This window comes from Anoplophora glabripennis, unplaced genomic scaffold (assembly GCF_000390285.2).
Source record: "Anoplophora glabripennis isolate ALB-LARVAE unplaced genomic scaffold, Agla_2.0 scaffold68, whole genome shotgun sequence".
Taxonomy (NCBI): domain Eukaryota; kingdom Metazoa; phylum Arthropoda; class Insecta; order Coleoptera; family Cerambycidae; genus Anoplophora; species Anoplophora glabripennis.
The window spans coordinates 170,331-242,419 of record NW_019416739.1 but is presented as its reverse complement, the minus strand read 5'-3'; the positions used below and the strand labels follow the sequence as shown (position 1 = coordinate 242,419).

Here is a 72,089-nt window from a genome sequence, read left to right as displayed (position 1 = left end):
AAAGTTTAAAGTTTGCATATGTTCATAAATAGCAACTTGTTCAAGCTCTTTCAGCTCAAACTCTTACAAAAATAAGGGCTGAAAGAAAATTTAACTTATTTGATCTTATAGCCCTTGAAAAAACTACAAAATGATTTTTTGAATAGCATAAATACCAATCACATATTTTTGCAGATATAACACGTATATTGAAGCATTGATGAATACACATTATAGCTATATTTTAGAAATAGAAATAGGAATTTTAGGAATAGAATAGAAAAGGAAGACGAGAGTGAAGAGGATTTTTGATTATATGTTATTTGCAATAAAAAAATTGTTATAAAAATATAAAAAAATTAAAATCCATATAAAAATAAAATTCTTATTTTCTCTATTTTTGATTGNTTTACATTTTTGATTATTTATGTTAATTGCAATAAAAAAACTTTTGTTATAAAAATTAATGTTCATATAAAAATAAAATTCTTATTTTCCCTATTTTTGATGGCAAATTTTAATCAGTAGGGATTTTTTAAGGTTTGATAAAATAAATATATTACATTTTAAATAATATAAAGATTGTATTATATTTTGAACTACAAAAAATTTTTAACTATAATTGTTCGATTTTTTTTGCATTGGGTCGAAACTTATAAATAAATAATAAAAAATTAAAACAGTAAAGAAATCTTAATTTAATATCACTACATATATTAAATTATTCCAAGTTGCTGAATAATATTCTTCAACATTATTTTTTAATGATTACTGTCATAGAGGGTGGTTTTTAGGGATTGACAATTTTCAATTCAACATATCTAAACTTTGAAGTAGACGATAAATAGAACCTAAATCCAAATTTCGGTGCAAATCGGTGCTGTTTGGGAAAATTATATAGTAACGCCGTATTTTACCTTCAATGACCGGACTAACAATTAAAAAAAGGATTAAGCTTTTATTTTCAAAAACTGTTACATTGATAGTTTATGTAATAAAAGCGCTAGCAGCAGTAAAAGTCAATATTAATTAGTTAACGTTAGTTAGTTAATTAACAATGAACGTTATAAAAAAAAAACTATCTTGAAAACAAAGAGGCGTAGGCGATTTTTTTGTAAATTACCCTAAAAATGAGCTTTATTCAATGCAAAAAGAGCGAATTCCCGAGCGGTTTTTGCCTGACCCTGGAACAATTTATTTATAACACTATTTTGCACATCCTACTTTGTTATTTGTAAAAAGCAACTTAATTTCAACATTTTAAAATTTTCTTTAAAAAATTATAATTTTGTAAAAACTAATCACTAATACGTATGGTAAGACTGACTGCCTTTTTTTATTTTGCAGGTTCGTTGAAGGAATAACATATTACTAAAAGTACACTAGAGGTAATGTAAAATCTAATACAAGCACTCAAATTCACTCAGGACAATAAAAGAAAACCAGCAAGAATTCTTTAACCAATACATTTTCAACTTGATAGCACCTAACATTCCTTTGTATAAAAATTAACTGTGAATTTTAAAATGTCAGAAACGTTATTCGAAACATACATCACATGTGGACCAAGAGAAACTGACGTGACTGTGAAATAACTGTTTCAATTCATTCAAAATGATAAAACCGTTCTGTCTACGAACAAGTTTTGTAAACCATCGCTAGTAACAGCAATACAAATGAGATGAACAGCACCACGACCATGTCAGACTACGAGCGCATCCGTTTGGTAATACTCGGAGGTGCAGGCGTTGGCAAAAGTTGCATAATAAAACGATTTCTAACGAACACTTACATCAGTAAATACCGGAGCACAGTCGAGGATTTATACAACAGGGAATACGACTTGGGCCACATGACGCTCAAAGTTGACATTCTGGATACTGCTGGAGACATGCAGTTTCCGGCGATGAGGAGGCTGTGTATAGCCACAGCCCACGCTTTTCTTTTAGTCTACGCCGTTACATCCGCCCCGTCGTTTGATTGCATAAAAAAGTGTTTTGAGGAGATTCGAGAACAAAGGGGAGACTACCAGGAAATACCTATCGTAGTAGCCGGTAATAAATTAGACTTGACTTCGACGCACAGGGAGATTCCTATTGAAGATGTTTCCGAGTGGGTGTATTGCGAATTACCAAAGCTGAGGTAAGCTGCACTAAATACAAGGGTCAATCAGAACTTTGTACCCTTTTGCTTTTAAGGAGGTATATCGGGTTTACTCAAATGCACAGATGTACTTGAAATTTATATAGCGTATTACGCAGATATTGATGTTGAAAGTTGTTCATTTTAACGTAGGTTTATATGGCGAAGATGGACGGTGCGGCTCTTTTTTTTGCCAATAACTGAGAAAAAATGTAGAAATTGTGAAAAAAAACTTTTCCATAGATAGTACACCATATTATCTTATTTCCTTGAACATAGTACAGCTGTATTAATTAGAAACAGAAATCAATAATTGCATTTCTGTCTGACTTGAGGATTAATGTGGCAACGTCGCAATCAGCTGACAGCAAGGAGGGAATACATTTGAAAGACTGGATAAAAACGAAATTGACTTGAAACATATACATTTTTCCTAAATCCCATGTACATTGTTATCAACAATAAATTATCCACAACAGATAATTTTTTGTAATATCTTTAAAAAATCTAGATTAATTAAAAAGGACTAAGAAACTGTGATATATTTATTGGAATAAAAAATACAGTTGATAAATCCATTTAATATATTTAATGGTTTATAAACATCGTAATCATTACCCAGCAATATTTAGGGTTACATAAAGTTTTCTCTACTTCATTAATATAATTAGTAATACTTGAGATAAAAGCATTTGTACGGAATAACAAAGGAACATAAATATTTCTCTTAGCAAACTTTATGTCTAAAAAGTAGTTGCAACACTTTTGTAACATTACTAAAATAGAGATTAAAAACACGAAACACGAACAGTGAGTAATAATGTAATTTCTATCACAGAACCTTCAAAATTGCATCCAACATTTTCTTTGACTTGGACGAGAGATGGGCGCGAGTGTCATTTCATTTCTTTAGAACTAAATTAACATAATTCTCGTTGTTTTACCAGTTCACATGATATACGGATTTTAAATAAAGGATACAAATCTTCGCGAGGATAATACGATATATTTGCTATATATAATAATTATATTTTACATAGTTTTGACGCGCAATATCTCCGATGTCCAAGGTCTGTAGATTCGCAGTGTGTACAACTACTAGTCAATTATCAGAGCTGTTGCCACATCTGCATAATCTTTACGCGTTCATTAAATATAATTTAAAACTACTTAAATATTATATTTTTACGTTGTTAATTAGTCAATATGTATGCTATGTGCATATGAGTAGATTTCTTTGCTATATAGATAATGTTTATCGCAAATAATTTCAATACAACTTAATTTTTTCAAATTGGTAGCGACCTTTAGTCCCATAAGAAAAGCATAGGACTCCTCCTGCGCTCCTCACTTCCCTCGGACCCCGATATACCTCCTTAACCAAAAACTATTTCAACAATTTAGAAATATATCCTTTTTTATTCGATTATATTGCTAATTTTATATTTTTTTGAAAACAAACAAAGTTCCCATAATTCTATTTTAAATGTTTCAGAAAAGAATAAGCTAGTTAGTGTTACTAAAATCAGGGACAAAATATTATTCTTGATTTTTGTGTAATAAAAAAGTTATGGGACATTTAACACCAAATATCCTGTGTTGCCCATCTTTCCATTACTAAACTCTGAATGATTCTTACTTACTTTTTGTGAAAAGTGAACAAACATTGAACACATTTTTGTTTTTGTCTTGAATTTTGAGCGTCGAATTTAATAAAAATATTATGTTACTGTTTTCCAAAGTTAGACACTTAATATTAAAAAATTCATTAATTTTACCATTTACCTGTTCAAAAATAAAATTGCAAAGCAGTTATCTAATTTTCTAAATTCTTTATTTTCACAATAGTTGTTTATCTTAAAATTCTCTGACAAAAGATATGAGCCGTTCAAAATGTCTGCAACCTCGAACATGTCAGAGAAAGTACTATAACAAAATTTATTAATAGCCAGCTGATTTTCTCAAGATCCTATCTTTAAGAACTGCAAATACAACTTTTTATATTGTCTGACGAAAATTATTTTCCGATTTTCCGGTCTGACGCGTCAAAGTTGTCGATTTCATGACTACAAAAAATTTATTAATAACCGTCAGACATTGAAAAATTATTTGCTGAAAAGCAGTACTTAACATGTTTTGAAAAAAATACCGATTTCTCCGGTTTTTTCGGATTTTCTCCGGTTCCAATCAACCGATCGGATCGCTCGACCTCTCATTTTCTGCGAAATTTAATTTCCTACAAGTTTTTCATTTACGGAGTTGAGATTGCTCAAGTAGTTTTGGGTTTATAAGCAAAAAAATTAAAAAAAACGCGTTTTTTGCACTAAAATGTTAACAAATTAATTAATTAATCAGAGTTGCAAGTCGTAAACACATCGGAGTATATCTACGGACTATTTTTTAAATGATGAAACAGGTGGTGTGCTGTTAGTATTTCTGTCAAGATATGACTTTTTTTGCTCTATTTATTGGTCTAATCCTTTAAATAGGTATTTAGACTAGGCGGTATCTGTTTTGGTATGGATTAAACGTATATCCACGGAGATTTTTGGCTTTTTGGCGGCACAGTATGTTAAAAAAAATCGAAAAATGTCTTATTTTTCTTCCTATTTAATTATTTATCTTTTCAAGAGATGATTTTAGGCGAAAATGGAAGAGGAAAAAATGTTTGTAATTAAATTGTTTACAAAATATGACAAGTACAAAAATTCGACCAATGTTTAAACAAGCGTCAGAGCTCTCCTAATTGACGGATTCGAATTTTCCAAAAAGCGTTTGAAAGCTTGAGAGCCTTTCTATACGTGATTAAATTTTCAAGTATCTAAGGGCCTTGGTTTTTGCTGTGTAAAATTATGAAAATTTGCAAATTTTTTTTCAAAATCAGGATTGCAAAATTATTATGCAAAATCTATCCAACCGATTTTGATGAAATTTGGTGTGATTATTCTACATAACATGAAGTTTTCTTGAGCCAAGTATGAAGGTCCTATATCCAATTTAAATACCCCAAAAAAATTCCCTAAAAAGTAATGTTTTTAACCCCATTTTTGGCGATTTTTTCGATTTTTACAATAATAATCATGATTCATTCGATTTGTAACTAGTCATATTTTGTAAAAAATTTAATTACAAACATTTTTTTCCTTTTCCATTTTCGCCTAAAATCAACTCTTGAAAAGATACATAATTAAATAGAAATAAAAATATTATATTTTTCGAATTTTTTTTAACATACTGTGCTGCCAAAAGTTAAGCACACGTTTGTTTTTATGTGAATAGAAAAATTTTCATTACTAGTGATATTTGAAAGCCAAAAAGCCAAAAATCACCGTGGATATACGATTCACCCAAATATGGACTTTTTGAAACAGTTACCGTCTGGACTAACTTAGGTATGCTCCAGAATAGTTAATAAAGATAAATCATTTCAGGGTTAAAGTTCTGGAGTGCTCAGCGAAAGACGATATCAACATCAGGGAGATATTTCGCTCGTTCCTGACTCTGTCGAAAATATTTCCGCGGGATACGGAAGAATCGAGTGGATTGAAAAGGCGTTCGAGTGCATACGTCTCGGCAAGCAAGGCAGGCAGAAGAACTGCAAGCCCAGCACCGGAAAAGGACAAACCGGGAACGTCGGAGGGCAAGGACACGTTAATGAAACCACGCTCACGCTCTCTCATTCGGAGAGCCAGCAGAAAAACTAAACAGCAGATGCGAGAAGCACAAAATGCGAACGACGATTGCAACGTCTCTTAAATTGCATCGTTCTGTTATAAGGAGCCAGGCAGGATAGTTGTAACTTAAATTTGTACCTTAAGTATCAGTTTAGGAATAAGTATGTGCCGTTTCATTTTTTTTAGATATAACTTGTGGTGATATAAAGAATAATTCTGATAATATTTAGTATATTAACAATTCAATGTAATTCTAAATAATTTTAAATATAAATGAACTAAACAGTTATAAATACCTACTGCTAAAACTACTCGTACAGGAAAATTACAAATGTTACCAACATTAAAATAACATGCATAAATTAAACAAGGTGTTTCAAAATAAAAAAAATCCATATGGTACTTCTAATGCTATAAAGTCTGCTGAACTTTTTAATAACGCCTGTTTTAACTTTTACGGACACACCGAAAGAGATTTTTTGGCACCTTAAATATTCCAGCAAATTTAACGTATTACCTTTTGAAAAATACTTAGTAAATGAAATCCCAAGTGATTTCCCCAGCAAAATTTTAGTTTCCACCTTTACATAAATGTGATAAGTGTGAAAGATAATGTAACCTTTTTCAAAATATATAAGTTTATCGAGTCTGATAGAACTGGAACTTGATTGTGCAATTGGACCTTTTGCCACATACATTTAGACATTCTCTGCTGAACACTTGAATTTTACTTAATTCAATCGTTTCATAAGTGTGGCAATATACTAAAATACCTTAATTGTTGTTAGTCTTATGGTAGAGAGTTAATAGCGATAGTAAAGCTGAATGGTAATGGGGCTACTATTGTTTATAAGTTGTACGACCAAGCTACACGAAATGAAAACGTAGCGTTGCAACTTTAAAAATCTAAATGTAAAGTGTGTGCTATGACTTTAAAATACCCACGTCAGTAGCAGCAACCTGAACAAAGTCTGAGAGGAGGGTTTCATTAAGACAGAGATGATTGTGGTTCTATGTAAATAATACCTAATGGTTATATATTATCTATAAAAACAATAAACTGTCTTGAACGCTTCTGGTTAAACAACAAAAAAAATCCATGTTTGTATTCAGTTGTGAATATACTCAAAAACTTAGAGATAACCATGGCCCTTCGACCCTACTGACTGCCCCACTGACTTATATTAAGAAACTCTTGCATACAGGTATATCAGTGTACATATTAGAATTTTTAAACATTGATCCCATTATCCTTAGATGTTTCATTAACTTTTATGAAAAGTATTTAAGACAGTTGTGATAAATCAACAAAAGGCTAATTTCGCCGAATTAATAATTGTCTTCTATATAATTATAATGATACTTATCAGCAAATTACCAAAACATTAACAGGGTGGTAGAGTAGATACAGATAATACCAACAAATCGCAATCGTTTTACATAAATTTGTTCAATTTTACAGATTCAGATACAATATCTATCACTGTACTAAAGGTTGTATCAAAATAAACGCAGAATTTCATATGAACAAAAAGATTTTACATGTTTCTAAAGGGTAGACATTGACATTAAATATGAAAGAGGATATCGGACAGATAGAAAATAAAAAACAATTATTAAGGAAGATTTGATGAGTTTCCAAATAAGTTAATAATTTTTTCAAGTTATTGTTAAACTATACAAAAAACACAATTTTCGAGACAGAAATGCTTTTTGTTACAATTTATATCATTAGCATTTGGAATCAAATATAAATTCATTTAGAAGCTACATGAATTTGCAATTGCATCATCAAATCAAAGGTTAAGATTCTAAAAACAATTATTTTGATTGTAGTACGTATTTATCTGTGTATTTTAATTGTTTTGGTTATCTAACGCAAATTTGGAGTGAAATTAATCTATATCACACAATCTGTAGTATAGATAATACCTTTTGGAGTAGCTCGTATTAGGGTTATTAGGTTAAAAAGGAAATAAGGAATAATTGCAAAGGATTTTTATTGTTTTATGGGTTTGTTGAACACCTAAAATGATAAAATCTCAAAATGCTGTTAAATTTAGGGATAAAAGGGGTGAATTTTATTTATTTTTTTTCAATATTACTCAGAAACCAAGATAAAATCAAAAAGATTGCAAGAGTACTTTTTGTAGAAAATTAAATTTTCCATCGAAATAGCCTTTAACCAAAATAAGCAGAAACAAATCTGCAAAAAAATACAAACAACTTTTTTTATTTTTTATTTACAATAACTCATAACTTTTTTCTGAGCTAAGCATCACAAATTTTTTCTTGGACATATTCGAATACACACCATTATTAGTTGTTTTGTTAGAAAAGTTATTTGACGAGATGGATGAAGATAGAAATAATGTAAATGAATGAATTATATAAAATCATTTGAAACAAATTACTTATTTCAAGATAGTGTCCCTGTCTAACATATAATGACGACCAAAATTGTTTCTATGTCAAAAACTATTGCTTTTGTCCGTGTCTAACATATAATGATGATCAAAATTGTTTCTTCGTCAAAGACTATTGCTTTTTTAAATTTTACCAGCTAGTATATCATTATCTTTTATCCAAATTGTTTATGTATGAAGGATACAAAAGTTTAATGAATGGTTTTAGGAAATATCGCGAAATTCCAAAAAAAAATCCAATTTTGCTCCTCGTAAATTGAATAGGAAGAATATTTGATGAAGACCTGTCTTTATGCTGTGTACCACTGCTGATAAAAGCCCTTTAGACATAGTTTATTGAATACCCTCTAACTTTTATTTAAATACTTGTTTGCATTTTGAATAGCAGAAGTCTTTGTCACTTTAATAGGTCATATTATGTCAATTGATGGACCACTTTTAAGTAGTAAACGCAGTTTTAAAACTTATTCTATTTACAAAAATTCTACTGCTTTTCTCTCTACATCACAAAAAAAACATATCTTGAAAATAGTTCATAGTATTTGTGCTGAAGGGCATCATACATTAATTAATTTCAAATGTAGACTACAAGTTTCAGACACGACCAACACTGCACCGAGTAAGCTCCTATCTTGATGGTAGCAAGCAAAGAGGAGGTAAGGAATTGTGCAGAGAAGAAAATTGTTATCTGCTCCGACAGTTAGGCCGCCCTCAGAGCGGTTAGCTCCCCTAGGACTAGGTCTGTCCTTGTCCAGGAATGTGGAGACGCCAGACGAAAAGAAGTGGAGTTGGTTTGGGTCCCAAGCCATATGGGTATCCCTGGTAACGAGAGGGCGGTTCAATTAGCTCGTCTCGGATCCAGGGGATCCGGACAGGGACCTGAACCAATCTTAGGTATCACACGAGGCAGCATTAACGGGGCCCTAAATAAATGGGCCTATCAAACTTTAGGTCATAATTGGAGGAGAAATAGAGGATGTAGGCAGGCCCATAGTTTTATACATAGACCTAGCAAATCCAAGACGAGATGGCTGCTGAGCCTTGGTCGAAGAGCCCTAAACCAAATGGTGGGGGTTCTGACAGGCCACTGCAGACTTAGGAGGCATGTAAGCTTAATAGGAATTGAGAAGGACCCTCTATGCCCGAAATGTGGTGAAGGGGAGGACACCCCTGTCCACCTTCTGGGACAGTGTGCAGCCTTTGGGAGAATAAGACATAAAGTCTTTGGTGCTGAAGAGCTGCAAGGGGTTGAGGTGCGAGACCTTCCATGGACCAAAATCCTGGCGTTCATTAGGGCGTCGGGTAGGTTCGAGGAGGTTCAGAGGCAGAGAGTGGTTAGGTGATGGGTCGGCGGGGTAGGCAAAAAGGGCCCACTTGTGGCCTAATTGCCAGGCTGAGGCTGCCCCTTTTACTACTACTACTAAGCCCCCACCTACATGGAAAAGATATCAAATATACTCCATCTCAGGATGAAAAATAAATACGTATATTTTTTAAATTACATATTTTTTGTTATGACTTGTATTCTTGCTTTACACACATCTAAGTATACTAAACAAATTATTCCAGTGCGGTCAAGCTTGTGTATTAGATTTTTTAGAAAATAATAAGATTAGTAATAAATTAAAATGCTATGTATCTCCAGAAAACCCAAATCCATCGATAATTTCTCAGAATTGAGTCCTATCAAAAAAGTTTTAAATAAAAGTTGTAGGATATCAAGAAACCAGTACGGTAGATTTAAACATATTGATTATATAAATAGCATTTTATGTATAAATCAAATAAAATTTACATTTAATAAGAAAAATAAAATTAGGAATAACTGGTTTATCAAATAAATCAAAATACATCAACACTTACCTGCAAAACAGAAATCTCTTCTTAATCATCAATAAGGTTTTTCAAATACATAGTTATGACTGTTGTATCTTAAATGTCTTAATAACCACCAAATGTAGCTTGTACAAACTAGAAGAAGAGCAAGAGAGAATTGAAAATAACGTAGCTATCTTCGTTGATGTAGAAATGTTAAATGTTAGAATATAATCATAATCGGTATGTCTATAACCACAACTGTAATGTTGTGTTGTTGTGGTTTATTATCTGTGTTAACTTATTTGATTCATTAACTAATTTTATACCTTTTTACTATTTTTTTATTATAAAGAAGTTATAAAATATTACATTATGGTTTGTGAACAGTGAACAAAGCCTGTCAACTTCCTAGATGTGAACCCAAAAACAATACAACAAACGAGTTTTATATTTTAAATTCTAATGCTTGTCTTGTTAACAATGGCCGTTTTCCTATAACCATAACTTCACGATCACGATTAGATGAAATCCAACCAGCCAACTAACTTTTAAAACTAAAGGAAACGGATAATGTCTACAAACTTCCTTTTCCATCAAACAACTTACAGTTATTATAAGAAGTCAATGTTTTATTGTAGCTCATTATGAAACAAATCGAACTAGCTCAATGTAAGTAAAAATATAGTGTTTAGGTTAGTAGTATGGGAAAATGATAAAAAAGGTGTTTATAGAATAATGTTTCATAATGTTTGCAGATGTAAAATATTTGTACTGAGGTACGTGACCATTTCAAGCTTTCAAACGCAGATAAGACATTATAGATGTAAAATTCAATATGAAAACATTTCAAATTTAAAAATACTTTCGTAAAAAACTATCATTTTTCTTGATTATTAGTTCTTATTTCCGCATTGACATTCGAGTACATTTTTAGTATTAATTCTTTTTTAATTTAAATTTTTCTTCGTCACAATACCTATTAACGTTCCTTGATTTCTGAAACCCAATTTTAATTGTGATTGTACAAGGTAACAATAACACTATGGCAAACTTTCAAGACCAATTCTCGTCAAAATATACAAAAAAAGTAACGATTTATAAGGGCTCTTCGACCCTTCAAAGGTGGTACATTAGAACCAGTCTCAATATCGATGCCACTGGTTAGTTTTGTTCAAATTTTACACGTAGATGGACACTACAAGAGAAGTGCACTGTACTATGAATTCTATACAAGGTGATTCCGTCATGTCAGTAATTTTCAGGGAAGTTAGGAAACAATGAGTAAACATATCTTTTTAAATGGACACATGAATGAATAAGATATTTTTTTACCTTTTAAATATTAACAAGTATTATTGATTTGTTAATAAAAACAAATGTACATGGATAATAATTGTTTTCGAATGTTAGGTTATATCAATTTAATATTTTTAATATTGTTAACGTTTTCGCCATGTTTTATACAATTGAATATTGTTTTCCAAAAAAAAAAACAAAAAACAACCTCATAAAGTTTTTCGAAATTTTTTTTATCATCAGTTTAAACGTTATTTGTGGTAAAAATGTGAGAAAACCTCAAAAAAATATATTTTTTTCCATTTTAATCATGATTATGAAGTGTTTAAGCTCAAAAAATGTGACCCTTTAATTTTTTTTAAAAGTTTGACTGGACTAGATCAAAATGAAACTTCACAGGCTTCTTCTGCGTATATTGAACTGTAAAAGTCATGCTTTTTTCCTGTTCTTTTAAATTCGTTCGGCTTCTGGAGTAAAACTAATGATGGATTCGGATTCAGTGCCTCAAAATACATATGGTAGTTTCCATATGGATTCAAAGAGCAAAATCTTCGATTATTTTGAAACTTTGAATTTTATGAGACCCGTGTTTATTCCGCAAAAAATTTTAAGGCACTGTGACGCAATGTCAAAGTTTCCATTGCGACAGCGTTATTCCGAAAATGAAAATGCATATATTTTTTTTCAAATGGTGGTCTGGTGGTATGGACTTGCCGCGAATTTCGATATTTTGGCGAAGGCGCCAGTGATATGTTAATTAATTTATTTATTGACCTGATCAGTGCAGATCAATATAGAATTGAAGTATTTTTATATGTATTGTATACTACTTCGAATTTTCTTCAAATACTGAGTGTTTAGATTTATTAGGTAGGCTTAAATTTACAAATACACTAAACCAAACAATTAAAGGGTCAAAAGAATTTCCGAAATTTTTCCGTGATTTTTGACAGACTGTATTTAAGTGAAAAATGGTCGTATCGAGAATTAAAATAAAGCATTTTGAAGCTCTAAGATTCTAGTTTTTAGATCTTTCGGTCGAAAATTTTTAGGAACTACGGTTTTCATGCAATTCTAAGAAATAACGCGACAAAAAAAATTTTGCAATTTTTTTTTATTTCTTTCAGTTCACGGACTTGGAAATTTTTTTTTCAGCTAAGCCATTGCATAGACCAGATAGGTTGTTTATTCAGCTTTAATCTTCTTTTTTTTTTAAATTTCGATACGACCTTTATTCATCGAAATATCGGACTTTTAATGGAAAAGGATCCTTTTGTCTTCAATCATCGATATATCGGCGACAAATGGTCCTACAGAGAATTAAAGGGCAGTTTAGAAAACTGTAATAAATGTCCTATAACATGCTGCTGCAACTTTTCTGAAAAAAAAATTTTTTTCATCTTTTACACGAATTTTAAGAAACAGGAAAAGGGGGTCATTTATGGTTTTTTAGAACATTGACGGCTAAATTAGAAATATTCACGAAATGACTAATGGTTAAGCATGATTTTCACATCTCGATCTGGCAAAAAACAAGAGAAAAAGGATTTCTAATTTAGCCGTCAATGTTCTAAAAAATCATAAATTACCATTTTTGCTGTGTAAGCAGTGTAAAAGATGAAAAAAAAATAAAAATTTCCGAAAAGTTGCGGCATGTTATAGGAAATGTATTCCAGTTTCGAAACATTTTTTTCTCGTTTTTCTATCTTTATTAGACCTTTCGAATACTTGGATAAAACTAATGACATTATGACTGAATCACCCAGTATATTCAATGGTTTTTGAAGAATTGATCAAAAACTGCTTCAAGTTCAATCTTTGAAGGATCGTACACTGTTATACCTTGTACTTATATTTACGTTAAGGACATCATTTTAAAACGCTACATATAATTCACTATCCTTCAGAATCTACTAACAGGGCAACGGACTTATGATATGATGATTTATGATGAGTGTTTTGAGGTTTTTGTCTATAATGTCTTTATTTGTGCGTCTAAACTGTTATTTTGTATTTTTATAGGGTTATTTCCATAACAATCAACCCCTTGTCTTTTTTGCCTTTCTATCTAGGAAGAAATGGTAGACCTATATTTTAGGAAATTTTCTTCATGTCTCCATTTATGGAAACAAAAATATGGATTATATATCTAAAACGCAACATTCAATTGTTTTTCTATATATTTCATTAAAACGAAGAACAGAAAGAGAAAAAAGATAAGGGGGTAGAATAATATGACCCTAAACATTGTGGTTGTTCCTACCATCTTAATGACTAACACAATCAAAAGTAAATACATTTTCAATACGAATGGTCTTTTTTAATTAGAAAAAACATTCTGTAATGATTTTTGTCTGACATTATCTAAAACATCTTTAAAGAACTATTAACCAATATTTGTATCTTATAATAACACTTTTTTGAAATATATCTGTATTATAGATTATAAGTGAATTTATATACGGGTTATTCAAATAACTACACTTATTGTATATAGAATTAATTATTACTTAAAAATAAGAGCTGTGCAAAAAATAAATTGTTGTTGTACCTTCTTCAAATATCAAAAAACGTCCTTTTGTGGAACAACTTGTTATATGATATATATATAATATACATGTTGAAATGTTAGGTTATTAACATAAATGGTGATGAGTGGTGATTTTGCTGCACATAAAATTGTATAACATATTATTATATTATAATTATTATAATATAAAATAAGTGATCTTTTTATACTTTTTTTAAATAGTTACATGTTATTGTAAACAATATTGAGAAGCGCTTATCAATAAGTGATATACTTAAAATATGGTATTCTTTATGCTAGTCATCATTTTCTATTACTTAATTTGTATATCTATAAATTTGTATTAACTATTATAGCGAATAAGTAAAATTAGCAAATTTGAAAAATTATTGTGCTTTATTCACCTCCATTAGCTGATAGGTATCCTAATCTAAAAATCAATTTCTCCATTGTATACTTCACAGAGACAGATATTAAAAATTAGAAAAGTGGTATTAGTTAAATATCAGTTTGTATTTGTGTCCTTTTCATCCTTAAACAATCACTATGACAGTATATATACAGAATCCTCGTATTCATGTCTCCATAAACTGCATTTTGCCCTGACAATCAGACCAATTCTATTGAAGTGCTTATTTAGAGGTCCATGACCCGTCAGAAGACATGTAAGTAACGTTGACCTAGTAGAAGTATGTCTAGGTTCTGCCACAAGAAACAAGAAACCAGATGGCGAGATGAGGAACTCTGAGGCTCACAATAACCAACAGTCTGTCTCTGTGGAAAAGGATAGTGCATATTCCATTGACGAAAGTCTCGAATAAATATTAAATCAAACATTTTCTAGAAACAGGGAATTGTTTGGTGCTGCTGTCCTGATTTCATTTTTGTTTAACAGCTGCTACTAATAGCAAATTACAGATAAAAGTTAAGAATAACTTGCTTAAGTAGTTGCTCTGATAAATACAAGTACCTACTACTTAAAAGTAAGAGCTGGCCAGAGATAAACGTGTATATTTAATATCAAAAATACATTCTGATTTATAAAAAATAGCTGTCAACACACGTAAAGACATTTTTAACGCATACATATATTGTGCCATACTAAACAAGTAAAATACATAATGAAATCAGTTAAATAAATGTTTTTGAATGGTTAAATTCTATTGAAAGTATTTTGTTTACGTTTGTAATCTACACATACTCCAAATGAATAGAATAGAAAAAGATTTATATCATCAAATTGTAAAAATATCTATAATCGACACTCACATATATAAGGAAGAGTATATTTTACATCACGGGAGTTTACAACTTTATATTTGATCATGTTGGTGTTTGTAATATTCATTTTAAGCATTTCTTCTGCGGTAAGTACTTACAACGTGATAAATATTCATAATAATAGTTGAATGCAATCTTCAGCTTTTTTTTATAATTAATAAAATGTTTATAGGAACTTTTTTTTTATTAATTCGTGATTTGCCGTTAAAGCTTAGCACTTTAATTACATTATATACAGAACTTATGGATATGTTTATAATATTGTAATTTATCAAAAGATTTTTTTTTAATTTTTTAAATACATGTTTAATTTTCATATCTACAAATTTTTGATCGTTTATAGTAATTGTTATGATACCAAAAACAAAACAAAAATAAACTGCAACAACTGTTCATTCTAAAAATATAAGTTCATATAAAAATAAATTGTAGAACATATCATTGGCGCGATACGGACTATTGAAATTAAAAGAGATGTGAATATTGTAAGCCTAGACCTAGCCAAGGGGAGCTTGCAAACGAGTTCAATTTTACTGTCATTTACCTAAATCTTTTTTTAGCTAACTTATAAAGTAGATTAGAGCGCTAAATTTTCTAATGCTTTTCGTATACACTAAAATAGCTTAAAATAATTAGAACATTATCCAACGGAAAAATGTAAAAAAATATGACCTCTCTTAAAAAAAATATATTTACAAATTACACTTTAAAAACATATGTTTACAAATGTGACTACCACAACGCCTTCTTTCGAGAGTTTTCAATACTACATTTTCATAAACTACTTCTGCTGCATAAACTAATTACTGTCACATTATTCTATACACCAACACATAGTTTGCAGATGATCCCATCGTCAATTTACCAAGTGGACAAATACGTGGTGCTGTAAAAACTACTTTAAGAGAAGGGAAAACCTTTTATGCCTTTCTTGGCGTTCCATTCGCTGCTCCTCCAGTAGGAAATTTAAGATTCCAAGTAAGTTCCTTACGTTTGTTTTTTTTTTCAATATCTGATCAATATGATTACTCCAAACTGTGTTTATTGATGTGTATCGAATCTCTCATACAGACGACAAAATTTTCAATAGCGCGAACACATTTTTAGTAATATATACATATACAGGGTCGACAAACTTTAAGGAGATATTCTTCATTAAAAAAATAAGAAAAAATCAAGTATAATTTTTTTCCAGAGACGCTTCATTTTCGAAATATAGGGCGTTAAAGATTCTTAAAAAAATTCGAATTTCTTTAAATAACTTCCAAATGGAGAAGGCTATTTAAGCCAAATTTGGCATGACACATCTTATGAGATACCATTTTTCCATAGAAGTAGAAGTCCCGCAAGCAGCCAGTGGTGGAGTTATAAGGACTCAGACTCATTAAATTATAAAAAAAATTAATACGGCCCTGCTGAAAATAAAAAATGATGCTGTTTTTAGATAGAACAGATTGTTATTGACAAAAAGTGTACATCCACTTTTTTTCCTAACTCTTATAGTTTCATGGCAAAATTGATTTTTCGGAAGGGTGCTTCTGGATTCTGTCGATAAACTTTAGGAAGACGTTCCTCATAAAACCTAAAAATATATAGTACCTATAAAAATTGGTCTTAGTCTCGTTCTCGGGTATGTGTGTGTCAAATAAGCCTTTTTGTCTCCCCTTTCCCTTGGGTTTAACCAATAGTATTAAAATTATTTAGGAGATGTTTCGTTTCTGAGATATAGTGTGTTTTTTTAAAAAAAAATATGTTGATGAAAACAATAGAAATATTTAAGTACCAAACATCTAATGTGACTATGTCGTAATGCGACAACGTAACGACCCTTGCAATACTCCTAAATTTTTTGAGGCGGTTTGTAGTCACTTCATTTACTTGTGTTGTGTACTTTTAAATAAAATAAGATGGCAAACAATACATGAACATTTATTTGTAATTTGAAACGACTAAAATTAATATTATACCTAGACAAAGCGAAAAGTAAATCAAAAATGAAATGATTAAAAAAATATTTTGTTCAAAATGGGCGCCTCCGGACTGTGGACAAGCACGACATCTTCTAATTACGGAGGTAGTGGCCGATCGACACTGAATTGGAGTTAATTCTCGACACGCTTGGACTATTCTTTGTCTTAGATCTTCTAGGGTATCAACTGGCACCTCGTAGACTTCTTGTTTAACAGCACCCCAAACGAAATAATCCATCGGTGTCAAGTCCGGTGAACGTGTGGGCCACGCTGCAGGTCCTCCACGACCAATCCATCTCCTGGGATCATTAATGTTTAACCACTCCCTAGGACCTCTACCAAAATGGGCAGGACAGCCATCTAGTTGAAACCAACTGTACTCGAAAATTTTTGTTGAGGTTCATATTAAAGTTTATCGACAGAATCCAGAAGCACCCTTCCGAAAAATCAATTTTGTCATGAAACTACGAGAGTTAGGAAAAAAGTGAATGTACACTTTTTTGTTCTATCTAAAAACAGCATCATTTTTTATTTTCAGTAGGGCCATATTGTTTTTATAATTTAATGAGTCTGAGTCCCCATAACTCCGCCACTGGTTGCTTGGGCGAGACTTCTAAGTTTATGGAAAATTGGTTTCTAATAAGTAGATGTGTCATGCCAAGTTTGGCCTAAATAGCCTTCTTAATTTAGAAGTTATTTAAAAAATTCGAATTTTTTTAAAAATCTTTAACGCCCTATATTTCGGAAATGAAGCGTCTCTGGAAAAAAATGAATACTTGATTTGTTTCTTATTTTTTGTGCGGAATATCTCCTTCAAGTTTGTCGACTTAATCCTAAAACACCCTGTATATTGCTAACAATCTGTCGTATTTTATTATTACTATTTTTTCTAGCCACCACAACCAGTTCAAAGTTGGGACGGCGTCTTAGAAGCAAAAACGAATACGAAAATATGTTACCAAGTAGGTAGAGATTTTACCTTGGAAACAGAAGATTGTCTATATTTAAACGTTTACTCGCCTGTTGTAAGTAAATCCGTAAGTTGCTGATGCAGACTTTCCCAACAATTTTACTTTTAAGGAACCTGGCAGCAATGCTAACTTACCCGTAATGTACAGTATTTATGGAGGGGCCTACATCCACGGTTACGCTGGATTCGGTTACAACGGACCAACATATTTCTTGGAACAAGATGTGATTGTCGTTACTGCTAACTATCGTGTAGGTCCTTTTGGTAAGTTACTTCTAATGCCTATTTTATTTTCCACTAAAACTAAATCCGTATAAGTTTAATTTTTAACTTTAATAGGTTTCTTATCCACTGGCGATTCTGTGATCGCTGGTAATATGGGTCTCAAAGACCAACAGTTCGCTTTAAAATGGATTCAGGAGAATATTCATCTATTCGGGGGAGATCCTCAAAAAGTTACCGTTCAAGGACAAAGTGCCGGAGCGGCTTCAGTCACGTATCAAGTGTTAAGTCCGGGATCTGCAGGTAATTAATTTATTATCAGCAAAAGAGGCTGTTTCTATCGCGATTTCGGCTCCATAGATAAAGTTTTTTTGGTGTAGATGTTGGTTTACAAATACACTTCCCTAAATATGTCTATTTGGCCGTTTTTTGAAGACATAATTACGAAGCACACGAGTGATATTGGTTTGTTAGAACATCGCTCTTGAACTTATATCTAATGCTAACACGAACATGCTATTTGACTTATTTTGTATTGCATTATAAACCACTAAAATTGTTTTAGGCCTATTTAGAGCCGCTATAGGAGAAAGTGGTTCAGCTCTATGTTCTTGGGCCAACCAACGACATGCAGTGGACATAGCTTATGGTGTAGCAGCTGAGATAGACGCCACTTTTGACAGAAGTCGTACTTCTAGTGATCTTTTACAGTTTTTGCAGAGCGTGGATGCCAAAGCTATAGATAACACTGCTGACAAATATCACGTAAGTATGCATTATTTTTTTATCCACCACACTGACACTGACACTTATGGCTATGGTACAGAACTTTTTTTTTAGTTGTGTTATTAGTACTCTCTGTCACCTGGGTCTCTTTACGACTTTATATCCATGATACTTCTGTACGAAGCAACTTTACAACATATGATTGGTCCACATTGTTGTTTAGGGCTAGTTGTCTTGTTGACTGATGGGGATTTTCTTCAATTTCCAGCAATACATTTAACTTAGTTTCTTCGGCGATTTGAGGTCGACCAATTTACTCACCGTAGATCGTGCAATTGGTGGTCTGTCAACATGTGTTTGATTAAACAGGTTACATGCTTCCGCATGGGTTCGTAGCTTATCACCATATCCAACCATCATTAAGATCTCTATCCTTTCACGTTTAGTTAAATGTGCCATTCTCTCTAAGCTCCAAAAAAGTTCAGTGATTTTGCTAAGTTTATTAAGGTTATATAACATACTAATTTGTGAAAATGTCACGCTACAACAGTATTGTTTTTGTTTCTAAGCAACGACCAAAAAACGAAATTTAATAATTTTTATCAGTGACCTGAGTGCCAACAAAAAAAAAACCTAATTTTTATTGCTAAACTAAAATATGCTGGGAATAATAATAAAAGCCATTTCCACCACTTTCGATTAGGTAAAGAATAGGTAAGATATGCTTATAAAGAGATCCTGAAATGATTTCCAACAATAGAAATTCGTAACTAGGACATGGAAAACGCTTGCAACGGCTCCAATTTTGTTTTATCCATTCTCGTATTCTAATACTTAACCTGCAGATACAGAATTTTACAAAAATTGTATTTTGGATACAATTAATCCAATCAAATTACTGTTATTTTTAGTCGTATGCACCAGTTGTAGAAGTAGAACATGAAGGAGCTTTTATAACCGAATCCATGTACGAATCTGTCGCAAACGGAAAGATTAACTACGTCCCTCTCCTAATAGGCATTAATTCAGAAGAACAAATAGCAAAAGCCGCTGGTAAATCATTAAATTAAATCCGTAGAACAATGTATATTAATCAAAATTATTATGTTACAGACTTAGAAGGGCTGCAGAAAACCGTCAGAAATTACGAGAAATACGTTTATCTGTTAGCTGATGAAGATATGAGAATTGAAGATACAAATGTACGTACACAGGCTGCCGAAGAGATAAGAAAAATATACACTGAAGGATTATTGCAAGATAATTTAACAGCAGCAATTCAGGTATACGACCATCAACAGGATTTGACATATTTTTATTATTTATGTACTACGGTATTTTGTTGTTGAGCTGCTTGCCACGTCGTCGGTCTAGATTTCTTGACGTTTTGAAGGACATATTCTTCTTCCCTTCAGAGGAAACTTTGAAACTGGAGATTAATTCCTCTGGCTGATATATACAGGGTGGCCAAATGAAAACGAAACATAGCCATTTTCTGGAACTGCGTCAAGATTGTAGAAAAACGCTCAGACCCGTCGATTTTAGATTAAAGGGGGATATCTTTGCTGGTATTTTTGACCTCGCCACTTTCACCCCCAAGCAAGAGTAAGCATCACCCCAAAATATTTAAATGGCATTGGGGGTTGAGTGATATTTCTTTTGAAAGCTCTTACAATTCTCTTTACAACAGACTTTAAATTTTATAATTCCGCCCAATACTTTTAAAGTATTTACATTTTAAGATTTAAATTATGTTTAGTTGGTTACTTACTACTTAGTTGATTAAATGTTCAAACTAATGACCGCTTCCATACAAGAATAAAGATTTTGTTCGAAACGTTCGCACACATTCCGAAGCATTTCCGGAGTGATTCGACGGCATTTGTCGACGATTCTTTGACGCAAATCTTCCAGCGACGCTGGCTGTGTTTTATAGATTTTACTTTTTAGGTATCCCCACAAAAAGAAATCAAGGAACGATAAATCCGGCGACCGTGGAGGCAACTCAATGCTGCCTCTTCTCCCAATCCAATTCCGTAGAAAACATTGGTCCAAGTACTGACGGACAATTAACGCATAATGCGGAGGAGCACCATCCTGTTGAAAAATCAAATGATATTCATCATATTCTGAAACATTTTCAATAATATCGGTCAAGGCAGGGTCAATAGCGTCTTCCAGTAATTACAAATACATTTGGTCAGTCAAATTACCAGATAGAAAAAAGGACCCATCAGCCGGTTATCGAAAATTCCAGCCCATACATTTAAATTTTCCGGTTGCTGTGTATGCACCTCGTGAAAAACTGCATTTATCAGAAAAACAGATGTTAAAAAGGAACTGTGAATCGTTCCCTGCTAGCTCACACATTACTTCGCAAAATTACAAACAGCGGTCATAATCATCATCATAAAGTTCCTGGACTAAATGTATTTTGTATGAATTTATTCTTCTTCAAAATGGTTTGTTTGCTAGTTCGATTGATCCCAGACACAGATGCCTGCTGCCTCGTACTTAATGTAGGATCAAAATGAACTTGTCCCAAAACTGCAACTTCACTAGCTTCATTAACTATAGGTTTTTCAACTTCTCGTTTTCTATTGGGTGCGTTCCCTGTCTCTTGAAATTTTTTACTAATTTTAGAACATACTTCCTCCAGACATGTCGATCTTGATGTTGTTCATTAAATAGCGGAGCTGTTATATTCGCACATTTATTGTTCATAAAGTAAAGCGAAATGATATCTGCTCTTTCCGCAATGGAATAAACCATAGTGTTTAATTTTCAAAAACACAATTAAATAAACTACCAACGCTTCCAAATAATACTAGAAAATAATTTGGAATCCACTAATTTTACGTTCATTGTGTGTGTATAGCATTCATTTCTGTTTCATTGTGTTTTTTTTACGAAAGTGATAACAAATCGCCAAAAACCAATGTAACGCAAGAAATACTAAATTTATACCATTGGCGTACTTAACTCGAATGACTGACATTTTTACCGTTACTAATTGTTTGTACATAAGTTTCAACTTTAAAATAAAAATTCTTAATAAGTATTGCGCGGAATTATAAAACTTAAAGTCTGTTGTAAAGAGAATTGTAAGAGCTTTCAAAAGAAATATTACTCAACCCTCAATGCCATTTAAATATTTTGGGGTGATGCTTACCCTTGCTTGGGGGTGAAAGTGCGGAATCAGAAATACCAGCAAAGAATGTCCCCCTTTAATCTAAAATTACGGGTCTGAGCGTTTTTCTACAATCTTGACGCAGTTCCTGAAAATGGCTCTGTTTCGTTTTCATTTGACCACCCTGTATATATTTACTATGTGCGTTGATTGAATAGATACACGAATAGGAATATCGATATAGTCATTAGAAAGACACTCAAGGACAAAAAAAAGAAGAATATTTATCATTTATCTTCCCTATATACAGTGTGTATTAGCCAAATGGAATAAATTCAATAATAAATAAATGGAGGCGTGTTCGAAAAAACGATCTTCTCCTAGGCCCCAGTATGCAGCATGTGTATTTCTGGAAAAGTTGAACAGTCGAAAAGACAGGTCAATACGAGATTAAAGAAGCACAAGAGCAGTTGCATCATAACAACGTAGAAAAAAGGAGTTGTAGAATACAAGACACAATACAGATAAGAGACCACTTAACCAGAATTCTGTTAGATGGAGAAGATTTTTACTAAAACTCTACAGGCAAACAATGGAAATCCAGAAAAATCGACATAATTTCAGTCGAGGCAAAGGACTACCTGAAATTTGGAAGCGACCAATTCGCAAAAATTAAGGACTGGAACGTCACAGGCCAGTGGCTTAAGAACTTAGTCTTCAGTTTCAGAGTTTCTTCTAATGAAGAGAGCAGTATGTCTTTCGAGACGAGAAGAAGTCTAAACCGACGATGTGGCAATCTACCCGGAAATAGTTCAACCATTGGCACTGTTTATCTAGTCTTACTAAATTTTCTTATTCAATTACCAAAGAACTGAGCGAATATTTCATCAAAAGCAAAAGCAATTCTGTTTAAACCAAGCAACAGTGCCAACTAACACTTTTTTTCTAATTAATCTAACTCGTATCTCTTACGGTTACAAGACGCCAGTGCTCAGAAATGAAAAACGATCCACTCTGTACATTTTTTGAATAATTATTAATACAATTTTCCTACAGTATTTCAGTGATAACAGTTATGTAAGAGCAGTCGTCAAATACGCAGAGTTGCAGTCGAAATACACCGATGTCTACTTTTACCAGTTCTCTTACCATGGCCTACTAGGAGGCAACAACGCATCGATGGAAGGTAATGTAGTCCTGCAGGATGCCAAAAATTGTATAACTCATTTCGTAACAGTAGTAGAGATAGCATCAGTATCGTTGTTGTTCAAAAATTGTCTTCTCGATCTTGATTTTCTGTTCAAGAGAATCCATGACATATCCTTGCTGCTTTGTCGCTTCAAAGTAACCATGACATCATTTTATTTCCAACCTATCATAAAAAATAAGAAATATTCTTCTGATTTTGTTTATACTGCAATTTTGTTCTCTAAACTTTAAATCACGACCAATCCTTGTCGTAAGTTGTAAGTTTTATGAGATTTTATTGGAAGATGCAGCTCCAACTAAATCAGAAAATTTGATACTTATTTAAAAAGAAATAAAAGAAGATTTAAGGTTCCTTCTCATACATTTGGTTAAGGGAAACTAAATTTATAAATTCAACCCTTCATCGATTCCCTTTGGCGTAGGGGGTTATTTAAAAACTGTTATTATGTTTTATCTGAATCATTTTTCCTCTAACTTTAGGTATTGGTAGAGTAGCACACGCTGAGGACACTAAATACCTTTGGGCATCTGACAAAGGCGATTTGAATTCATATCCACAATCGGACATCACGACTCTGGACCGATACGTTGGTTTTTTCGCAAATTTCGTTAAAACCTTGTAAGTAACTCCAATGAATGTAACGGCGATAAAAATAATCGGTTTTATTCCGCAGGAATCCGACTCCGGAAGCGTCGGAATTGAATCAGTATCTAATTTGGCCTAAAGTAACACAGGACACGTATAATTACATAGACATTGATGAGAATCTGGAAATAAAAGTAAATCCTAGGGAATTTTCGTACAGCAAATGGGTTGAAATTTACGAGACATATGGAGTAAAACCATTTGTTTCCTATTAATTTTTCCAGTAAAATTCAAAGACAAAACTAAATCATTTTTATACAATTTTGCTAACAACAATATTACACTTGTTAAAATAAATTTTTATGTTTTGAATTACAGTTGTTATTAATGAGATACGAAGTACATTTAAATTCTTAGATGCAGGACAGTAAAATGAAAAAGTCAGTAGTTATTTACATATATAGGTATATTTATTAAATAATAAATGTTATTCAACTTATAAATATATTATACTTTTAGAGGGGTCATAAAATATTAAAACGCTGAAAAATGTATTTCATAGCAAAATTTACTATAGACTTATACAGGGTGTCACCTAACGAATGTTACTTCAAGGGTATATAATCTAAAACCCAAATGGTGCGATTTAACCAAATTTAGTTTTTTCCAAAAACATATGGGGTGTGTGTTAATAAATATTTTCTGTAATATCTTCCTAACCGAGCATAAATTCAACATTTGATAGGTTACATTTTTTGTATAGAATAAAAGTATCTACCTATTTCTGCTAGTTGCGTGTAAAAATTTAATCGTACAAAAAAGTCACAGAAGAATATTCATAAAGGGTTGTAGTAAAATTAACACCCTGTATGATTTAACCTAATAGGAGCATAATCACTGTATACTTCCTGAAGAGAAACTAAGCAACAGCAAATTTTGCTCAAATCGGGTAACTGGGTTCTGAGTTAAGGAGAAAACAAGAGATAAAAAAGAAACTTTAACATCCTGTAACTTTTTTTGCGAAATTTCTTTAAGTAAGTTTGGTTAAATCGAACCATTTGGGTTCTAGATTATACTCCTGAAGTATGTAACATTCGTTAGGTGACACCCTATATGTCTGGCATCCCACATTATAAGACTAAAAGAAAGAACAAAAAATAGCAATTTGGATCTTCGTGGTATTTTTTTTATTCTCGTTCTTCTTTTTCATTCTTCTTCTTCTTGTTTTATTCTTATCTTTTTCCACCACATTGAAAAGAGAAAATTATAAATAAATAACCCTTTATAGCAAACAGATTCGGTAGGTGGTCGATTTTATAAACCTTTTGACTAATAGCCCAGTTACTGTAGCTGAAAATATAGTAATACCTCCGAATTATTTATAACTGCATGGATTTTTCTCAAAATTTAGAATTAGGCTCATCTTACCCCCCACTTCAAAACTTATATGTCTATGCGCTGGGTGTGCTTTTTGTTCTTAAGGTGTGAAAACCACCCCTCATTGGAAAAAAAAAGAAAATATACAAATTTAAGCATTTTATGTAATCAAATCTTTTTTATTTGTGCAGTATGAGTAATTTCATGTGCTATCTAACATGAAACTTAATGTATACCAATTTTTCAACCCGGAAAAACCTTTAAAAACCACCCCTTTGGATGAAAATTATATATTTTTTTTTCAACTTGAAACGTGTTAATCATGCATTTTTATCAAATTAAAATTGATTTCTTGATTAAAAAATTTTGAAAGATACCCCTTCTTTCGAAAATAAAATGGAATCAATATTATTGAAAGAGTAAAAACATTTTAAATGTGCATTCGTATTAAATAAACATTATTTATTCCCTTATTATAATATAGTAGTTATAATATAGGTTTATTCGAATATTCACATACTAAATACGTATACCTATATACAAAAAAGGTCTAAATGCTTCAATATTCTTGTTTGACCTAAATTTTCTTAAATTATTACCTGTACACGTGATTATTTTTTTGACGATAACTTTCTTACTTTTTAAGATTTTTAATCGCACAAAGGCTCATTTTGCAGGGAATTATAAGGGCTACGTGAACTGTTGAATTGATCTTTTTTAAGCCCTTCATTTTTAAGTTTGAAGGGTTTAAAGGGCTCGAAAAGGGTGGTTCTCTCATTCATATGAGAACTTAAAATGGCGATATCTCGATTAATATTAATTTTAGAGTAAGTAATAAAAAAATTAAACAAAATCTTCAGCAAAAATAAAGCTAATTTTTTTTTACTCTTGTATTTTTTTTCGTACACCCTTTAATTTATAAGTTACAGCGTAAAAATCGATTTTTTTTCAAAAATTTGAAAGATTAACATTTTCAAAAATTAATTTTTTTTCGAAATCATGCTTTGTAAGTGAGGCAAAGACCCAGAAGATATTCTTAGAACATAAATGAAGAAATCTGTAAATTAATTGCATTTAATTTTAATTCTGTCGCCAAAGGCACTGATTTGTTTTTTTTTTTTCTTCAAAAAATAATACTATCATGTTATTTCGACCATATTTCCGTTAATTTTGATTCTAAAGACTTTTAAAACAGCTAATTTTAAAGGTTTTTCAAAGTACTTTAAAAAAGGTTCAAATGTAGAGGTTATTTGGTTTTTCTATGGGAAAAGACGGCCCTGCGTCAGATGGAAACATGAAATTGGAAACTCAAACAATACTTCTAGTCCACGAAAAACTGAAATATATTTGTAATTTTGAGAGGGTTACGGTTATAGTAGGTACAGACCCCATACAAGCAGGTTGTACTTTTTTAAATTCTAATATTCTTGAGCATAAATATTGCTTCACTGAATAATGCATTAATAATTTTTGTGACCCCTAAACATCGAAGGCAATACTAAAAACGACATTATTTTTTAACCTGAGCATGAACTACTACCTTAAATCTAAAAATACAAACAATTTTATTACATATTACATCTCTAAATATAAAAAATATATTTTTATACGTCCGGGAAACTAAAAAAAATTACATAACCTATTTCAGGCACTGATTCTTGCAGTTACAGTATTAATCTGATACCTGAGACAGCCCCTTAATCTTTGTCATACTTTTATCAGTTGTGACTCACAATAAAGAAGATGCAGAGAGCAGTACAAGACTAGGTATAGAAAAAAATAACAATAGATGAATATTGTTTTATATATTATACAAGATGTTTTGAAAAAACCTACCATAACTTCAGGGTTTTTTTCCTATCGAGCATTCTCTTTCCTTTACGAGACATTCAACGTTAAACTTTTGTTTTCTTAAATATTTCTTTCGTCTTTTAAAAAATTCGTCAAACATAAATATATCAACTATTTGAGGATTATTTGGTTAAAATCTACAGTGCCATATTGTATCATGACACGATGTAATGTTTTGTAATATAGGCATAAATATCTGTTTATGTTTGCCAATTGTCTGCATGTGTACACTTGCCAATTTTTTATGAATACAGATAGTTTCCTCATATGTTAAATAGTCCAAATGACCTGCCATTTGCATAGCTTTAGAGTAACGTTTGACAAGTGAAGACGTGCTTTCGATATGCACCATTCACACGATATGGCATTTGTTTACAAAGACAAAGATGTGTACTCCAACAAATTTACGCACATTCTGGAATTCTTGATAATTCATTGGTCCTTGATGATTTGTTTACATTTGGTAAATATTTGGCAAGTGACCGTATCGTTTGAAGCCGGCTTTAGGCTACACGATTCCTCAGAATATAAAAGTCCTGACAAAAAATGTCTCTGTTTTGATATTGAAGTTATACCAACCCCTGAAATTATGACATGTTTTTGCAAATCAGTCTCTATAAATTCATTTCAAGAGAATTTATAAAAAATATTTTGGACTGTGAGTAGAGAGTAGAGTTAGTAAGTACAAGAGTTCATAATGAACAATGTGTAATTAAAAACGAGGAAAAATTTTGTGTTCAAGTTATAACCAATCAGGTCTAAAGTAAATTAATCCTACCTAATGGAACATCACATGGAAAGCCTTAGTCTTAAAAGTTATACTTTAACAGGACCTTTGTGTTTAATTTATTACAAAAAAACACATGTAGATAATCTAACACCATAAATGAACTTTAATTAGGACTTTAAAAAAATTACATTAACATTATATTAACTAATACCTAATTATTTATTGGTTGCACCCACGAAATCTAAATATGTATAGCACAAAAGACAAACTCTGGCAAATTTTAACATAACATACAGATTTTGTTACATCTTAAATGGTCTATATTACTAGCCCAGACCTTCAATATGGCCAAACTGGCAGAGAACGGCCTGCAAGTACTATGAAAACAAGACCAATATCGCACTAAGCGAAACAAAGCTTTTGAGTAAGATTATAGGAAACAGTTACTCTATGGACTCATGATCCGATCAAGATTGAATATACAATATCTAGTAAACAACCCAAGATTATTCGTCAGTAGAACACATATACCGGTTCCGAACCTATCAATTCTCATTAGTTTGCCACAGAATGATCTAACTATTTGTTTATTAGCAGGTTACTTTCTCCCAGTCTGCCGTATTGAAAGCGTAGTCACCAAAGTTGTAGGGTATATTGTTCCATACAAGTTTGTTTATGATCGTGTACGCGCTAAAGTTAAAAATAAATGAGATAATGCAATAACTCAAATTCCTTCTCTTTTTCAGAATTACGTTGAAAATGATCTAGTAATTGGAGTTCGGGGATATGCGGCTCATAACAGAACCGGACTTAGTTTACTAATACAAATAAAATCAAGTTCTCGAAAAATATGTGACAACACAACGCTAAATATAAAAGTTAAGGAAATATATAAAAGTCTTATTGGCTACATATACAACACAAGACTACGAGACTTTCTAAGTTTTCTGTAGTGAAATTTCGACCTTTTCCACTATCATTTATAGTAACTACTGAGAGTAAAATGGATATTTGTGTAAATTAATGTACATGCAGCATTAACTAACGCATTGGTTTAAAGCTTACTTAATTAGATTTATTGAATTTTGTCATGTGAAAACAATTAACTCGAGAGTCACAGGCTCAGAGTTAAAGCTTTATTTCTCTAATCTTATTTATTTCTCAAATTTTACCCTGACCTGATCAGGTCATATGGACCCCCAGTTCGGCTTCAGCGACCCCAAAAGCGTATAGAAACATAGGTTTACATTGATGGCAATTGATTCCCTACATTTGACCTTAACTGACCTTAACCCAGACCTGATCGGATCTAACGGAGACGGGATTCGAATTCAGCGACCTCAAAAACATATAGGTACCATGGTCTTGTCTTTCGGACCTCCCACTTTTTTTGTAGGGCTGTTATTATTGTTTGGTCATATTTTCCCAAAATATTTTTCCAACGCTCCTTTCCTTTTCTCGCAAAACTGACTGAGCTGTCAGAGTATAGACGGTGTAACATTAAGCGGAGTTTAGTTTTTTAGGGATAATAATATGTGTTACTCGGGATACTAATCTCAAATAAAATAATAATTAAATAAGTAGTCGTGTTATAATTCGTTTGTTAAAACGCACTTAAATTTCTTTTTACGCCGCCACTGATTTATACTCGGCAGCGGATATGTGTGCGCGCTTAGCTGTGTTGCCAGTTATCTTTTTAAACCAACTATATGGAGTAACAAAGAGCGAAATTGCAATGAAAAATAATATTTTAATAGTTGTTTTTGCAGTTACTTTTTTATGTCGATGCCGATGAAGCGTCGAATATTGAGATAACTTTCGAGCGTTTTTAAAAAATTTATAATTTTTCCATGATTGACTAGAATATTAACTAATATTGGTATACGTTACTAATAAATAAAATTCATATATGTTTTAAAACAATTATTTTTCTCGTGTGTATATAATAAAAAAATTATGAAAATACTTACTAATCTAATAGATTTGGTGTTTTTCATAATCATTTCACGTTTTCAATAAAATGTACTTTTAGTTATTTTAGGACAGTGAAAGTCAGTGTCAATGATTTGACATTGACTTCATTTAGGTGAACTGCACTGCAGTCACTTTACATATTCCAACGAAGTAAACAATTACACGCAGATAAATCTAGACAGGGACGTATTTTGGAAAATTAAAGTAAGTGCTAGGTACTTAATAATTATGAAATTCTTAAAAACCCTGTTATTTTTTTGTAACCGCGAATTATTATGAATAACAAAAGCAGTAAGTTGGACTCGAGCAATAAATAACATTCTTCATGCCATCAAAATATTTATCATAATATGCTACGCCTTATAACTAGATACCCCATTCAGGTACTGGTTTAGGGGACAAATGTGTCTGTGGTTGAACATCCTTCAAAAAGGCCAAAAACTAGTAAACAGCTACAATGGAAACTGAGAAAGTGAAACGAGTAGGACTCTCTACGAGCCGCATATCCAAACTCTATAAAAATAACATGCCATTCTATATTTTCACTAAACAAGATATAATTAAAAATATACAGAAAAGGCATAAAGAAATATGTAGTTTAGTACTTCCAGGAAGGCATCCACTTCTGTTCCTTATATAAATTATTGGCAGCTACTCTCTTGCTGGGCACTTTTTCGTCCAAAACCAGAAAAGCCGCATCTGATTCGACAGAAGCGCTCCACTTACGATCGTCGGGTGAAGATACTTCTTTATTTAGGTCTGAATTCCTAGTCGTAGAAAATCTTGGTGAGTGTTCTTTTGAAGGTCGAGGAGAGGAATCTCTTATCGGTTTTAACTGGTTTTCCCTTCCGTGCCGTAAAATTGGTGACGGTGTAACGGATTCCCTAGTTTTTGGACCGAAAACCTTCGTCTCGATTTGCGAAAGTTTTCTGTTTCGTTGAACGCCTGTCGATAATCTCGGTGACGAACGGATACTAGATGCGTAAGAGGAGGAGTCTTTAGAAGCAGCTGAAGCCTGTGCGTTTGATTTTGATCCGGTGGGCACTTGTAGAGTGAGCCCTTCGTTTTCTCGAACCGTATCTGTTTCACTGAAGAAAATAATATGTAAACAACCGGTATTTATACCTTGCAAAGTTTACAATTTACTTCTGCTAAGTACGAGTACATAGCTGAGTATTAGTCGAGTATAATGTATTCATGAGTAGTATTCGATACCATATTGATGAAATCAGTTTTGAGTATTGAATACATTCAGTATTCATGTTCATTCATTTTTAGGGTATTCAGGATTCAGTACACAGAAAAGTATTCATGAATACCCAACTACTAATGAATACTCGAGAATCATTTTATGTCTCTATATTATATTTAGAGTATTCTGGTAAAACGTTGTCATAACTAATTATGATATCTCTGATATCACACGTTGATGCAGCAATAGTTTCTTTTTGTTTTCAACTTCTAACCTAAGTACTCAGCATTGTATTCGTATAATGTGAATATTGAATACAAGTATTCTGGATTCAAGTAATCTTACTTTTATTCCAACAGAATATTATGTATTCATGGATGGAATACTTTTTCTGTATTCATACGTAGTTTTGAGTACCACGGAAATTGCACTTACTGAACTGCATAGCTGTATATGCTTATAAACACAAAAGAAATATTTATTTATCAAGGTTGCAAAGCATACGTTTATGACCCGTAGCGTTAAGATAAGCTAATCATCAATATTGGCGACGCTAAGATTTAGGGATTTTTATTTGACAGTACCAGTGGTGTATTGTTGGTTGCCTAAGCTCGGCAGTCACGTGGCTTGGAGTCTACGGTTCTGATATTTATAATTATAGTTTCACGCTACGAATCATAAAAGTATACTTTGCACTTTCCACTATAAAATGGAAATTTAGTGGATTATTCTTACCTTGTGTCATCTTTAGTCAAATCGGATGCATCCCCATTAGTATCCACTACCGCGAAGGCCCTTCTCCGAGATGCAGGGGGTTTCCTTTCCCTAATTAAGTAGTCAATGTATGCCTTTCTGTATTCGGGTTGGCATTCGAAATGTCCTTCTAGCTTTAATTCTGGCTCCCTCTTACACGTTTCGGTTCTCGGTATGTGAGTATGTGGGTAGTATTTTTCGCTTTTTTCAGTGATGTGGTAAGTCTAAGGGAATGTAAAGTGTTTCTTCATTAAATAACTTTCTAATTGTTTACTAATTATTCAAGAAAGGTAAAGTCCATTTACATACAATTCCCTACTGTCATTAGATCGCGCTGCAAACGTCAGTGTAGATGAAATCGTATTTAATAATGAATTAAATCTTATGAATTTATAACGAGTGCAATCTTGTAATACTCTAAACAAGTAGATCTGATTCTACTACATATTATTACAACTAAACTTTTTACTTAAAAATTATATTTTATCTGTTCTGTTTCTATTAGGTAACATATTTTAAAAATATCATGTATATTACTCATTTCGAAGGTAAAATTTTATCGAACCATTGTGGGTGTCCGTTCATATTTTTACGTTGTTATCCAAATTTCTACTTCTACAAACTACACATATTTTTCATTACGGTTTAATAACCAAGACAAATCATCATTGTTGTCACTTAAGAGTACCTAACTAAACTTTGTTCTAGATTAGAATGCAGCAAAGATTAAAGATAGTATCTCAATAAAAAAACATTGAACAGATATCCACCGGTGATCTATATTAAAAATGTGAGTAAGTATTCAGATGGATCTATGCAAAAAATTGGAGGTACGAGTATATCTTTGTATGTTCTCCATAGACTGAATAACTGTTGTCTTTGATTGTTGATATTGTTGATGTTGTTTTTTTTATGTTGTGTTTATGAGTTTCCTGTAAAATTCGTTTGTTTATTTATAATTTAAAAATTAATTAACTAATTAATTTGATTAATTAATTATTAATAATTTAAAAATTAATTAAATTATTAAATTAAATTTATTAAAAATTTATAATTTAAAAAGATGACTAGTTGTCTCGTAGTATTTCTGGGAATGTGAATTAGCTGCACACTTGTAGAATATTAAACGCATTGTTTTATTCTTTTAAATTCATTTAAAATGTACCAAATCTAGTTCCACTTGTGCACAAGCAATATCTGATCTTTTCAAATCTGCAATAACTTTACTATCATATTTTCAATAAACATTAGTAGTACTAACGGACAGACATACCTTATCACTAAACATACAGAGTGTCCCAACTTTCCGTACCTATGTATGGAGCTACCACAATTTCGTGCTGATCAAAATAAACAGATTTAACTAAACTTACCTCTATTCTATGTTGCTTCGCTTACCCACTATAGGGCAATTGAAATTTGGTACACTAATACTTCCATATAGATGTCACTTTATGACATAGTAAACGAAGTAACTGGATTAACAGGACTGTGACAAATACCCCCTCACTTGACCTAATCTGCTCATAATTTTGCCACGAATCATGCTACAGGATGATAAGAACTGTTCAATATGTCTGCCATTTTCTGTAATATCTAAATTAATTCTACGGATGAAATAGAAAGCATTATCCTCAGTATTCCTTCATTCTGTAAATTGTGAACAGCATCTTGAACCTTATTCAACAATTTTCTCTCACTATCAATACTTACAAAGTACACTTTCTGTTTTAAGAGCCCCTCGAATAAAAAAATCACAGGGATTTAAGTCAGGTGAACGTGGTGACCAAGTGAAAATCTACACAACTATTGCCATCGAAACGATTTGATAATCTGATTGGACTAAGCAGAAAGTTACTGATAAAACCAATCCATGCGTTTATACTATGTAAATTCGAGCTGAATATGCCTTTCCATAACGACATGGGGATTTTCATCCCACTTTTCGCAAAACACGATTCTTCCAGGATAAGAATTTTCTTGTAGAAGTTTATATCTCCAGCTCTATATGGCTCTCTATGGCGAATGATCTGCCAGAAATGAAGAGCGAATTGGTTGAACATGAAAAAGATGAATTTAGTCTTTTAGAGATTACCATTCATTGTACTTATGGAATCTATATTCTGCCTCTGTATTAATCTGGTTGCCGGGTTCTCTTCTATAATTTATAGAATTTCCGCTGCCACAATCTTGACGAGGGGACATCCGACATTACCTTTGTTAACTTGAAACTGGCCCTTTTCTCGAAGATGTCTTTAACAAACCCTTAATGTTTATGAGAAAAAAAAAGAAGCTACAACATAGACCCCGACAAAATTATAAACAGATTATTTCATAAAATGACATACACAGACCGCTGATTTACATCAATTGCTCGAAGTGTCCTCCATTTTTATTAATACACAAACGAATTCAGTTTTTAAAAGACTGTTCAACATTGGTCAGCGTAATTTCTTGAAATGCGCTGCCACATATCTTCCGCAGTAGTTGGTGGTGTAACTTAAACTTTGCTTTTTATAAATCCCCATAAAAAGTCTCAACTTGTCATATCTGGACACATTGAATTCCAAATCACTGGTCTCCCGCGCCCAATCCATCTGTTGGGAGAAGTTTCGTGTAAAAACTGACGAACCGCAGCGGTATTATCAGGCGGAGCACCATCATGTTGCATCCACATCCACAAGTGTAGCTAAAGGAATGTCGCCTAACAATTCTTCTAAAGTGTTTGTTTAAAAGTTTAAATAAACTGCTCCAATTAGATGCTGGTCAAAAAAGAATGGTCCAATGATATGGGTTCCCAAAATTGCTCCTCACACGTTCAAAGACCATCATTGGCTATGAGTTGTCCGGAATTGGTGAAGTTTATTTGTGTCATAATAATGGCAATTACTACTATCAACGAAACCATTTTTATGAAAAGTAGCCTCATCGGAGAACATGACTCGTTTAAAAAAATCATCATCTTGGTTTAACATCTCAAGTGCCCATTGACAAAACTCCGCTGAAAGTCTACTTTTAGTAACTCTTGGTGTAATTGGATGCCATAAGGACGTGCTGATTATTAAATGTAGGTCTCAGTATTTCCAAGTCTGAATAACGTACACGTTTTGCTCATAGATGACAAGATAGAGTAATTTATGCCAAAACAAACCGTGCAATCTGCAGGTTTCTAACTCTTACGATTTAGACGCTATCTAGCCTTATTTAGAGAGCTGAAATCGTGATTTTTTTTAAACAACTGATTATCTCGAAAACGGTAAGTTTTAAACATCATGTATATTTAATAAACTCTACATATTAACCAAGGAATTCAAAAACGTAATAATATACAAAGTGTTCCATTTAAAATAACAAAGTTATGTAACGCCCACGCGAAATGGAACACCCTGTGAAGCTAAAAATATTTTCTTTACATGACTTTTATTAAAACCATTTTTTATAAATTTTATAGTTACAGAGTTACAGAAGAATTCTTCTTGGATGGAACATCCTATATATGGAAGTATTAACGTACCAAATTTTAGTCAAATTTTACATTTCAAAGTTATTTGAAAAAAACAATTATTTTTTATCAACTTTAATGCCTTCTAGTGGCTAAACAAAGCAACTTGGGCAAAGTTTACTTAAATCCACTTATTTTACTGTTTCTGCGGAATATTGAGACACCCTATATAAATAGTTTACCTCTCCTTCACTGGAAAGGTGAGATTCAGGCTTCGGCACGTGGGGTCTTCGTCTTGGGAAGTTCACATAGGAACTGCTATACTCCGGTCGTACATCCATTTTATTGTCACCCTTCAAATAATTCAGTTCGGACTGCCTCATCATTTTGACGCTGGGCGATATTCTTCCTTGTTTATAAAAATCTACATAGGAACTTTTATACTCAGGCTTTACATCAGTGCCGTTTTCTTGTGCATTGCCAGTGCCTGCATGTGACATGTAAGTTAGATTAGGATGTGATGCTGATTTGCTTGTATCGTAATTGCTGAACCTTTCACCTTTCGAATACAAATCTCTTGCAGATGTTCTTCGACTAGCAACAAAGTCGTGACTTCTGCCGTCTGGTTCACGCAGGAAGGGAATCAACGGGTGCATTTTTCTGTCAAAGGAGTTTGCTTCTCTTGTTGTATTGTCTACTATACCTCCGTTCTTTAAATTGTTGTTAGGAAGAGCTAATTTTGGCCTCTCTAAAGATTTATATTCGACAAACTGACTTCTGTACTCTGGAATTAAAGACAGATCTCCTTCCAAATGTAAATTTGTCGATTTTTTCGTCAAAGGCGGTCGTCGGCTTACTTCATAAGGCGGGTACCTTTCTTGTTTTTCGGTTAGAATCTCATAATCTCCTTCTAAATGTAAGTTCGATAACTTTTTACAGAGAGTGGGTCGTTCAAAATCGTCATATTTAACAAATTTTTCCCTAGTTTCAGTCTTTATCTCCATATCTCCTTCTAATTTTAACGTTGTGGGAGTTTTTAATAATTCCGACCGCCTTGAGAGTAAATACTCGATAAACTTTTCAGCGTGTTCAGTAACATGGATATAATCTCCTTCGAGTTTTAAATTAGTTGGCCTCTTTAATAATGGCCGTCTCGCTTTGTAACTGTGAGAAATTGCGTCTAGCGCTGGTACTTCACTGAAATTATGATAGGTGTTATTATTACTGCGAACAGGAAATTTTTTTAATAAAATATTAATATAAATAACTATTAGGTGAAGTCATATTTTCCGGTTATGAGACATGGTGTATGTATACAGTGTGTGTATATATGTATATGAAACATAAGCACGACAAACATCTCAAGTATCTCTAAACAACAATTCCGCATGCCTGAAGTGCTGATCATTTATCGTGTATGTGTTTTTATGTACCTTCCGCTGAAAAAATCATATTCTTATTGAAAATATTTCAAATAATGAATCGTTTGTCTAGCTTTCGTAAAATATTTGGCAAGTGATTACAGGCTTTTGATATGCGTCATCCACACTATACGGCATTTGACTAATTTAAAATACGCGAACTTCTGCAAAACTTACATACAAGGTGTGGCGTGTATAATCTATAGAAATTAAACTACAGCCTGCTAACAATATTTGTAATAGAACAGTCTTACACGAAAAAGCTCTATTTTTGCGTTTTTTTTTTCGTAACTTAAAGTTCAATAATTTAGTTACGTGCTGTAGACCAGCCGCGTAAACAAATCGTCATTGAAAGATAAAAAGGTACTTCTCAATTTTTGGGGAATTTTTTAATACAAAAGTACAAGCTAAGAAAAAATATTTAAAAAAATTCTGAAATTTTCTTATTATAATAATTAATAGTAATTACTATCTTAAATGCATTGTTGTTACTGCAAGCGTTCGCAAACAAAACCACATCCGTAAGCATATGTAGTTTCCAACTGCGTGCACTAAACAAACTCCATTAAATTATGGAACAGAATTAAATAAAACTTACCATTTCTACGCACCCAATTTTGGCGAATATTTTCACAAATTCCAGGTACTCCCCTAATTGTGTCAGTAGCTTCAAGTATACGGTTTCGCAATTCATCCCCCACAGCAATTGAAGTATTGTAAACCAATGATTTCAAGTGACTCCAAAGATAAAAGTCCATTGGAGTTAGATCGGGTGATCGAGGTGGCCACGGCACAGGACCAAAGCGTCCAATCCATCGCTGAGGAAACATTTCATTCAAAAGTGTCGTTACTTCTCGAGTACTATGTGAAGGAGCCTCATCTTGAAGATAAAACATACGTGCCCGAACTTGTAATGCCTCATCGTCCAATAATTCAGGCAACCGGTTCTCTAAAAAGTCAGCATATGTTGGTCCATTTAGTCGTCCTTCAAAGAAATAAGGACCCACAAGTACATCGCCTATTATGCCAGTCCAAACATTTACCGAGAACCGATGTTGAAAATGAGTTTCCCTAATCGCGTGAGGATTTTTATCGGCCCATATGTGCATATTATGGAAATTCACTTTACCACGGGTAAATGTCGCCTTATCTGTTACACAAACATAATCAGAAAAGTCTACTTGATTGGCACATTGCCGTAAAAATCATATGCAAAAACGCACTCGTTGATCACAATCCGGAGGTAGAGTAGTCGCAAAATCTCATGAGCCGCGAAATGCGCGAAAGGCGTAGCGTATCCGCATAATTCTTCTAATAAGCACGTTGTGAAAACATTGACATTACAACCAGAAATGAACTAATGCGCTCGGGCATCAATAAAGTTTACTGGCGAACGTTCGTTATATATATTTTTATTGTTTATATTAAAATCATAAAGAATAGAAGCATTTTATTATGATATTTGTCAGATCAAAGACTTGTTTACGCTACGAGAGCTCGAAATAGACTGAGAATAATAAATGTAAGGTTTTTAGGACGTAGAATAATTTAGGCGACGGTCGGAATTATGTTTCTGCGCATATGAATGTCAAAGCTCATAAGTTTTGAAACAACTCTAAAATCTGTTGGACTGGTTGCAGATGATAGGGGTGTAACAGCTGGCGCCTTAAGATGCGATGTATAGTACGAGATGAGGTTCCTATTTGCTGTGAGAGTCGTCGAGTACTAATTGTGGGGTCCTCGTCAAGATTTTCCAACACTGCATCTTCAACATTAAAATTCACTTGCTGACGTCCTTCTCCTCGAGGAATAACGCTTCCCGTATCTCACAGCCGCTAAACGAGCTGTAGGATTGTATTTACACATGGGGGGTGACTTTGTGACTATTGTTCCCGGTACAACCTAGTCGCCGTGAGCGCATCTTCTCCGGCTGCACCATACACTAACACCATATCGACACGTTCGGAAATAGTAAATGCATTGTTTTCTCGGTTCCTTGTAAAACTAGTGTGCACAAACTAGAAAATTAAGCAAAGTAAGTAATAAGAATCTCGTTTTTAATGTAATCGGCACGCTATTCTTATTTTTTACTTCTTTATAAAAATTACACTGTCACTATCGTGGAATTACAAAATAAAAACTTCTGTCTGGAATCTTTCACTTTTTAACACTGATGGGTCGATGGACAATGCTTAATACATATTTAATAATTAAGTGAATACAAATACACAATCAGTTGACTGCACAATTTTTTTGACAATGTAACCTAACCTTTTAGTATTACTAGTATTAGATTATACCGACTATACCGAGTCGCATAAAAACATTTCCAATGTTTTTAATAAATAATACAGGGTCGGCCTTCATTTTCGTTGAATAAATGAACTTTAATTAACAAAAAAAAACTCGCGAAGATAGAACTTTTTCGTATAAGAGTTTTCTATTACAAATATCATCAGGAAGCTATAGTTTAATTTTTATAGATTATACACGCCACACCCTGTTTATTCGTATTCTTTTCCATACCATACTTCGTTTGTGTGTATTTGGCAAGTGACTGCTTCAATAGTTTGAGAATAAATTTTAACGGTATTTATTTAACTAACATGTTGAAATATTTTCCAATTTTCGATAGGATTTCAGAAACTACGAAAGATAGAAAAAACTGATGACACTATTTCGAGCTCGATTTTGAATATAAATTCAATTGTAAAAACCAGGTTAATTTTTCTAGATATTTTTGACTTAAAAAATTTCTCGAGGAAAAATTTACTGCCGCACTGTGAGTATCAAATATTTATAATTTTTTAATTTAATTTAATTTAATTTTTTTAAATTCAAGTGTCTCGTGATTTATTTTTATTTTTTTGTTCATCAAATTCAATAAAAAAAATTATTAGTTCGTTGATATTTATTTTTAGGTCGCTTGAAAACATTTTAGGTACACTACTTTGAAAGTTAAAATAATTATGAGTGACCTTTAGAAATTAAAATATCGATTTGAAATTTTCAGAATCGAGTTTTTTTTTTCAACCTAGAAAATGATAAAATAATGAGAAAAATATTTTTTTTAAAAATCAATTTGGAAATTTTTAAAAAATTTGAGCGACCTCTTTACCCAAAACTTTCACTTTTCTCCAAAATTCATAAATGAGTCATAAACTTTGACTGTAGGATCGATATAATGGGTCTCTTGGAATTATTTTTTGTGTATAGTTGTGTTATTAATTTTCTAGTTTCTACGTGATGGTCAACCGATGTCTAAAAATACTTAATTTTAATTACAGTAAACATCGAAAATTTAGAAAGATCTTATTTCTTCCACTAATGAAGTAGCTTAATAACAAAAAAAAATTGTCTGACCTAACACTTGTTTAATTTTTTTACCATGTTTCTCGAGATACCTAAGACATTAAAAGTTTGTACACACTTTTTTATTCTGATTAACTTTTCTCCCCCAGAAAAGAACATTAGTATAAAAACATAATATTTTCTCTGGGTGTATAAATTAGTCACACAACAATTACAATAACAGAAAATAATAATTTATAAATAAAAATTCCTTTCCTTTAAAAAAAGCGGGACAGTAATTGAAACCATAACTCATGTTCCCGTTTGATCTTATCACTTTTTGTCAGTTGTGGGTAATATAAGAGTACATATTTTTTTTCCAACGTATTACTATACTTTTGTGCTATATAGTATCTCGCGTGTTTGAATATCACTTAAATACAAGTAAACAGCAGAATTACTTACAACTTCTAGCAACCACGCTTCATCGATACAACAAGACGGAAAGTAACGTGAGACACATTTCACGAATACACAAAGACTGATAGTCCTTTCGTGACTGTGCAGTACGGAGTCCCGCCGACTTCTAAGAGATTTGCATTTGGCTTGTAAACACAAATATTTCTCATCGTACGGTATAATATTAAGATTCATCGTTAATCGATAAAACGTATTAGGTAGAAAGTTTTAAGATGATTAATTTTGATGCGCCGATACTTTCTTATCGGGCGATGTTTACGGTATGGGGGAACTTCACATCAACTGCATGCATAAGGGAATTCACTGAAAATTGGTGTAATGTCTTAGAAGCATGAAAGGTATTAAACAAACGGCAACTTCTAAACCGGTTCTTCTGATATTAAAAGTAACTTCCTGAAACAAATTTCCTGAAATTTATTTGTTTATATATAGTTTAGGGTTGCTCGTATATATGTACCAAAATTGCCTGACAACCAGCGTTGTTGAGGAGGCAAAACTTGACTGAAATACACAGGGGGGGAAATATATTAAAAATCTCCATACTCGACTTAAAAAATATAAAAAAATTAATTTAATCGTGTAGGACAAAGGACGGTTCAAAATTGGTACGGTCTAGAAAAAACGGCTTCTAAGGCGTATCCATAAAAAGTTCCAAGAAGATGTGGGCAGGGAAAGTTTGCGTAAGCTTTTGTACACCTTTTGATTCCGATGACGCAAAACGGACACCAACCGACGATTAATGATGAAACGTCATGACATCCAAGATTTGAAGTTAAATTTTTTGAGAACAATAAAACAATATCGTAAAGAAAATTGACCAACTGTTTACGTAAATGAGACGTACATGACAATGCTTGATTAGATGAAAACGACAAAGGGCTCCGAAGATTTATACAAAAGGACAACGTTTAGCTATAGTTCATGCTAGATGTGAAAATGATTTTATACCAAACGCAAAACTAACTTTGAAGCAAAATCTAAGTCGGGGGAAGGTCATGCTGACATGAACTATCAAAATTATAGAGAAAGGTTACAAACGACCAAAATGACCTACACCCGCATGTCGAAATGATAAATGAAGGAATGATTACGAACCAAAGGAATTCAAGTTACTAATAATATGTAATAAGCGACCATTTAAAATATATGAAGTGTGAAGTCGATCAATTTTTACAGAAAAAGAATATCCTTATACTAATCTACCACTATGCTACTTGACCAGGATCTGTTTTGAAGTGGATGTGAGAGGGAGCAAGCAAATTTTTGCTGGAATACCTTCAGTAGAACTCACATAATAAAAGTGTAGATCCCTAGATCTGGGCGAGATCCGGAACATTTTCAAAATTGCAAAAATGTTTAAAATATTTTTTAAAAATACCTGTTTTATCTGAATGTTTTACTTATATCTTGAAACTTGAAACCTATGCATTTTGGAAGAATATTGAAGAGGAAGCCCCCCTTCCCCACTTTTCGTATTTTGAGTCACCTTTCGCGCGTGCGAGTGACAGTTTTTCCGCTGATTTATCTGTGTTGCCGATAACTTATGTATATGAAAATTTGTTCCAGCTTAGAACTCGGAAAAACGAAGCCACTGGATCAAAGATTATTGCTAAATTAACGGTAATGCCGATAAAGTACTTTACTTAGCGTTTAGAATTCTGCCTTTTTCTCCGTGAAGTCCGGGCAAAAACTACTTTGTACATTTTCGAATTCTTGGACCCCCCTCCCCCCATAAGAAAGCAATAGCTACGCCATGCTAATGATAATGAAAGTTAAGAGGACATTTTCAGGTTTATAATGCCTTAACCACCTCATTTTGTTATAATTTGTATTTTACTCAGCTTTTATTTATAATAACAACGAACTGGATCATCTTTAAACGAATTTCTAGTAATTGCTTTAATATTAGGAAGGTACGTTAAATATTACTTTACAATTTATTCAATAACAATAACCGAGACTTCTCAATTTAAAATTTGAAAATAAAAGTTTTCCCGTCAAGATAATCACACAATCGACGTTAATCGTGTGACGTAAAAAAACCCTTAATTGCTTACCTTGTCGAAACACCATCAGCCATTATTTGTACTGAAACAGCAGAAGGTTGCGTCAAACTTTCCAGGGTCCGTCTAGTAAATGATTCATTGTATTCAGATTGAAAGTCATGCGATCCTTCCAAGTGTAACGAGGTTTCTGATTTCAAAGGCTCAACTTTGGAAATATCCTAAAATAGTTAATCAGAATATTATTTTAAAGTCTACTTTAATTTGTTGCGCAATCTATTGAATGCAGATGCAAAATTTAATAAAATAGGTAGTCATTTTCGAGTAAGTAAGATCAGTATAGTCTTGTATAAAAATGCCTAGCAATAAAATTTAATGAGTTTCATAATCGTCCCTAAACAAGTTTTCTACTAGAGGTAAAAAATAATAATAATTTGTTTATAAGGTGTAGAAAATTTCTATTATGTTCATTTGGCCAACAACGTATTTTAATTATTATTTATGTCCTCAAACATTCTTATTATATTGATGGTAAATTTTGGTTGTGACATATCAAAAAACATTTACATTTTCATTAAAATATATTAGTGCTCGGCAAGAACCAACGGGAAGGTATGAACATATCCTTGCCAAGAAAGGATTAGGAGAGGTTGTCAGTTTAGGTCAGAAAAGTTAATAAATAGAACATCAACAATAAAATAATTCCGCATTGTTGCACTGCACTGCTAGTCAGTTTGTCAACAACAGAAATTTATGGCCAGTCGCCCAGTGTGGCTGTGTTTGTGCGCTGTTTGCCCGTGCGCGCGTTCTTCAACTAGGCGTATAAATTTCTACCACATCCACGTTTAGTTGGACCAGACTTGTATATCGGTATGGTTAAATAAATATGGGAACAAGTTTTTTAAATATTTCAGTGCCGAGTTGGTGCATAGCGACCGGACCTGGTACATCTGCCTAGCTCTTTGGTTTTCAATTGAAATGGGAAGGACTATACCAAAGAATTCTTACCTTGTATTTATTGTTCTTTATCTAAAACACCTTGACACTTAATTTCAGACTTCTACCCTCGTTAATTAGGGAATAATGGGGGTGGCAACCCTTAACGTATTTTTTTTTCGAAAATAGGTACTCGATATATCTTAATGAGGTTGAAACTACATATTTATAAATGTCTACCAATTACATGTTATAGATTTTTCCAGAGTTTTAGCTCGATTAAAATCGGTAGAAAACGAAAATTATATTGTTGGGGGGTGATTTTTTATATCAACCCCCGAAATGGCACCTACCAAAAAATTACAGTTTATTCATTTATTAGTTAGCTATTATTATACAAATTACAGAAGAGTCGAAACGTAAGTAATGGGAATTAAAAATGCCATTTCTTGTGAAGCAAAATTCATCGGTACTATTTAATTTTAAAAAAAAAAAATGGTGAAGGCGCCGGTTGATATGCACTGTTACTTAAAATCACAAATATTTCCTAAACTGTTAGTTTTACCGAGTTGAACCAAGAGGGTATTATCGTTAACAAATTCTTCAGGGAACTTATTTCTGATACAGACAGATTGCGATCGTCATCTATGCAAAAATTCTGGACTGTTAACCATTGGTCATAGTCCGTCCCTGGCGTTCTGGCCATAATGAAGTTTCACTTACAACATGAAAAATAAGCTGTACGCATGTATTATCGATCAAGAAATTTGCATCATGCTGAACTTAATAGTTTAGAGACTGTAAATAAAAAAACTTTTTAATTTTCACATTTGAGGGCTCGTAAATTGTTGACGAAGGCCCATATTAAAAATATTATACGAAGAACTGATATTATTTGAGCTCAACTGTTTGTATTGGACTTTTTTGTATCAAGTACCGGAACACCCAGTGGATATAACTACAAAATAAAGATTTAGAATCGGACTTTCAAGGTCATTAGACGCTGGTACAGTTTTCATATGCTTAATAATCGGTTATACCCTTTATAGTAGCTCTTCGAGCATTCCTCAACCTTTAAGATATTCTTACTTGTAAACGGTGTACTATGGTCGACTTAGATAGATCACTTTCAAAGAGTCTTTTTGTCTTTTTTGTGTTTGACATGTCATTCGGAAAAGGAAAATAAGTTTGTATTCCGGCCCTGATTTATTTTTCTGGATATGACTGTGACAAAAACGATATCATTGAAAATTGATAACAGGAAATAGTTAACCTTTACACTTTCCAGGAAACAGAAATATTTAAAAGACCATCTAGATAAACTGTAATTTTATAAAGAGTAAGGTTTGACCACTAGTTCATCCGAGCCTTTTGTGTTTATTTTATCTAAGGAATAGTTTATATAACTATTAACTTTGTTGAATTGTCAGTGTTGCGAGAAACAACTACTCCGAGAGATATATGCCCCTAACGGCATTGAATTATACTCGCAACACCTAGTGCAACAGCTAGCATCGTTTGTCAGTCAGTTTAACCCACCAGGCACAGACCGATTTCGGACTTATTAGTCCTCATCAGTGTGTCATAGGTACAACAACCGACAACCGTTAAACTGACAAACGATCCTAGCTGTTGCACTAGGTGTTGCGAGTATAATTCAATGCCGGTAGGGGCATATAGCTCTCGGAGTAGTTGTTTCTCGCAACACTGACAATTAAAATATTGTGTTACGCCCTCTGTGGGTGGCAGTCGTGCAACTAAGTACCTGCAGTTAGCAGGTCGCTTCCTACTGTAGCCATTTGAATGGCACAGTTGGGAGTCCGCACGACAGATGGAGCCATTTGCGCTCCCGCGTAGGTACATATTCACTTTGTTACCTAACTTAACCTGCATTAATGATTAAATCTAGGCGCTTTACTCTTTAGATAATTAAATTTCTAAAATAAATAGTCAATAATTGATTTTCCTTACCTGTTCTTCTTTTATTGACTTATTAAATGCTTGCCAAACGTTTGTAAATCTTCTTTTATATTCCGATTTGAGTGACTTAAATTCTCCTTTATCTACTTTCAGGTTATCTTTCGACCATGCATCTACTACAATATTTGAGATTACTTACTATAATTGCAACTATGAAAATTCAATAACATACCTGGTCTTCTTTTTCTATAAAAACACAACTCGTCCACAGTAACGTTTGGTGGAATCCCCGAGTGATATCTTTCACCATAGGGAAACTTCGATGCGTTGGTCTTTTTACATTCTGCACTGCAAGAATAAAATTCATATTAATTTCGTCATTCAAAAAACCAGAAAATATTAAAATGTGCAAGTCCCTTTCAAAGTTCCTTCAGTTTGTTTATTATCCCGATTATCCTTATTATTATTACCCAGATTATCCTTAACCCGAAGCAGTTTCATCTCTTCAGAAGCCTTTTTATTTATTGGATTTCATGTTTTACCAGGAAATATTAGAAAATCACATTTTTCAAGTAATAATAGATGTCAAAGGTATTAATGCATAGTGGGACTACACCTCATTTTACAAGGGAAATTAGATGATGGTTACGCTAATATTGTCTGCAAAAATAGCTTGGAAGATGTTCAGATACCCCCGTATTAGGCAGACTTAAATCCTCTAGATTTTATCATCTGGAGCTTTTCAAAATAAAAGGTTTACAGTACCGTAACCGATACTCAAACAGATTTACGCCGTCTCTAAAAGATAGGTTAAAATTGTGTATCCAGGAAAACTGAAGTCAGTTTGAATACTTATTATGAATTTTGATTTTTTATTAATTAAAAAAATATATTCGCTATGCTATGAAGAAATTGTCACTGCTACCTCGACAATGCAGTATTATTCTGCTATACAAGCTTTTAAATTGAATTTCCCGTAAACACTTCGCTTTATCAATAACTTTTTTATGTAAAAAACTGAGAAAATTAATTTTATATATAAGATTCTTGTAAAAATAATGAGTGCTCAAAAGAGGAGAAATGCTAGAGTGCTCTTAAAAGGTCCCAAGTATTTCAATTTGGTACCAAATCGTTTTGAAAATTAAAATTAAAAAAATGAGTTACACTCCCCCTTCGGGAGATCATTATTAATTTTCAAATTCCGGATTCCTAGTTTATTGTATTTTATCTTATAGAACGGAGTGTTTTTATTATCATTTACTGCAAAAAAATGCACTATTTCCTAAAAATCATTTTTTCGATCAATGTCCAGTAGTTTGTCTAATTAAATATTCTGAGTCTACAGAACTTTTACATACGTGTGTACTGGGGTGGCCCAAAAAAAACGAATATTTTTTTCGTGTCTCTTTTGAAAATATGTAAGTATCATGTTTTAAAAGCCCCTTCAAAAAAATCAGCTCAAAAAGAATATTCGTTTTTTTTGAGCCGCCCTAATACATAAGCATTCTCGAAACCAAGAAAGTTGCACTAACAAAATTTGAATAGGACATAGCTAATACAATTTTTTTGAGCTGATTTTTTTGAGGGAGCTCTTAAAACATGACAAACTAACAAATTTTCACAAGAAACACGAAAAAAAATATATAAATTTTTTTTTGGACCGCCTTAATACATAGGCATTGTCGAAACCAAGAGAGTTGCACGAATAAAATTTGGATTTTAATTTCTAAATGTCACACATAATTATTTTAACTTTATTAAAGTAGTGTACCTAAAAAGTTTTCGAGCGACCTCTAAAAATAAATATCAACGAACTAATATTTTTTTTTTATTGAATTTGATGAGCAAAAGAATAGAAATAAATCACGAGACACTTAAAAAATTTCTCGAGGCAAAATTTACTGCCGCACTGTGAGTATCAAATATTTATAATTTTTTAATTTTTTAAAATTTAAGTGTCTCGTGATTTATTTCAATTAAAATTAAGATTCGAGGATTCCGAGACTTATTTTGGCATCGCTCGTTTGATATCTACATTCAGATCACATTTTTCATAAAGTAAACACTTTATTAATAGAAATTTGATAGGGTTGAACAGAATAAATAAGTCAGTAGGAGAATCGAATGAACTTAGGTCATAAATAAATTTCTACGACTAACTGTGTTAGGAAATGGGATTTACACACTGACAGAATAATAGCAGTGAAAGCAAACTAGAAGAATAATTCATTAGGCTATTAACTCTACACGATTCATTGTTCGAATAACAACCCTTACGAAACATAAAATCCTTTAAAATAATAAATTTACCTGTTACAATATAAGTATACAGGCGTAATGCATAAAGCAATGTTTAGTTATATATTTTATGCAAATGAAAGGATAAATACATATGTAGGCCATGCGACAGCTCCTTTGAAAGGTCTTGTAATTCTCTACTCAACCAAAGAAATTACAACAAAAAATTTATTTTTAACACAGGTTACAATAGATTTTCAAATTAACGATCCTCAGTTATAATAAAGTGAGAAAGACAAGAAATAAGCCGTTCTCGAACTTCCGAAGTTATTTGTGGCAACTCCGTCCGAATGGGTTCTTTTAATGCATCTGGATTTTGTGATCTACTTTACTTTTTAATATCCCTGAAAAGAAATCTAGGGGGTTAAATCTGGAGACCTAGGTGGTCATTCAATTGATCCTCTTCGCCCCATCCACCTTCCTCGAAAGACATTGTCCAAGTAGTTTCTTACCAATAAGGAATAGTGTCTGGGTGCACCATCTTGCTGAAGTCATAAATCGTTTATGTTTGAACACAGCAAATCGTCTTGCAGAAATTGTAAATATCGAGGACGTGTTAAAATTCCTTCAAAAAACTATGGTCCTATTATGTATTATTCCGACCCAAACATTCACTTTTTCTGGGTCTGAATGTGATACTCTTGCATCCAATGTAGATCTTCAGTTGCACAACCATTTAGGAGAAATGTAACTTCACCAGAACAAAAATATCGGATTTCAGTAATTTTTTTCCGATAAAATTTCATAAAATTCAACTTGTTTATCAATTTTAAAACAAACAAACTTAAAAATAATAATAAAAACAATCTTATCAAATCTCAACCTTAACCACCCACACCAACATTGAAATACATGCCAAATAGTGTCCACGAAATTAAAGATGTACCACATTGGAACTACATGATGACCACCAAACAGTAATTAGTTGTCGATGGCTACGAGAGATCGCAACTTTGTACCTTTCGACAACTTATAACTGTTCACGTGTTTTATTATGTCTTGGTGCATCTAAGTTAGACCTTAACGCAAGAAAAACTGACGCGATTACGCATCAGGTTTAGTGTTTTAGTTTCGAAACAACTTTGCTCAGTTCAGGATGAAAGAAGAGTATTGAGCATTCGAAACAATCGGATTTTTTTTCTGAATCTCAGTTCTGTTCTGACTTTAATTAAAATATACATGTAAATGATATAGCTGTCTACTTTAATATTCCTTTTATACGTTATTATTAATTTCCAACTAAAGTTTCATGCAACTGGTGACAAGTAACGAACATAAATTTTACCTTTTACACTTTTGTAGCGAGGAAAATGATTTCAAGCTAGGGATATAAAGTTATTGGCAAGAAACAGCCGTGTATAGTATACAGCTGTCCTGTCTATAAAATCATTAATCATTAGTTCTTTTGAATTTCTGCTTGGTGTATACTTTTCCATATTAATTAGTTTCTTTGTAGCTGTCTGTTTTTCTTCTAGACTTTACTGTTAACTTTTAAACCACACAGTCTTCATTACTTTTCTTATCTTTCTTATTAGATAGGTACTGTACTTACATAGAATGTAAATTTTTTCGGCAAGCGGTTACTATAAATATCGTGACGTAATTAATTGATTATAAGAATTGTCTCCTAATACTATTTGAGTTTTGCTACAGATATTGTGTACATTTTTCTATTTCCACGAATATTTACTCATAATTCCTATTGTTATTCCTATATATGGATGATCACTTTACACTAATACCAATATGAAATTTAACCGCAACTATTTATTAATGTATATAGGTATCTATATTTTATTTTTAAAATCTCTATTTTTTCTCTTTCCATTAATTTTTACTTCTTTTTCGTCTCCTTTCTTATGATAGTCATGCCACTGTTCTATTGATGCCACTGCAGGAATGTTTTCTTTCTTGAATAAATTTAGAATATTGCACATATTATCTTTATTTGGAAAATTGCCTCTCATAATGAATTCATAATATTGACACCCACTTATTTGTCAGCCAAAAATTTTTAAAAACCGTTGTTGTCGATAATTGGTTACATTAAAATTAATACAAGTAACTGTGATTCATATTATTACGTCTCTCTTAAAACCTAATGCATAAGTCCAGTAATTTTTATTAGCTGCAACAAAATATTGGAATTTTGCGATTAAAAAAAATATAAGTTCAAATTTTAAAGTGCAAATAAGTATTTATGACTTATGGTCCAATGAAATTATATTTTTACGTACCAAAATTTAGTTCAGTAAACAGATATATAAAAATTAGGAAAACTTCCGTAGAATTGAGAGAACTTCTTTATATCAGCTGAATGTTAGAACATTTTAGAAAAAAAAATATTTTAAGCAAAAGTAACACTTTTTATAACAAAAATTTTGAACCCAGCCTGATATCAATTGATAAACAAATGTATTAGTTATTGCAAGAAACCGGCGAAAAATCGCATTTTTTAAAAACTTCTATATCTTTAAAACGAAAAAACATTTCTTTACGTAACTTTCAGAATATGGCAAGTAGAATAAGTGCGTTTTTGTAAAATTGCAAAATATTTCATAGTTTTTGCACAAATTGAATTTTTCGAAAATGGATATTTTTTTCAAGTTTTAATAAATGTAGGAAATACTCTAGTAGGTCCTTTTATTCTTCCACATAGGAAATTATTTCGAGAATGTTCTTTAAATTTAATTTTGCATTTCTTGTATTTCGTTTGTATTAAATTTTATTTCAGATAATTAACTTTACCTAAGCAAATTATTCTTAATGTTATTATTAAATTACCAGCTTATTGGCAGAAAGTGTCAATTTATTAATATGATGAATAACAATTTATTTGTTATGGCATCCGCCTACTTTATTTTTACAAATTTTCGCAGTTACCCCTATAGTGAACGATGACTCATCTAATTTTTTTACTACAAAACTATCGGTTTTATGGAAAAATTACAAGAGGTAAAAAAGTTGCGCAATAAATCAGTCTTCCCAATAAATATTTTTAAATAAATAATTTGCTTCATATAAAAAATGTCTAATAAAATAGTGCAATGGGATTGACTGTTTCACTCCTTTATAAAATACGCCAATGATCGAACAAATATTGAAAAGTTGACTCCTTATTAGTAAGATGCTCATACCAAGTTTCGTGTCTCTAACATTCCTCATGTTAAAGAAAAAAATTAAAATGTAAAACTTTCATATAAGGTATTTTTACTTCAGTCCTCTTATTTTTGGCTCTACATTCACTGGTACCATTTTTGCTACTTCATTTAAAAACCCATATACATAATTAATATTTTGTAATAACAATACATTTTTTTAAATATAGATGTTTTAAAATACCATTGAAACATTGATTCATAGGACCTCTTAAACCTATCTTTGGTGTAAATTATTTTTTCTGATAACGTAATTATAAAAACTGTAAGAGATTTGTCCAGGAATTATTCTAAATTTTGGCGAAGGCGCCAATGTTTTAACGATAAAGGTAACCCATCTTGGGCTTAAAATTTTCTGTAAAGGTTGTACTTTCTAGTGCAAATTGTGCACGTATTGCAAAATAATTGAAAATATGTGAAAAATCTACCGAAACTTTAACTTCTTGTTTCGGATCGAAAAATGTGGATCTTTTTCTTATCGTTGAAATTTAATCAGAATAGCATTATTGCCATTTGAAAGCTGACATTTTTTCACGAATTTAAAAAAAATATATGTGAATTTAAACACCTGTCTTCTAAAATTAGGTTGTACTAAATGTAATTGCCCAAGCATTGAATTAAAACAGTTTTCATTCTCATAACAAATTGGAGAAATTTGGGTCACTTATGTCCTTACTGTGCATAAAAAAATGAACATTAACAAGTAAATAATAGGAGATTTAATCGGTGCTCTACTTTTACCATCGAAACTACCATAAATATAATCTCCAAGATGGTTTGCGTGTCGGAAATGTCGGCGTTAACATACTTTGCTTAATGGAATATTGATTTTATTTTTGGAACCCTTCAAATTTAAAATTAAATAACAATATTAAAAATTCTAATAATAATTTTTAGGATTATGAAATTTGCCATCCCGTAGAATAAATTTTGACAATGCATCTTTCGACACTTCAATATACAGGGTGTTTCTTAATAACGTGCTAATATTTAAGGAGGTTATTCTTGGGTCCATTTTAAGAAAAAAACTTTATATGAACATATGTCCTAAAAGTCTTAACTTTTGAACTACAGGGTACTAAAGTTTTATGAAAAAACATTATTTTAACTATTATAACTTTATTAACTTAACTTTATTATTATAACTTTGGTATTACCTAGCCTACATATTTTTTCAAATTTGGTACACGCCTTCTATTCATCGAGATGCATTTTCTGATGTACAAACAATTGTATTATTTTTGCCAGTGGCGTCTGCACAGGTTTTGTATTGAATATTTTTGAAGAAAAATATGTTACGCCACTGCTTTTTATTTAAGTAAAAATCATTTTTGAAATCCTCATTCCTTTCTGAGCAAATGTGGTGTCTTGAATTTGTTTCGTTTGACGTACGGTTTTCGCTTAAAAAAATAAAATTAATTAATTTGCATCTAATTTATGGGTCCACTTACGAGACAAAAAAATTATGTAACTTTGAACAATAATTTATTTAAGATAATAACTTTTAAACATTGAAATTATGAAATTACAGTAATCTACATACATTTTGGATTGGTAAAAGAAAATTACCCTGGCGTTACATTTTTCTTCAAAAATTTTCAATACAAAATCTGTACAGACGCCACTGGCAAAAATAATAAAATTGTTTGTACATCAGAAAATGCATCTCGATGAATACTGTTGCAGCATTTGCTACGTGTTTTTTTTTTATCTTAATATTGTCTTTGTTCCGAATCTACAAAAATATATAGGCTATAAATCCACTTCATTTAAAATGTGTGACTTATGATTAGATAATTTGTAAAATAAAATCGCTCTATATTTGATATTCTACGGATGATTCTATAGAATAGGTTTATAAATTAGGAGCTGGAGATAACAAATTTATACAAGTGATGAAAGTAAAATTGAAATTCGAAGGATTATTGCCGTGCCAACATGCAACTTACATAATTGCGCGCACAAATATAATATTAATATAATTCGTAATTCTGAAACGACCTCTTCAGGCTATTAACATGTGAAATCCAAAAACAACATTGTTCTACATTTGCTACAAAATAATCCATGCCAATTTCTGTAAAGATTTATTCATTTTCATTGTAGTCAAAAATAGGAGGGATTCTAAAATGTGGGAAATATACAGAGTGTTCCATTTAAAAAAACAAGTTTGATTTATATACCTATTCAAAAAGCAAGAGAGTTGTTTTTTATATTTCTCTGATATCGCAACAAAATTTATTAAAACTTAGAATGTTGTGTATTTTGTGTGAATGTAGAAAGTTTTGTGAATTACTCTGTACATTATCTTTCTGCTAATGCAGAAACTTGCTGAACTTTTTTCAAAAGTTTATTATAAATAGAACCTTAAATATTACCAATATTTTAATATACAGAAGATATTCCATAAAATATTATATTTATAGACCTATTGTTGCCGGTATCCCTTAGTTATTTTTATTTTCTTTTATTCATTGTCCTTGATTTTATAGAATGCAGTTACATGTAATAAAAATTAAAATTTTAAGTCCGAAGTATCCTTCACCAGAAATTTCAAATTGTCATACCTAATACAAAGGGGAATAGATATTTAAAATATGGGCCACTTCCAAGCAACCCAGAAAATGAATCTGATATAAACGGAAAGTCTGGAACTCGAGAAAATTCAATAACACCATAGTCACATTCGGCGCCCTGTCTCAAACAGTTACGATGACCTCTTAACCCAAATAGAGAAAGTACACATGGAAATAAGTTGGCTTTTTTCTATTTAGAATATGTAAATAGAATCCTTGATGTGGAAATTAACCTCGAAATGTTTACGATGAAATAAATATATAAATAAATAAATACTTAAAAGTTCAAGGATTTTATTTGTGTTCCTATCTAGGAGTAGGTATATTATAGTTATTTATGGTAACGACAAAAGCGTAGTGTTATGTAAAATAAATTACCTAAACAAACATTATTATATTATTATTTTATTAGCCTTATAATTTAATTAATTTTTGGGAAATTATTTCTAAAAAAGTATTCTATTTATATCTCGTTAAAAGCAGGCTTTTTCGTAAATCAATCATGTATCTGAAACCTTTTTATTTGGTAAAAGCTTTTGACCATGATTCTGAAGAAATTGATGCTACTACTGAGAATCCTACATATCTCTCTTAATTAGTTAAGAATACATTTTTGTTAGAATCATAATAAATTGTCAAATTTGCACAAACATGAAAAAAATTATATACAGAAAAATACTATAGGTAGCTCCAAATAATATCCCTTATGAGAATGATTAAATTGTGCAGTATTCAGTTCACTTTGCTCCAAAGAAAAGATATTTAATTCACTGTATATCGACACTTTTTACTACTCTAACCAAATTTGTATACACTCTGTATATAAGGTGAAATCCAAACAGGACTTTTTAAAAATAAGAACAAAGTGTTTTTTTAGCAAAACCGATTTATTTTATTTAAAATTCCTCAATACAACGATTTGCACGGTCTAAAAGCGTGTCAAATGTGAGTTTTGGATTGTCGGCAGGATGTTGGTACATGCCTTTAGGATGGCGTCTACATCCACAAAACGTTTTCCTTTCATCGGCAAATTCATTTTTCCGAAAAGGTAAAAGTTTTTGCATAATTTTTAAAAATATTTTAATTGCTCCGAGGGCATTCTAATTTTGGTCAAAAAACCTTAAGAGTATAATAAAATAACAAACAACACACCAAATTTCATTAAAATCGGTTTAATAGTTTTCGCAAAATAATTTTTTGAAAACAATTTTGAAAAAAATTTTTCGAATTTTCAAAATGTTGCACAGTCAAATAAAGCATCTAGATACTTGAAAATTTTTTCACATAGAAACGACTGCCAACCTTTCAAATGGTTTTTGAGAAATTGAAATCGGTTTATTAGGACGGCCACAAAAAATGTTTAAAATTAACACCCTTTTTTTATTTTAAAACAGTTAGATTACATTTATCAATTTACAATTCAGTTTTTTTCAAAAATTATAATTTTATAGTACTATTTTTTCTTAATTTTATCTGTATTTAAAAAAAAATTAATTTCCAAATAAAAAAACTTTTTAATTTGTTTAAATAAAAAGTATTTAAATAATTGTAATAGTTATAACTAAATATATTCATATTCAGAGTGTTGAAATATATACGTAAACCAAATTTTGCATTGAAAAAATGCAATAGCATAGGGTAAAATATACAGTATATTTAATGCATAAATAATAAACTTTGTTTATAACAAAAAGGTGCAAATTAGATAGTTGGCATTACGTTATTCGAATTCCTTGGCTCGCGAGACATCGAATTAAAAAAAAAGATCGAAATTGGTCCATTAGAAGCCGAGATAATGCAATTTTTTTCGTACCTTCGCATTTTGAACCTCCGAATTCAGTCTCGGAGCGAAAGCCCCCTCCCCACTTTTCATGTTTTGAATCACTTTTCGCGCATGCGAGCGACAGCTTTTCCGATGATTTATCTATGTTGCCGATAACTTATGGGTATGAGCATTTTTCCAGCTTAGAACTCGGAAAAACGAAACCACTAGATCAAAGATTATTGCTAAATTGTTTATATATTAACGGTAAATGCCGATAAACTTTAGCCACTTATATCTCGAGAATCAATGAATGGAATTTAACGATTTTTTTAAAAAAAAAAGAAGCGTCTTTCCGAGTACATACTATAAAATTATAATTTTTGAAAAAAATATTAAATGTAATGTAATTGTTTAAAAATAAAAAAAACAGTGTTGACTTTAAAAATTTACTGTGGCCGTCCTAATCAACCGATTTCAATTTTTCAAAAACCATTTGAAAGGTTGAGCGGTCTTTTCTATGTGAAAAAATTTTCAAGTATCTAGATGCTTTATTTGAGGCTGTTCAACATTTTGAAAATTCGAAAATTTCTTTTCAAAATTTTTTGCGAAAACTATCGAACCGATTTTAATGAAAATTGGTGTGTTGTTTTATTTTATTTTACTCTAAAGTTTTTTTACCAAAATTAGAATGCCCTCAGAGCAATTAAAATATTTTTAAAAAATTATCCAAAAAACTTGATTATCTTGCCTTTTTTTCATCTATTATTGCTATTTTTAAACATCGGTAATAAATTTAAACATTTTTAACTTCCAGTATATTGTGTAAAATTCAATTCTAAAACTTTTTTCCTCTTCAATAGTCAAAATGCATAGGTTCCAAGATATAAAAAAAACTCAGATAAAATAGGTATTTTTTTAAATTTTTTAAACATTTTTGCAATTTTGAAAATGTTCCGGACCTTACCTAGATCTAGAGATCTACGCTTTTATTATGCGAGTTGTACCGAAGGTATTCCAGCAAAAATTAGTTTGTAAATGTTTGTAAAAGTAGTATTGGTACATTTGTATTCAATTATAACAAAAAAATATTGATATAATATAGTGTTTATAAATATTTATTGCTATAAAGTTACTGAATTTAGATCTAGCTATTGCCAGTCAACATTGATTTAAAAAAAATATGGAACTTATTCAACTATAAATTTAATTTTAAAGCAAATAACGTAAAAGATATTATTTTCTACGTTATCTTAACTAAAACATGTATTAATTTGCATCAAAAATAATTAAATAAACTGAAATTTTCTGAATAAGTCTAAGTTTAATTCACCATGTAACTCATCTATTCAATTTTTTTTGTCATCGCTAATTAGTATTTCGTTTTTTCGGTCAAATATATAGTTAAAAGATAGTACATCTTGCAGGAAAATTAATATCAAATAATTTATTAATTGTGATAAAAATTATTTTATAATTTCAAATTAAAAATGCAGATCACGTCGGTAAACATTAAAAAAAAAAATAATTAAACATTACCTATAGGATTTAAGTGTATTTTATGCTAAACAAATATTTGAATTTTGCAAAATAAAATATACAGCGTCTATCTTTCTTGGCGTTTCACTCATTTAAAAAAAAATTAGAATGAAGTTATTTTTGATAAAATAATAATTGTTAGTCATTTCACTGATATAACTAAATAAAAGTGTTTACCGAGTTTTCAAATGTAGGTAAATATAAAGTTTGATAGTCTTGTACATAAAGATACGTACCTACCGATATTAAAATGTCCTTTGTTATTTTAACACAAAAATATTTTAAAAATTTGTTACTGCACAAATTATTTAAATTAACCACCGCTATTAATTTTATAGATTTGAAACTCACCACCCTTCCTTATCACTCTTCAATTTCTCCTTTTTCTCTTCCACAGCCATTCACAAAGTAAAAGCTTCTGTTACCACCAAAAATAAAAACGACACCTACGACCACGTGTTAGTGTTATACATACATTCACCCTGCGTGACTGTGTATTGCGGGTTAACTAGTTTTCACTGCTGACACACTTTTGCGCAAATCTAAAAGCCTTGGGGATATACAACCTGTCAGTTGCTAGAACGAAGTGACCCCATTTTTATTCGACTAAGAACGAGGGAAAGAGATTTAAATCAGTCGCAGAATCTTCGTGATTCTGGACCTGTACCTGATGATATCTACTGACTTTTTTTGGAAGTTTTATCAAATGGCAAAATTTAAATTTCAGGTATTATATGCAACTGCAATTTCTCACAAAACTATGACTATTTTTAAATATTTATTTACATGAAGGTAGAGTGAAGGTTTACAAAATCAAAAAGTGGTACTTTACAGGACGAACACGCAGGTTTGAAAAACATGAGAGCTCTGTAAAAGACTTTCTGAGAGTAGCGAGTACAATCTTTTTGTGCTGCCCGCTAATAATTTGACAATAATAAAACAACAACAGAATATTTTTATATCAAGATAATTACGATTTGAACCTTCTGTTAACTTGTTCAATTCATGTGTACTAAACACTCTGGACTTCTTTGCTTTATATTCCACAGATTTTGTTCTTTAGGAAAGGTATAATTTTGGAAATTTGTTAATATTAAGGTTCTTCTTGGCTATTATCATTGTTTTAGACGTTGAATCCATACACTTGATGACTTAAGCGTGTTCGATTTTTCAGCTAAATAAGCTAACACAACATTTTCATTTACTACCATTATTTTTTTATTTTGGCACCATTCTTCGAAAGATTCACATGCTTTTTCATACCTTTTCCAGGATTTCATTGGTAATCATCAGTGACAGCAGCAGCCACTTGTTACTTGTTGAGTATGCAAGAGAATGCTTTCTTCGGCACTTTAATCGAAATTCATCTTTAAATTACTTGGAGAAATAAAAAATATAAGCATCAAAACATCAAAATATTCTGCCGGTAAGCAACTGTGATATTTACCTACATTGTTTTTGTAGGCTATTGATTATATCCAAAAAACAGGGTTAAAAGGAACTTTGACGTTCAAGCAATTTTATTGCATGAATCGTTCAAAGGGTCATTTTGGATGAAAAAACCGCGGAGTGCTATTAAATTAGAGGGTGAATATTGGAGATAGGGGTGAAAATGCACCCCTTTCAGTTTTTTAATTGCAGCTCGAAAACGAAGCAAAATTTCACCATAGTTCATAGGAAATATTATTTAAAGAATTGAATTTCCCATCGATATGGCTTATTTAAAAAATTTAAAAGGAAAATTTTATGCAAAGAAACAATTTGAAAAAGAGCAAAATTCAATTTTTTAATTTTTTTTTACTTTTTGCCTCTAGTTTTTTTGAGTAAAGATAGGTATAGGCATTGCTTCATTAAAATAAAGTAGATAAAATTTCCTTCAAAATATGAGGTTGTATTTTTGGATGAAAATTTACTGATATGGCCGCTCAAACCTACAATTAGCCAATTCGTCGATTTTCGTTATACGATACGTTTTAATTCTCATTTTTTGCAAAAAGGGAGGAAATAAGACGTTCAAGGATTTTCATCACATGACTTGTTCGAAGGGTCACTAAAAATTAAAAAACCGCGGGGTGCTATTAAATTAGAGGGTTGAAATTAAAGACGAGGGTGAAAATGCACTTTTTAAATATAGCACGAAAACGAAGCAATATTTCGGTATAGTTCAAAGGAAAAATTTTATAGAGAATTGATTTTCCCATGGAAATGGCTTATTTAAAAAATTTAAAAGAAAAATTTTGTGCAAAAAATCGTTAACAATTAAAAAAAAAGTAATAAATAAGATTTTTTATTTTTTTTTACTTTTTTGACTTGAAGTTGTGAAAATCTTTATTTATTATTAACAAATAAAACTTTTGATATAATAAAGAACCAATTTGTTGTAAAAATGATAAGAATTATAATCATTATGTTAAAAACGACGAAAATCTAAAAAATATTTAAGTTCGACCAGTTATAAGTCAGTCAATATTAGTCCAAAAACTTTTGAAAACGCATCATTTTGAAGGGAATCTCATCTAAGTTTTTTGTACAGCAATTTTCTTTGCCTAATTCTACTAAAAAAAAAATATAGGAAAAAAGGTAAAAAAATCAAAAAAATCTTTTTTAGTTTTTTAAAATGGTTTATTATAACCTATTATAACCTCATTGTAAAAAATTATTGACTTTCTCAATGTAGGTAGATATATTATATTTGTGGTTAGGCAAAATGTTTTTTTATTGTTGTGTTGGTAGGTAATAGTTTGTGGGAAAGAATTCGCAAATTTGTTATAGGTACATGCATCTTATTAATAGTCTGATATTTGAACACTGTAAAAATTGCATGGTCGTTGAAAATACTTAAGTGAAAGTATGGATAGTCGATACTATACAGGAGAATGCATGTACATAATTTATTGATTTTTAAGTACCTAAAGCAAATTTTAATCGTAAATTCTCATGAAATTATTGTTTTGTTAAGAAAAGGTATTAGACCTTTGGACATGCCATATGTTTAAATGCCTTTGCCTTTCAACCAACTGTACTAAAAATAATTTTCCTCTAGAATACAGTAGATAATTTATATTCAAGTGTCGGAAAAGATTGATTATTGGGACTTAACGAGAAAATATTTAACCCCTTTCAGTCAGTGATTCATTATATCTACAATGTTTTATGTATTATCGTTAATATTCTCTGGCAAAACTTATATACGAGAAAATGTTTCTATGAAACTTGTTTAATTGGAAAGAAATGCACTCTATACTGAAGGTAGGTAATGATTATATTTTGTGAAACTTGAAATTACTAGTACAATTTCACGAAACGTGCAATGCGAGTGTCGCGGTTTTACTTTTCCCTGGCTTCTATTTTCAGGAAAGGGATTGTCGGACTCCACTGTAATTTATTTTATTACTACCTTTTAGGCTTTACCTTGCCTGAACACCATTTGAAGTCCCCTGGGAGTACCTACCTTCATATTTGGACTTCTGGCAGCTCTTTGATTCTGAATGACTTAGAGCAGTTTATTTTTGCTGCTTAGAGCTTGTTTGTATTTGTATCACGTGGGATCTTCGCCACAGACTCGAAAACTGTTGAATGGGTTGGCTGCTAGATATAGGATACGCCTCGAACGGTGTAATCGCATAAATTTTCAACAATGTTTTGAATTCATTATTAACAATATTTAAATTCTATATGATGGAGTATATACAAAGCAAACTATAGAACTCAAGACAATACTTCAGCGCTGGCCACGTTTTCGTCCTGGTTAATGAACTGACAGATATTGGAGTAGACGTTCGATCACTCCCCATGATTGCTCCGCCGTAGACTTCCGGGAATTTTCATTTTAGTCTGCTTCATAGGAATGGTCGGCTAGATACTTTTGAGCATCGGCAACTACTTCTGTCGGGGCTTCTCTCGCGTAGATGGGCTGCAGATGGTTTCGTTTTTACAGATATTTTTAACCTTTGCTTAACTGATTTTTTAGTCTAAGATTGAAAAGGGAAATGTGAAAGAGCAATTTAAATAATAAGTGGCATTTTAAACCAGCGATTACCCAAATTCTACAGAAAACAAACTGTATCTCCAGCAGAATAGAACAGCTCTCATTGTAGGTACTCTAAATGTTAGCAAATTCTTAGTCGGTTTCCAAAAAGAATTGCAATGGGAGTTCATGTACAGTGGTAGGTAAAAAAATTATAATTTTTTGGATGTTGCTACAAATATTTTTTTGGTGTCGGCTTGGTTAGAAGAGGTGAATAATTTCATTAATTTTTATGTAATTTTTGCACTTTTAACATATGCATTTTTCTCCACCATCAACCCTTGATCAATTTTCAATTTTGTTAAAATGCAAAATTTAATGCCACAAATTCGGTTGCTTTCTGTGACTTTAATTTTCAATTCTTAAATATTTCTTTAAATAAGAAAATATAGTGTAATATTAATATACATTTAATACATGATTATTTAAAAGTATAAGCGCAATAATTTTGAGATCAAATAAAATATTTTACTTACCGCACATGTATCATTATGAATTACAATAGTGGTGACGGCTCTTCCATACTAGGGAGAGTGAAAAAATTTAAGTAGGTACAAAGTATTGAAAAAAAAAATTAAATATAATTGGGTAGTTTTATTTTACGAACTGTTGAAATATAGTGTAAATGTGTTCAACATTATTTTTTCTGCTTTTGTCCAAAATAAACTTTTCAATTACTTTTTCATGAATGTTTGGTATTTCTCGCACCACTGATTTTTCAACAGATATACACTGCAAGTGCTGTTAGTCTGTCTTTACAATCTAAACAAAGCCCAAACTGCATAGTAAATATGTGCTACTCCCACTCTGTTTTTCACTGCTGCGCGATGGTAACCATAACCAGCGCTGTAAACACTACAGATTTAGGAGCGAGCTACGAGGAGCCCACGTATTGTGTTTTTTAAATGAAAAGTCAATACCTACACAAATTTAACATTTCTTTTTCCAGAGTCCCCTCACACCAGCCGCCACAGAATTACAATAGCACTGCGAATTTTTTATTTCTGTGGAAACGTAATAAACGCAACCTACAGGGCCTATCAAAATGTCGAAAAGTAATAAAATAAGCACAATGATACGAAAAATTTTCTCAGAAGATCTTTATTATTCATTATCACAACATGATCTACATTATAAAATGCAGTAAAAAATACATAATTGCAACATATTTTGATACAAAATGATCCTTATCATTTTGTTAGGAATGTTGAAGTACATCTTAAAACAATAAATAAATAAAAACTAATATCTAGCTGCCACCAAAATGATATAGAAAACAAACACTTTTAATGTCAAGCGACTTAAGTACATACTAAAAATCCAGTTATGTTTTACTGAGACATTAATTGCTTTTTATAAAGTGGTAGTACTAATAATATTGCTTGTATAAGGAGCAATAAACTTATATTAGGAAATTAAATACTGTAAAATTGAGAAAAATAAAATTTTATGACCTCCTTAATTCACAGACAATAAATCATAAGGCAAGAAATGTGGATGAAATATATTGTTTTCTAAAAATTAAATTAATAAAACTTTTTTTACAAAGCAAAATAAGCTCTCAAAAAACAAATCGCTTAATAATACACATTTTTTGCATTAATCATTTTTCAACTTTTTAATATTTTATAATGCATTTTAGACGAATTTGAAAAAACCGTCAAACTAACCAAACTATTTTATTAATAATGGGCAGAAAACCAATATTATTACATTGAATAAAATTTGATTAAACCAGTTTGATCAAAATAATTTGATAGTCTGACGATCATAAAAATTGACATGTAATATATATTGAAATATATACAACACGTTTTGCTTAATCTTACATATACTTTTTTTGTATACCACACTTCACTAAATAAAAGCATTTTAACAATTTCGTTAAAGTTAATAGAGACGCTGTATAAATTATTTATACAAATATACCAGGAGAAAGTAATATAGATGAATTTAATATTATCCCACCAGGAATTTTAAATATTAATTGGATTCAAATAAGAAATTAATAAAATTTTACCAAAACAAAAATACTCCATGCTTCTATCTATAAAAATTCAAATATTTGAAACGGTCTTAGATTGTCACTGGACAGCAAAATGTGTTTTTAAACTAATGCCACACCTATGGTGTGACAAATAAAGGAAACATACAATCAGGTCTATCCATTACAAATGCACATTATACCGTTTGTTTTCTTTTAAAGCGCAAAAACATTGAGGAGCTCAGATATAAGAACATTTCTAACAAGTAAATTTTCTTTCCAAAACATTTTCAGCAGCTTTGATATGATGAAAATTCAACAAATCTTAACTTTGTTACAATTCGGTGAAATCATAAAAATCTTTGAAGCAGCAAAATATTGGATTATGAAGACAATCATTTTTTTGTTTTAACAAAAAAAAACGATAATCTATTCATTATAAACTTTATTCGACAGTCCACTCCATTTTAAAAACCGATAAATAGATGGTGAAGAACAATGACAAATCTGGTCTATGTTATAATTAAAATATATTTATGATAACCAAAATTATAATAAAATAAATAAAAAATATTTTCAATAAGATTTTTCTATGATTTTTACTTATTTTTACCTGATTCTTACTTGATTTTCCCGATTTTGTGATTCAATCTTTAAAATAAATATACTTTTTGGAATTGTACTAATTTTTTTCTTAAATTACCTCATTTGAGAAGTAGAATCCATTTTTTGCTTCAACTCGATTCATTAAAAGGCTACAATTTTTTCAAATCGATTTTTTCTTTACTATAATTTTTTTAAACATGCAATTTCGATTAAACAAACAAATAGACCATTTTCTACACTATTTGAAGAATATAAGCAATTTTTTAGAAGTTCTTATAATAGATAGAATAAGCAGAATAATACTTTTTAGATGCTGGGGTGATCGACACCCCATGTGATCATTATGTGATTTTACTGATGTGTGATCACCTAAGGTTAAACTTCACTCTAAAATAAAGGTGCCCCCATACTAATGTTGAACTGTATAGAAATAGAAATAAGAATTTTACTGTTTCTACAAGGCATATCCACAAAGTAAGAGTACTGAGACTCTGATGCTCTGTGTGTTTTTTTTCGACAACGTTAGCAACACTACATTCAACGCCAAGGTGTTAGAAGCAGAACGCGCATTCATTTGTCTCAGTCAGTTGAGAGCTGTTGTTGTAGTGGCGTGTTGAAATTAGTGCCGCTATTCCGAATCCCGCCAGCTGCCAGGGGAGGAGCGTAATTTGGTTTCTTCTTGCCGTTCCAGTTTTTTTAATGAAATCAAAACTTCTACAAAACAGCTCACGCATCAACGGAGAGCGATACAGAACAAAAGAGGGCGAGTGTTAACAAAGGGAGTGTGCGACAATGCACGTCCTCGCACAACCAACGCCACAAAGCAACTCTTGGATTAATTCGCTTGGAACATCAACTACCCCGCTCACAGCCCTGACCTGGCACCTGTTGATTTTCATATTTTCTCTTCTCTAAAGTTGGTTGAAGGCAACTACGTCGAAAAATAGTGTTTGATGTACCGTTTTGAATACATAAAATTTTCATAAATATACTGCTGTTTCAATTTTTAAAAAATTGAGTACTCTTACTTTATAGATATGCCTCGTACCGTTTTTTAAATTCAACACACTTAAATGTTTACTGATAACTTATCTGTTTAAAACTACCTAGTGAGAGTTTAAATAATGGTTATAACACTAGAAACCATTTCAACCGATTGCTCACGTAGAGAAACTTATCATTAATCCTGGCACACTCGTTATAAGTGGACCTGACTGTATGATTACAGTTTAAATCTACTTTTGGGCAACAGTTTACGGATTTTTGAGCAGAACCTCAGTTTTTTTAAACATCCCATTCTGTCTGACAAAAATTTTTTTGAAATTTATTTATCTAGATACTAATCCATTAGTACCAATAGTATTAACATGCAAGTAACTAAATCTTTCCATTCCTAAAATTTAATCTAAAAACATAGAACCAATATTGTTAAAAAAAAGCGATAATATGCCTTCTATTCAAAAATCAGTTCTCATTAGATTATAGTGCAAAGAAAAAAATTTCAAAATAAAATGCTTAGAGAAAAGCATCATTGTGCGACATTTGAACGTTTTTTGAAAAATAAAAATGCTGGTTACAAATTAGAATAAAATATTATATTAAATTATTTCATTTTAAATATCAAGGATGCCTAGCAAAATTGCGAATATATCATGTATTATATTAAACAATTTTACCTAAACGTTCCACATTTTGCAGCCATGTTTTGAAATATTTATGAATACTCTTAAATTTTAAATTTATACTATTAATTATAATTGTAAAATTGTACATATTATTCTAATAAATTTTTCCTTTTAAAATGAAATATTTGTCGCGATTTCAAATACATTGCAATTTACAGTAATATCAAACTTCAATGAAAAACCACATTCATAAAGTTAACATTTGTGATAAACTATTTTCTTATCAAATACCATTTACCAAGTACAAATTGCAAAGAATTGCAAACTTTGTAACATGTTTATAATTTTTTAACTCGATAATATAATGTAACACATCCAAAATAGATCGAGGACATTTCCTAATGATAGTTCACATTGGGTGCATACACTTCTATATGTATGTACAGTGTCACCAACAAATTTCATACCTTATGAGAAAATTTTATTAATATCACCTAAACGAGTTTTTGGGGTTTAACATTATTTTTAATCATAATTTTAAACGTGATTCAAAATTTACCTAGTTCCAAGAATTTATTCCAAAACCATCTTGATTTTTTCATTCTGTATAAAAAAGAAGCAATGCAAAATAATTATATAATATTTTTTTCAGTGTACATTTTAATAATAAAACAAACCTGTACATATTCATTTAAGTAAAATACGAAGATCGTTATATTTCAATTTGTGTATCTATTATTTTAATAATAGTTAGAACAAATTCTTGAAAGGAGATACATTTTGCATCATATTTAATTAATTAAAAAAAAAGTTAATGTTTTATAACAAAACGTATTTAAAACAATTTTCTAGTGTTTATACTCTATGAAGTGAAAATTTTAACAGATATACCAAATGAAGCGATTGTACACATCATTTGACAAAAACGATTTGTACAGTAAAATTTTTCAAAAATCGAATACAAAATTTTCTCTCTTTCAAAATGTGACACATACTTTGTTGATAACACTGTATATTTACGACAAATATAGGTATTTTGGACATCATGACGTGATACAGAGGTTTTCCTAAATGTAATGTTGACCAATAAATCTTTATGTATAAAATTCTTCTGATTTTTAAAGAGAGTCGATATAAATGTTGTGATCTGCTTATATAGACTGGAAATATCTTTTTTACAATGGCAGTAGGTTAGATTGAATAGGGTTGCCAATGTGCTAGTAATTACTTGGAAATTGAGTATTTTACGAGTGCCTGCAGGCAAAGAGAGTTTGAAGATAAAAACGGGTGGATTCGCATTTCAAATATTCAATCCACTCAAAACTATGTTATATTTTGCGTTTTGGTAGAAATTAATAAAAAAGATCAACTGCACACAGCTAACAATCCTTGAAAACTGTAATTATATGACTGCAAACATAGCTACTGTTCCTAGATGGACCATTTAAGGAACGTTAACCAAATTGCAAAATTAAACTATTTGTTTAGTTCTCAATTTATTTTAATTATAAATATATCTTATTTGGTTATTTATGGGTCATAACTGAATTTCATCATCCCTTCATAATGCATAAAGAAATTATTCAATTCCTAAACCCCTTAAAAACGTACTGCACTGGATCCCTTGACAGGCTATGATTTATTTCTTTGCATCGAATATGATCCTACTATAGTGACTAATATATAAACAAACATAACATTTTATTTTACATTTACTGTTTTCTTATGCAATAAAAAACGAGAATTATTAAAAATTTACTAGAAAAATATAGTAAAGTTGTAGTTATTTTCTAAACAGTGGAGTTGAAAGACCATTCGCAAATCCAAAGTTCCAACATTTTTCTGTTTTATCAATCTCAAAAATTAGAAAAGTAAAAACAATTAAATCCATATAGTGAGAGGCGTTTTTGTTAATGCTTATGCGGGAAAAATTGTGTATTTCTTTGAGCACAGTAGGGGAATTGACTGAAATGGCATTGGCAACCCTGAGTATAAAGACCTAACCTACAAAAAAATGCACTGCTGTCAACATCCAATTTTCGGTTACATCGCTTGTAAAATATTTACAACTCTTATGAATTCATCATAAGGTTACTGTCACAATTGCTATTAAATTTTAGGTCGAGGTGTGACAAGTGATCCAAGTTCTTTGTCTCGTAATAACTAAAGAATTCATGTAACAGTTCAAGGTCATATCATAGTATTTGAGGAGCAGTTATGTAACCTTTACTAAGAATTTTGAAAAGAGTAAAGAAGTGAATATCGAAACAACACAACGTGATACATATCTACAAATTTCGGTTTTTTAAGTCACGATATGTGAACATAAAAATTCAAATGAGAATATTCACACGCCTAACAGGTTTACACATATGTCCATTAACACACAGAGATCAAAAATCAAATTTGAATGGTAATTAACAAAAAATCATTCATATTAACATTCGTCCACAAATACTTCATTCTTTATTTATAAGAGGTTAGATTAGGTTAGGTGAGGTTAGGTTATTGTTTATAAAGTCTAATTTTTAGTTCAATTTACAATTACAGTTGAGGGCAGTGATGCAAATATTATTTTTTATGCACTTCGTGGATGAAAAGTACTGTTTTAATTCTGATACGATGGAGTATAAGGAGATTAGATTTAGTTTTAATCCCTCTAACAAAAACAAATGAATGCAATATAGAGGGAGTAAAGTGTCACTTTTAGCCCTAAGAGATTAAATTTGCTAATAATCCCTTTAACAAAAACAAATGAACATTTCCAAAGCAATTCAAGCGGCTGTCAAAATAATTTGACAGTTACACTGATATTTCACCTGAACACCAAATGAAATATGCAACTTCTGTGTATCCAATCAAAATGTGTTTAATTAAATTTAATAAATACATTTGGATTGGACGTGCCACCAGTGGAGCTTCTTGACATCTATAGGTATGATACCGGCCTTAAAGTGCATTATACCGCGGTATCTAAATTTTATGTGAAATCAATATGAAAAATAATTTTAAACTTTATCATTCTCAAAATCTGAACAAATAAGTCTTTGCAGACAGATGTTTATAGGACTTTTTAACATAAACTCTTTGATCGACACGATCGCAATTTCCAAAAAGTCCTTATATGAAATTTTCTGCTCGTGTATATTTAATACAGCTATTATACCGAACGCAATTATTTGTATTCCTCAATTATAACCATTCAAAGTTGATTATATTTAACAAAATTACACATTCAATTCACTTACTTTCGATTTGTCGTTTAATTAAACAAGAACCGATATTGTAGTTTAGTGAAGAGAAATATGTAAGGGTCCTTATTGGCTCACTCAACGATAGAAATGTGGTAAAAATGTTAAATTTCATACACCAATTGTCATTCTATATCTAACAACGAATTGCTTCAGGTAAATAAAACTCTAATAAATTTCTGTTCTTTTAGGTGCACATAAAAACACCTAAATGCACCTAAGTAAAATGTCCAGTCGTCAAATATATCATTATTCAACATTTTATTTTTCAAACTTTACCTAGATGCATCAACATTAATCGTTTTATATATTAATTTACGTAAATTTCTATCATTTCTCTAAACATCGACAAATCTGATATATTTAGTCTTAATAGTTAACATTTAATAGTTCTGACTTATTCAAGACAATCTTAAATTATTTCTTTATCCGTCGAATCAATTTTCGAAATGAAGCCGTCCATTTTGTGCGGGTTAATTTAGCACAGTCGGCTTCGTCTAAAATGGCATTTGGACAAAATTTTTCTTTTGGTGTTGTAGCGTTACTTTTATAGTCCCCACATATATCTGACGAAAAACCAGAATCGCTGCCATAGCCTAATAAGAAAAAGCTGTTACAATATTTTCATAACAAGGAGAATCTATATATACGAGGGTTGCCTTTTATCTTTCGGGAAAGACGATCCTGGTGCTGCCATCTGACAACCGACATCCTTATTATAAAATCAGAAATTTTGATGTACACTAGCCGTGTTGTTTACAGTGACTTGAAAAATCTCTGCAAAATGAGCAAAATCCAACAAAAGTTGTTTGCACACAAAACACTTTTAAGCAAACGGTTGCCCGTTTTTTGGAAAAACTGGGCATGTGGTTACTATACCATTAGTGCAAGTCAGATTGTCAATTCTGAATGGTACACAACCATTTGTTTACAAGAAGTCTTCGGAAAAATAAGGGAAACCAACCGCTGAAAATGCATCATTCTCCACCAGGACAATACGAGCTCACAAACATCGTCTCAAACAAGAGACTATTTGAGAACTGAACGAGTCGAATAGAAGAGTCATACAACCCTAATTTAATACGAAAATTCCTGCACATCAAAAATAAATTACGAAGTTCATGTTTTTTGATGCCTGAAGAAGCGGTTAATGCGTTCAAAATGCATGTTTTGGAGGTACCTCAATCAGAATGGGAAAAATGCTTCGATAATTGGTTCGAGCACATGCAAAAGTTTATTGATCGACAATTTGAATATTTGAAAAACAATAAATATAGGATGATTAATTTTGTTCTCTATTCCCGAAATATAGAAGGCAACCCTAGTATATCCACGTCACTTGGCCTTAAAATCATTGGTCAGAAAATACACCTGACATATACCAGTTTCAAGTTTATTAGTTGTCATTAGTATGTCACCAGTGAGATCACCGATGAAGGATTTAACATTCTTGATGTTTATCTACAGACATACTTGAGTGTGGGTGAGATATAACCTATAAAACATATGTCATATCTTAAATGTCATTGCTACTTGATGCGTACTGGCACCATTCCTAAATTTTCAGGAGTTTTGCGAAGCTCACAAACATCAACATGTTTAAATATACGAATGGCTCCAAATGAGAATTTTAAATTCATAAATCACAATGTATCCACTTAAACAGTTTAGTAATAGAAAATAAACTTACCTCTAATACTATTATAATTCCCTTGACTTAGAGCATCGCGATCTTCTTTATCAGAATCTCTGAGATAATTTGAGGAAGTGTCTGAAGCATCGTCCATGTATGAAATCGATAATTCAGCGAATGGAACACTTAACGACGAACACTCACTCTGGGTAGCTGTATTGTTTAACTGACAAAACCATTCGGATAAACTTTCACCTTCACCGTGAATAGGCGAAGGGGGTGGTTTTATCATATTCCGCATTTCCAAAAATGGAGTCTGTAGGCATCCAAATAATTTACGACTGAAATAACATTAGTAAGTATAAATAAGAACAACAAAAACTGACAGACATTACTCGTATTTCCTATTGTGTGGCGTCATTTGCCGGTAAGTTGCTTTTGTGTAGGCACAAACAGAACACTTCTTTTGTCTGCAGGTAGCAAGGTGCTGCACAGCCTTTTGAAATTGAGAAGCTAATGCGTCACTAGCGTGTTCTATTAATTTGCAATCTTCTTCCTAAAGAAGATATCGCGTTAATAATAATGACTACAGTGAGAGATTATACTTTCTTTACGAGCTTTTTTAAAAAAAAATTTTTATCGCAGAGTACTACAGATTACTAATTATAGTTGTTACGATATCAATTAGAACCTGCGAATCTTAAAGTACAGGACCATCTGCACTTCTCTTGAAATTTCTTCCTGTGCTTTATTACATTATCTGTCTCGTAATTTATAGTCGAATAGCCATTGGACGAGTCCGGTATTGGTGAATCAGTCCGCCTGATGTAGAATCGACGGCGGCACGCTGGTCGTCAAAGCAAACCTGTATTGGTCCACTAGGTCGTAAATAATTTTTTTGCATGGTATTCTATAATTAGTTTACTGTCAAACGCTGTTGTCTTGGTTTTGCAAGTGCAGTGGAGAGCAATGATTGGCATTGTTGTTTGTTGGTATAATACGTATTATTAACTATTAGTTAATATTATTTGTAGTCATTAAAATAAATATTATATATACGTAATTATCTACTAATTTAGCATGGCTTTCTGGAGATCCTATGAAACGGAAGACAACGAAATAACCCGGGAAAATCCCCAAATAGTCAAGCCGGTTTTTGTTTAAACTCAGAGTTTAAAAACAAAGATTTACACGTACAAAGTCAGCGTATTATTTGAAATATATGTGAATGTTTGAAAAGAGAAAATGGTGAACAATGTGATAAAGAAATTAGGAAACGGATTAGCGAATTAACTAAAATATCAAAAACATCAATCTATCCTGTAATTAATGAAGGAGACGTTATTAATCACGGTACAAAGAGGAAACGGAAAAATACAAAATTAACAATTTATAATATGTATAAAGAAAATAAAGTTCCTACTTTAAACATGATCCGAAATAAATTAAGCGATTATCCTGATTATAATTATAAATCTTTTGATACTTTACGATATGTATTACAAAACGGTTTTAAATATAAAAAACTTGACAATCGTATGGTAATTATGGAATCACGATGTATAGTTGCACTTCGCGAAGATTATTTACAAAAAATTAGAGAATTTCGTCAACTAAATAGGAATATAGCTCGGAATATAGAATATCTAGACAGGGCAAAATTTTTCTGGGGTTCCAACTGATATAGTAACGACTATACTATGATGATATTGTGTGAATTTTTGGACAGACTAATAAAAATTGAGACAGATACATTAACAGAATAATTTAGTGACATCCAGTGGCAGTACATACTTGGTAAATAAACATCAATTGCAACTGAAATTTAAGAAAAATTATGAAAATTTGAGAATACTCCGACACTCCCTGATACTTCGAGATATTCTCGGTTTTCTAAATTATGTTAAAATAATTTAATCAAAATAAGAAAATAAAAACAAACTAGCCATGTTTAAAATCAATTTTTTTTTCTAACTTTGCATTGTAATTTGTCAATTGCAGTGTTTTAATCAAAATTCAGATTTATGAAAAATTTATATGTTAAAAAAAGTGTTTCTGGTTAATTAGGATGTTACAATATGTACAGGATGTTAATCTACCAACAAAATTTTGAAAATGATCACAAATGAGAAAAGTTCATATGAAAATTTTATTTCTTTTAGTAAAAAACTGTACAAAAAAATAATTAATACACTATTGAAATAACGAAAAAAATTACAAAAAAAGTGGGGTTTTAAAGTTTTAACCAATTTTATAAAAATTCAAATGTTTTATAAAAAATTTTATATTACGTATTCGGTA

The 72,089-nt window shown here is 31.4% G+C and overlaps 4 protein-coding genes across 4 annotated transcripts in view; 2 read left to right on the top strand and 2 right to left on the bottom strand.

Annotated features, from left to right (window-relative positions):
* The first annotated feature begins 1,554 nt into the window (after positions 1 to 1,554).
* Positions 1,555 to 5,982, top strand: LOC108905215 (GTP-binding protein Di-Ras2). Its single transcript, XM_018708005.1, has 2 exons — positions 1,555 to 2,121; positions 5,553 to 5,982. The coding sequence occupies exons 1-2, from the start codon at positions 1,661 to 1,663 to the stop codon at positions 5,875 to 5,877; spliced, it is 786 nt and encodes a 261-aa protein (XP_018563521.1). The 5' UTR covers positions 1,555 to 1,660; the 3' UTR covers positions 5,878 to 5,982.
* A 9,060-nt stretch (positions 5,983 to 15,042) lies between these two features.
* LOC108905234 (venom carboxylesterase-6-like) lies at positions 15,043 to 24,332 on the top strand. Its single transcript, XM_018708029.1, has 11 exons — positions 15,043 to 15,232; positions 15,984 to 16,124; positions 18,010 to 18,141; positions 18,197 to 18,350; positions 18,426 to 18,611; positions 18,874 to 19,073; positions 19,946 to 20,087; positions 20,148 to 20,317; positions 23,221 to 23,350; positions 23,854 to 23,992; positions 24,048 to 24,332. The coding sequence occupies exons 1-11, from the start codon at positions 15,191 to 15,193 to the stop codon at positions 24,232 to 24,234; spliced, it is 1,623 nt and encodes a 540-aa protein (XP_018563545.1). The 5' UTR covers positions 15,043 to 15,190; the 3' UTR covers positions 24,235 to 24,332.
* A 6,157-nt stretch (positions 24,333 to 30,489) lies between these two features.
* On the bottom strand, positions 30,490 to 57,063 carry LOC108905189. The gene is made up of 7 exons (XM_023455370.1): positions 57,014 to 57,063; positions 45,541 to 45,677; positions 45,381 to 45,502; positions 42,528 to 42,694; positions 35,521 to 36,475; positions 31,819 to 32,060; positions 30,490 to 30,979 (listed from the first exon to the last, which is right to left on the bottom strand). The coding sequence occupies exons 1-7, from the start codon at positions 57,061 to 57,063 to the stop codon at positions 30,490 to 30,492; spliced, it is 2,163 nt and encodes a 720-aa protein (XP_023311138.1).
* Positions 57,064 to 68,054: 10,991 nt separating this feature from the next.
* Positions 68,055 to 72,089, bottom strand: part of LOC108905207 (myosin heavy chain, cardiac muscle isoform) — a 6,953-nt gene continuing 2,918 nt past the window's right edge. The window contains exons 7-9 of the mRNA XM_018707995.2: positions 70,184 to 70,344; positions 69,846 to 70,129; positions 68,055 to 68,751 (exon numbers count right to left, since the gene is read on the bottom strand). Coding sequence (XP_018563511.1) covers positions 68,573 to 68,751; positions 69,846 to 70,129; positions 70,184 to 70,344 — 624 coding nt within the window. The 3' untranslated portion in view covers positions 68,055 to 68,572. The remainder of the gene's footprint in view (positions 68,752 to 69,845; positions 70,130 to 70,183; positions 70,345 to 72,089) is intronic.

Coding starts and splice junctions, on each gene's coding strand:
- LOC108905215 (XM_018708005.1), top strand. CDS start 1,661: ATGAACAGCACCACGACCATGTCAGACTACGAGCGCATCCGTTTGGTA. Junction 2,122..5,552: donor TGCGAATTACCAAAGCTGAG/GTAAGCTGCACT, acceptor AAATCATTTCAG/GGTTAAAGTTCTGGAGTGCT.
- LOC108905234 (XM_018708029.1), top strand. CDS start 15,191: ATGTTGGTGTTTGTAATATTCATTTTAAGCATTTCTTCTGCG. Junction 15,233..15,983: donor TTTTAAGCATTTCTTCTGCG/GTAAGTACTTAC, acceptor ACCAACACATAG/TTTGCAGATGATCCCATCGT. Junction 23,993..24,047: donor GCAAATTTCGTTAAAACCTT/GTAAGTAACTCC, acceptor TTTATTCCGCAG/GAATCCGACTCCGGAAGCGT.
- LOC108905189 (XM_023455370.1), bottom strand. CDS start 57,063: ATGGCTGTGGAAGAGAAAAAGGAGAAATTGAAGAGTGATAAGGAAGGG. Junction 45,678..57,013: donor AAGAGTGATAAGGAAGGGTG/GTGAGTTTCAAA, acceptor TTATTCTTGCAG/TGCAGAATGTAAAAAGACCA. Junction 32,061..35,520: donor ACCTTTCCAGTGAAGGAGAG/GTAAACTATTTA, acceptor ACATTCCCTTAG/ACTTACCACATCACTGAAAA.